The sequence below is a fragment of the Mobula birostris genome, chromosome 11 (genome assembly GCF_030028105.1).
Source record: "Mobula birostris isolate sMobBir1 chromosome 11, sMobBir1.hap1, whole genome shotgun sequence".
In the NCBI taxonomy this organism is placed as follows: Eukaryota; Metazoa; Chordata; class Chondrichthyes; order Myliobatiformes; family Myliobatidae; genus Mobula; species Mobula birostris.
Window position 1 is genome coordinate 31,730,430 of NC_092380.1, and position 72,089 is coordinate 31,802,518.

Sequence of the window (72,089 nt, forward strand, 5' to 3'; positions counted from 1 at the left end):
TGCTAAGTTAACAAATTTCATGACATATGCCAGAGATATTAAACCTGATTTTGATTCTGAGCTGTGCGTAGCCACACAATCATAAGTGTAAAGCAAGTAGAGCAGGGTCCAAGCACGCCATCTTGTGGTGCACCTGTGCTGACCCATCTTCCTGCCTTCTCCCTGTAACCTTTGACACCCTGACTAATCAAGAGACTATCTGGGTCAAACACAGGCAAATGAGACCGCCATAGGTAGGTACCTCAGGACAAACTAGGCCAAATTCCCTGTGTCCAAGAATCTGGACGTCTATAAAAGATCCCATGACACCAGTGTGTTGGAGAGAAGGGACTTTTCCCCAGTGTCTTGACCAGCATTTGGGCTGCACGGTAGTGCAGTGTTGTTAGCACAACACTTCACAGTACAGGTGACCTGGATTCAATTCCTCCTGCTGCCTATAAGGAGTTTGTACTTTGTCCCTGTGAACGTGTGGGTTTCCTACGGTTGCTCCAGTTTCCTCCCACAGTCCAAAGCCGTACCAGTTGGTCATTTTAAATTGGCCCATGATTAGGCTCAGATTAAATCAGGGGATTGCTTGAAGAGCCAGTTCTATGCTGTATATTAACAAATAAATAAACATTCTCCCGCAACTAACAATATCAAAACTAACCGGGTTATTAGGTGCACTGCTCTTGTGGGATCTTACTGTGCCACATTGGCCACCATATTTATACAACTTATTGAATTTAATTTAAGTTAATTTAAACAAAACTAAATTTAAATTTAAGTTAATTTGTTATATATATATATATAGTATAACTTATTGCAGGGTTCCCCAATTAGTTTTCCACAAGGGCCAAATTATGTCAAGCATGCCAAGCCACGGGCCAAAACGTCCAGGGTTTTTTTTTTCATTGTGCCAGTAAGTTGTTTCATGGGCAGATGTTGCTGTTGCTGCTATTACCATTATTACTATCAGTAGTAGTAGTAGCGGCAGCAGTAATAATTTATGCTTGGGATTCTCAAAGCCTGCGTTGTGGGTCACACAAGAAAAAAAATGCATTCTTGAAACAAAATAAGTCCAAAACCAACTATTTAATTCACACACACACACACACAAAACATGGCAGTCTTCACCACTTCCCTTCTACACAAAGAGTTTTAGTAGTACTGCCTTTTCCACTGTTTCTGTTCTCTCATTTAATCTATTTTTTCTTTTTAATTAAGCTATGTAGCATTTAAAGTATGAAGTGTAGCTATAAATGAAATTATCAGTATTATTGTTGTTGTAATATTATTATACCACAATAAGATTGACAAACGGACAAAAATAAATTAATTCACTCACCATTGTCACTGACAATGGCACCATCTTTAATAGCTCCACGACCGTTTTCTCGGTTTTCTCATCATGACTTAAAACTTCGCCAACCATATCAATTGCACACGTTTTAATCAACTCGGCATCAGTGAATGGCTTCTTAGCTTGGGCAAGATTCCATGACACATGCAGTGATGCAGCTGTTACGCTCTCTTGTGCAGATGTTGACTTACAGATAGTAGAAATGGAGTGCTTGGATGATGTTATCATATTTGCAATTTTTTGTTTGCGTTGATCTGATTTTCGGGTAGTTGGCATTAAAACTGGCAGCGTGCATGGCGTTGAAGTGCCACTTCAGATTTTCTGATTTACAGACAGCTACGGACAGCATGCATATTAAGCATGTCGGTTTAGCATTGGCGTGGTCCGGTAAAATAAAACAAAACTGATCAGTCCAGTCAGATTCGAAATGACGGTTTTCCTGGTCGACTTTGCGCTTTTTCGCGCAGGCCATGTTGTTGTTGGTTTAGGGTCCGTGACTCACTGCTGGTAACAATTCGCTTAGATGACAGATTCACATTTAGATAACAGATTCGCTTCTTAGATGACAGGTAGGTCGCTGGTGCACGCCGCTGTCTAGTCGAGGACCGTAGACAGCGCGCAGTAGGTCGCGCACTCTACGGGGGCTTAGGTCAAGTGTACGGTGTGGGATGAGGTTGAAATAATTTAGAGCAGCGCGCGCTTTATTTACATGTTATGACAGGTCCGTTCACTAAGTGCCAATTGGTTAGCGCGGTCCAGTCATCTGTTTCTCACGGTCCACCTATTGGGGTTGTCTGACTTACTGTATTTTCATAAATTGCAAAAGAACTACTGCTACAAAACAACAGATTCACGGCATATGGCAGCAATATTAAATCTGATTCTGAATTGTAAACCTAACACATTAACTTCTGTACTCAGTGCACGGTCTGATGAAGACCAGCCTATCAAAAGACTTCTCCATCTCCCTGTCTACCTCTGACGCCACTTTAACTGTGTTGCTGCTTAAAAACACTTAGCCTTACTTCACCGGGGTGAAATTGGCTCAGGAGTCTAAAGGGAAGATGATACGCGAACAGATTGCAACTGACAAACAAGGCAGAAAATCATCAGTTCCTGATGTCACTGAGCTCAGAAATTGCCCCCTGAAGTCACCTTTACATTACCATTCAATGAGGGAAAAAGATCAGTTTGTTACTAACTTCACCTTCTTAAATTTGGAACTATATTAAAGCCATTCTTTCGGAATATTGAGCACTCGTTTCTAAACTGATAACATAATTGACTACTACTAAATTCAGTTTTTCAAGAGGGTTTTGAAAGATAAATCATAATATAATCTGTCCTTTCAGTGCCTCATACTCCACATAAAATGTCATTACAAGGAACATATGAACTATTAAAACTATGCTGTGACAATGTTTCCTCAGTCTCATTCTCCCAAAAGATTCACTTTTCTTCTTTTATCTATTATAACAAGAATATTAAAACTGAGGATGTTTGCTCTGGTCTGCAAGCATGATATTAGGGAAGTGGGTTCATTAAATTCTAAGATCCTTCACGCATCCCATTGTAGACTACTCAGCCATATGTCTGACCGGAGTCAAAGTCTAGCTTGCATAGTCGCTGAGTTTCTGGCAGATTTACAGCTGTGCCATATTCCTTGAATTTCTTGAAGATTGACTGAACTGTACTCCAAGGGACATTCAGTGACTTGTATCCATCTCCTGACTTGTGCTTTCCAATAACCTTTTCACAGAGTTGCTTGGAGTGTTCTTTTGTCTTCATGGTGTAGTTATTGCCAGGATACTGGCTCACCAGCAGTTGGACCTTCCAGATACAGGTATATTTTTACGATATTCAATTGAAATACCTTGACTGCACACAGGTTTCCAAAAACAGATCTCCATTTAACTAATAATGTGACTTCTAAAACCAATTGGCTGCACCAGTGATGGTTTGGTGTGTCATATTAAAGGGGGGAGTGTGAATACTTTGGCAATCAATAATTTTGTGTTTTATATTTGTAATTAACTTAGGTTACTTTGTAGAGATCTGTTTTCACTTTGACACAAAAGTGTCTTTTTCTGTTGATCAGTATCAAAAAAAGCCAAATTAAATCCACTGTAATTCAATGTTGCAAAACAATAAAACATGAACACTTCCAAGGGGGATGAATACTTTTTATAGACACTCTATATGCAAAAGTATGTGAATGGCATACTTCATCATGCCAACCTGTCGTAATGTGCACCTTGCTAAAAGTAAAAAACAAAGAGAACACGAATTACCCCTGGCTCTCTTGAGCTTTCCTTCTGATGTCTTTTTGGAGTTACAATACAAAACAATGCTATTCTCTGTAAATTCTAGAGACTGTAGTGGGTGAAAATCCCAGGTCATTAGTTGTTTCTGAGATACAGTACTTAAACCATCCCGTCAGGCAACAACAATCATCCTACAGTCACATAGGTCACATTTCTTCCCCATTCTGATGTTCAGTCTGATCAACAACTAGCTGCAGATGTTCTACGACTCAGTGGTGGCCAGTAATCTATTCTACACTGTAGTCTGCTGGGGCAGCGGAGTGAGAGCAGCTGACGCCAAGAAGATCAATAAGCTCGTCAGGAAAGCTGGTTCTGTTCTGTGGAGTGGGTGGAACTGGATTCCCTGATGGTTGTGTCTGAGAGGAGGATGCTGCAGAAGCCACAGAGCATTATGGACAATCCCTCTCACTCCCTTCATGACATACTGGACAAACTGAGGAGCATCTTTAGTAACAAACTGATTCCACCAAGGTGCATCACTAAACGCCACAGGAGATCCTTTCCCTCTGTGACTATAAAACTCTACCACTCCTCCTCCTCAAGTATATAAGCTTATAGTTTCATTGCACATCTGTGTTTTGCTCTATTACATTTTAATGCATATTTTGTGTTATTTTTCATACCTCAATGCTTATATTTTGCATTTTATGGTATATATTTCTAACAGAGTAACTTTGCAACAGTAACTCCCTTTGGGATAAATAAAGTTTTATCTTATCTTATCTGAACCTCTAGACCAGTGGTCCCCAACCACCGGGCCACGGACCGGTACCGGGCAGCAAAGCATGTGCTATCAGGCCGCGAGGAAATGATATGATTTGGTGATATGAAATGATATGGGACAGCTGCACCTTTCCTCATTCCCTGTCATGAACTGTTGAACTTGAAATAACCTACCAAATCATACCAAATAACACATAAAACCTAAACTAACACTAACATATAGTAAAAGCAGGAATGATATGATAAATACATAGCCTATATAAAGTAGAAATAATGTTTGTACAGTGTAGATTCACTTAGCAGAATCAGGAAGATTAAGCCAAAACCGATTTGTAGAAAAAAAATCAGCATGTTCACACATGCGCACGTCATGTATGTGCATGTCACACATGCACACACAGGTGCCCGTGCAAGGCTTTATGGTCATGGTAGTCTTTCTTGGGGTAAACACAAGTGTCCCGTATTTGACTGCTACTTTTGTCCCTTATCTGAGAGTGAGAAAGTTGGCAACTCTACTTGAAGGTTTGGCTGGTCCACAAGAATATTATCAATATTAAACCGGTCCGCGGTGCAAAAAGGTTTGGGGACCCCTGCTCTAGACCACATCTGCACGCTTTTATGCATTGAGCTGCTGCCACATGATTGTCTGATTAGATATTTGCATTAATGAGCAGGTGTACAGGTGTACCTAATAAAGTGGCCACTGAGTGTAGGTAGAAAGGATTCACTCCCACAGTCAAAAATTGAATCTGACCCCCCCTGCCTTTGAGAAAAGTAAGGCAGTTTCTCCACAGAGATTTCTGGGTTACATATCTCCGTCAGTACTTGCAAGAACTCCAGGCCGCTGCTTTAACTCATAATGCAATTTTATTTTCCAGCTTGACAGAAAGTGAGGACACTTATGTAACAAGACCCACTCTTCAGAGAGAGAAAGTCATTTCACTTTTCTTTGTAAGGCCCTTAAAGTGTATCTTCTGCCAGGTTAAATTTGCCTCACCAGATGTGTTCTCTGAACTCAGGAGAGAAACATCTGGAATATTGTGTGCCTTCGGGGAAGCACTGATTAAATACAAGCCTGCATTTCTCCAACCTGTCTGTAGACATTAAATTTCCTGTCTATATATTTAAAACTTTTTTTTTCTTTTCCCAGTGCACTGCTTTTGTCAATAAAACAATAAATTCTCAGAAAAGAAGCCTTTTAGTTTGGAATGAGGGGTACCATGTGTTTACAGAAAGGGCAGGCTTTTAAATAGTTACTGTCTTGATAGCTTACACTCAGTACCTCTTGTACCTAATACAGTGGCCACCGACTGTATGTTCATGGTTTTCTGCTGCTGTAGCCCATCCACTTCAAGATTCAATGTGTTGCTCATTCAGAGATGCTCTTCTACACACCACTGTTGTAACATGTGGTTATTTGAGGTACTGTCACCTTCCTGACAGCTTGAACCAGTCTGGCCATTCTCCTCTGACCCCTCTCATTAACAAGGTGTTTTCACCCTCAGAACTGCTGCTCACTAGATTTTTTGTTTTGTTTTGTTTTGGAATTTTTTTTTGCACCATTCTCTGTAAACTCTAGAGACTGTTCTGGGTAAAAATCCCAGGAGATCAGCAGTTTCTAAGATATTCAAATCACCCCATCTGGCACCAACAATTTTTCCACAGTCAAAGTCACTTCAATCACATTTCTTCCCCCATTCTGATGTTTGGTCTGAATAGCAAAAGAGCCTCCTGACCACAACTGCATGCTTTCATTCATTGACTGCTACCACATGACTGGCTGATTAAATATTTGCATTAACGAACAGGTGTACCTAATAATGTGGCCACTGAGTGGTACAGTTACAGAGAAAGAGTAGAGCAGGTAAGTAATGGTTTGCAGTGGTGGATTGGGAAAGCAAGAGTACAAGAATTTTTTTTAGTGTATGCAAGATCTGTTCAAGGGTCTGATGACAGTAGGAAGGAAGCTATGAAAGATGTGAGGGGTGACATTGGGGATTCCCCACAAACCTGATCACCTCTGCTGGACCGCTGTTGAAGTCCAGGATGCCTCTCTGATGACCGTCACTGTTCTGTATTCATGTAGATTTTGACCTTACGGGTTGCTGTCGAGCTTCCCAGTGCGTTACACACTGAACGTAACATGAGAAAGCATTCTGAGTAGATGACTTACAAGTAAAATAAAGAACCACACGTTTGTCCCTCACCTCTCCATCTCTCATGTGTGCTATTCATGGCCACCTGACTTCCCAGTACCACAAACATAACAACTGGTGGCAAAGAGACAAGTCCTCATGTGATATTTATCGTTTTGTTCCCTTCGGCAAGAAAAGTCTACGTGCAACACTGGGAGTATATCACTGTGCAATGTCAGTGAGCAAAGAGGAAATGGCTGCAGGAATCATGGTGAGTGAAAAATCCAAGGGGAGAGAACAAGAACGGGACCGTTAAATAAAACAAATAAAAAAAGAGAGAGACAGATCAGACTAGTTAACTTTTCTAGAACATGATTGTGTTTGAAAATGGTGGCAATGTTTTGACGTATGGGGCTGTATGACAAATTGGTAGAGCGATGGAGTTCATATACTGAAAGATTTGAATATTTTGCAGTGGCAAATCAAAATTTAAACTTAACAGTCACCTTATTGCGGTGGAGAGGCCCGTACATTCCTGAGACCCTGAGAGCGATGCTGTCTGAAGTTTAGCCATTTGACGTTAGGCTCCTGGTAAGGTCACCCATGGTAGTGGGAGGCTCTAGGCAAAGAGCGATCCAACCAAGACCTCAATGGTGGGGCTGGCGGGAGATGATGATGCATCACAACGGCACTGAAGACAGAGGAAGGCTGCAGAAGTGAAGGGTCTCCAGTCATCTCTAGGCCTGCTGAGTTCCTCCAGCATTTGAGTGTGTTGCTCGGATTTCCAGCGTCTGCAGACTCTCTCTTGTTTGTGACCTTGCACTCCACGCCACTGGATCTGACCTTGATCTGTCAAGGACCGTGGTAGCTGCCCGTGGATCAACCTCCCCACGTTAAGCAAAGTCACGGACAGGCGTCCTCCAAAAAGGGAGCCCTCCCTGTCTACGTGGCCCCTGCAGCCATCTGAACAGCACCAATAACCCCTTAGGAGAACATCATACTCGACTCAAATGATGACACTGCTAGAGTCCAGGAACAGTGTACAGATAATTTACATCTTCACGCTAAGTGATCGATCACCTCAAATGGCAAGGTTTATCGCAATCCGTAAATTGTGGGCACACTCAGACGATGGTGATCCAATGGTGAGGTAGGATCTGGAGGCCACTCACAGGGTGATCGCCCAGGCAAGGGGACTCTGAGAGGAGTCTTTCTCACACTCACGGGTTAACATCTCGCTCCATTAACGATAATAAGACAATGAAAAACACTTTGTACAACTTCAGCATATGACGTTGATACTCATGATTGAACACTAATGGTGGTTAATGAGTTGTTAACTCAGCTCTGAACAATTAATGAAGTAGAATGTGTTTGAAATGATTCTCTCTCATTGCTATGCTTTCCCTCTTTCCCTACTCCCCATACCAAACTCCCTGGCTTGTCCATGACAGCTCGGACACAACATCCATGGCCGAGCTCGACCAGTCGAGGGCCTGTACTCTTACTGCTTCCTTAGGGTTATAACAGCCAGGGGTGGTAATGGGGACAAGCTCCCACTACCTATTAAATTCTCCCAATAGTGTGGATCTCCAATAGCCTCTGACAATCAAGTCCAGCTCCTGGCCTTCATGTGTGGCTTAGCTCCTAAGCCCAGTGGAACCATTTCTACTGACAGGAGAAGGGGCAAAATGCGGTTACTGGCACCTTAAAACCAGTCACTTTGGACAGATGGGGCTCATCAGCCATGGCTGCCAGCTCATCGAGAAGGAAAACTCCGATCTCAAATCTTCTCTGTCTTGCGATGACAGGAAAGACTTTGGGATTAAACCTTGAGGAAAGATCTAGAGCTAGAGGCATTAAGGCAGTCCTACATTGAGGTCAATGCTGACTGGCAACTCCTGCGACATGACTGGTGCCGAACTGTATCGGTATCTGCTGATGTGGCTCAGGCCATCAATCCCCAACATTGAGCACATCCACGTGGAGCGCTATCACTAGAAAGCAGCGCAATGTGTTATATTATTCTGACAGTGGTTGTTTGTCTATCTTGTTGGATCCGGTATTTCATTCATTCTATTGTTCCTTGTATTTACTGTGAATGTCCACAATAAAATGAATCTTAGGTTTGTATGTGGTGGCATAGATGTACTTTGATGATAAATTTACTTCTCTTTCTCTGTCTCTCTCACACACACTTTCTCTCACTCACTCACTCTCTCTCTCATCCCCTCTCATTAACCCCAGCTAAAGAAATTACACTTCATTTCTGTTCTAAGACCATCTGTGTGAGTTGCTCTGTCCCACCGAAGGTATCTGGAAAACATCACATGCAGATGATATTATCCAGTGGAAAATCGTATAAACACCATTACAGTTTGTGGATTGTTGGGAATGACAAGGAGAATGACAGAAAGACAGCGTGACAGAAAGAAGAACTAGGATTTGGTTTCTACTCATTCATCTGCAACTCACTGGTATGTTCTTTTAATCCGTAAGAATTGTACTGGAGCTTGGAACTCTCTTGTGGTGTAGGATTTTACTGCTAATGTTGTAGGGTATTTCATTTACATTGTAGGCTTTCTGTAGAAGCAGTGTGTCTGCTGGTAGTGTTTGGGTTACTGTTAAAAATAAGGCATTGAGATGTTCATGCTTAGGAATGTCGAGTCATCCAATTAGGATGGTGGAATTGGGAGAAGGTTCTAGAGAACACTGGGCAGAGAGGTTTTTGTGACAGACACTGGGGTGGGCCATGGTCTTTTCGGCAGGAGATGGAGAGAGTAGAGGCTCAAGAGAACCAGCCATAGGATTCAATCTAATGGGAATGTGGATTTCGATGCAGTACAAGAGGGGGAATTCTACCAGTGATTGGTGATTAGGAGTTGGCACCATGAGTATATCAGGCACGTCAGCTTTTGGAAGATTTGAGCTCCAATCTTGTGCAGATTTGACTGTTTTAATTGTAATGGACCCTTTTGTTTTTTTCCTTCTTTCTTCTTCAGTAACGGCTTGGTTAAGTTAACTGCCGTAAATATACTTCCTTTACAATTGTATGAAGTGAATGGTCTGTTATTTCTTGCATAGGAGCAGTAGTTGCACGGTATTCACACAGATCGGGGTTCGGCTGGGCGAGACGTCCCACCCTCATGGGTTTGGCAGGGCCCAAGTCATATCGACCCTAGATGTATGGAGCCCGAGAAAGGTGGTTTTCTCACCAGAGTCTGATGGATGTTAGCGAGGGGCTAATGACCTGCATCTCTAGAGGCACCCAGAGAAAAGGGGTTGCAGTAGTCTATAAATCTTTTGTCACTCAGAAATCTTCTATAAATCAGAAATTCTCTGTGTGTTAAATGTGTATTAACAATTATTTATTGAAATATACACATGTATCATTAAAAATAAAATAATCTGTGTTTAAACCACTTTGTTAGCTGGAAGTATCCCCTCCTTGGTGGGGAGGTGGGACCCACCACCCTGGCAGTGAGCATTGACAGCGAGGCATTGCCACATAGACTAGACGGGGAGTAAGCTAGGCCTTGAAGAGTTGGTTGATATTGTATTATATCCCTATTGTCAGGGTAGTTGTAGATATTTATATCAAATAGAGTTTAAAATCTTTTGAGTTTAGGGCTTTGACGACAGGAAACCCAATACCTTCGCACATTCTCTGCATATTCATCTGCCAATCACATGCACTCCACTGTTAGATATTTTGAACCTGGGACAAAGACACCAGCTGTTTACAAAACTATTGTGCCTCCAAAGCACTTGGGAAGGTATCACCAGGTAGATTTATCCAATAAACACAGTCTTCAGCAAGCGTTATTTCTTGAACTTAACCAGAGACAAAATGTTTCCCACATTTGTTGTGCATCTCTGATTGTCCATGGACTGATGAGGCAACAAGGAGTCATGTGGTTGGTGCAGAGCAGGGGGGGGCTCAACACTTCTTATGCCGTGGGCCCCTCCTACTAATGAGAGGACCATGGACACCAGGTTGGGAACTGCTGGCCTTGAGTCGCACAGTGGCCAGGCAAGGAAAGGAATAATTAGTTCTATTAGTTAACAAGGCGATTTTTAACAACAATCAGCATTAGCGATCCTAAACCTGGAATGCAATTTTAATTAATTAATCTTTGATTATATTTTACTATTAGATCATTGAAATGACCTGAAAACACATCAATCTGGGATATTTTTCTCTCAGTGTCTTAATAATGGACTATTGGCATTGCTTAACGAGTAGTTCCTTTTGGTAGATGTGTAAGTTATACATAACTTATGTTTCCTTCTATTTTCCATCAGCTTCTAATGTATAATGCTGCTGATGCAAAAAGTTCATTTTCATGGTGTTGACACTCTATGAACAACTGCCCCCGACAGTGACATGCCCATGCATGTCTATCTGCGACAGAAATGCACTTTAACTTGAATTTAAATTCAGGTGGCATGGCCTGTAGGTTCACTGCTTCACTGATGCAGTAATCCAGTTGGACTCTGAACTCTGATACGGTCTTTGTGGCACCTGCACACTCGTTCAGAAGCACAGACACACACTCACACTCACACAGAAGCACAGACACACACTCACACAGAAGCTGATGTGCCCTCACACTCACTCAGAAGTACAGAGACACACTCACACTCATTCAGAAGCATGGACACACACTCACACTCACTCAGAAGCACGGTCACATGCTCACACTTACTCTGAAGCAGACACTCACAGACACACTCACACTCACTCAGAAGCACAGACACACACTCGTTGAGAAGTAATTACACTCAATCAGAAGCACAGATACATGCTCACACTCACTCAGAAGGATGAACACACACTCACACTTGTTCAGAAGCACGGACAGACACTCACACTCAGAAGCACGGACAGACACTCACACTCAGAAGCACGGACAGACACTCACATTCAGAAGCATGGACACACACTCACACAGAAGCACGGACAGACACACACTCACTCAGAAGCACAAACACACACTCACACTCACTCAGAAGCACAGACAGACACTCACACTCAGAAGCATGGACACGCACTCACACAGAAGCACGGACAGACACACACTCACTCAGAAGCACAAACACACACTCACACTCACTCAGAAGCACAGACAGACACTCACACTCAGAAGCATGGACACGCACTCACACTCAGTCAGAAACATGGACACAAACTCACACTCACTCAGAAGGACAGGTAAACACACACTCATTCTGAAGCATAGATACACACTCACAAAGAAACATGGACATGCGCTCACGCTCACTTCAGAAGCACAGAAACACACTTATACTCATTCAGAAGCACGGACACGTGCTCACACTCACTCAGAAGCATAGAGAAACTCATGCTCATTTCCCCACAAGAACAGAGACACTCTCACATTCACAGACACATTAGGAAACAGGCAAGCTATCGTTTCTGCAGATGCCGGAAATCCAGAGTAACACACACCAAATGCTGGAGGAACTCAGCAAGTCAGGCAGCAGCTATGGAAATGTTTCAGGCCGAGATCCTCCTTCAGGACTGGAAAGGAAGTGGGCAGAAACTCACAGACACTCATTCATACCTGATGCTTCAGTTGTGCAGGTCGTTAGGTTTATTAAGAAATATTACTAATGTACTTATGTGAGAAAAGTAGATGGAACAGTGAGAGAGAACAAGTTGCCAGATTACAGAGGTTGCTCCTGGACAGGTGTAGATGTGATTCCAGACCACAGATGCCTTGCAAATCACTTAGAGAGGCTGAAAGTGAGATGAGGGGAGAGATTAGTTTATTTGTCACATTAGAGAGGCTGAAAGTGAGATGAGGGGAGAGATTAGTTTATTTGTCACATGTACATTGAAACATACCGTGAAATACTGTATGTCATTTGCATCAAGTCACACCAAACGAGCGGAGGAACTCAACAGGTCAGGCAGCATCTATGGAGAGGAATAAACACCCATGAAGGGAGGTGCTGATGAGGAGTCTTGCCCAAAATGTGACTCTTTATCCCACTGCAGATGCTGACTGACCAGCTGGGTTCCTCCACATTCTCTGGGTTAATCTAGATTTTCAGAAGTGACAGGATCTCTTGTGCTCAGATTGAGTCATCACACTGACAGTGCCAACACAGCTTGCCCACAACGCATGAAAACTAACCACAAGCTGACGGAATGAGGGACAAAACCAAAGACCCAAAGCAAAACCACACAGAGAATGTGCAAACTCTTTAAAGTAGCAGCAGGAATCAGTCCCCGATTGGTGATCGTTGGTGTCGTTATAGCTAACCACAAGGTCACTCTGCTGCACGTGCACAGCTAAGCTATCAACAGTGGCTTTGCCAGTGACCCACACCAACAATCACACCCAGCACAGACAGCAAATACTCACACCCCAACAGAGAGAGCAAACACTCACGGTCCAGGAGGGGGAGAGAGGAAACACACAGTCCAGAGACAGACAGACAGACAGAGGGGGCAAACACTCACAGTCCAGGAGGGGGAGAGAGGAAACACACAGTCCAGAGAGAGACAGACAGAGGGGGCAAACACTCATGGGGGAGAGGAGGGAGGGGAGGGAGGGGAAGGAGAGGAGAGAGAACAAACACTCATACCCCAGAGAGAGAGCAAACACTCATAGTCCAGACATCAGGCAAACAATCACACCCCAGACAGAGAGAACAAGACCAACAGTGTTACCATGTTAGTTTCTTGATTCCAAAAATTTTAAATATATTTCCAGAAAGCCACAGCTGGCAGAAATTCACAGTCAGCAAGCTTTTTACTGTGCAGAGCATCTCTCAATGAGCCAGCACACTAGGCTGTCCTGCATCATCACTAAAATACAGGAACTCAGCAGGTCAGGCAGCATCTATGGAGAGGAATAAACTGTTGTCGTATCGGGCTAAGACCCTTCATCAGGACTGGAAAGCAGGCGGGGGAAAACCAGAGTAAGAAGACGGGTGAGAAGAAGGAGTCCAAGCCGGCAGGTGGTAGGTAAAACAAAGTGGTTGGTTTCCGGATTGGGAGATAAAGTGATAATCTGGGAGATGATAGGTGGAAAATGTGAAGAGCTGAAGAAGGAATCTGATAGGAGAGGAGTGTAGACCATGGGTGAAAGGGAATTTGGAGGGGAATCAGATGGAGGCAGTTGGCAAGTGAGGAGAAGAGAGGGGGTAAGAGGGGAGCCAGAGTGGGGAAATGAAATAGAAAGAAGTGGAGAGAAGAGAAATGACCAGAAGTTGATGTTCATGCCATCAAGTTGGAGGCCACCCAGACGGAATATGAGGTGCTGCTCCTCCAACCTTAAAGTCGCTTCACTGTGTTAGTGGAGGAGGCCTTAGACTGACATTTAGAAATGGGAATGGGGATTGGAATTAAAAAGGTCAGCCACCAGGAAATCTTGTCTGTTGTGGATGGAGCAAAAGTGCTCGGCAAAGCAGTCCCCCAGTCTAAATCAGGTCTCACTGATGTACACAATCATTATCTCGAATCGTCTTTTGTGTGTGCAGAGAAACAAGCCAGGGCTCTACCCAGTTATGCAAAAATATACAAAAATCTATCATACTTTAAAAATAAATCTTCTTTCAAAATATTTCCCAGTCAAGGATCCCATTGGCATTTTCTTATTGTCTTTGTGTGTAGCTGGGGTCCACTCCTTCGTATGCCAAGTTGGCAAAGACATGGTGTGAATAATTTTCATTCCAGCATAGTTCTGGTAGAGTTTTCATTTTTCCTTTGTTCCTCTTTCTTTTATTTCACACCATTGGTTGCAAACATCAGTGGCCCAAAGTGCAAAGAAAGTGCAGAGTTGGCAACTGTGACTCTAGCCTCCAGTAACCTTTAACCCTGAGACATGTCAGAGGTCTAGGGACACCAAGGTGTTTCTGGGTACAGTAGACAGTGAATAGACTTGAACCTGTAAAAGACAAAGTGGTATTTTATTGTTTTTTATTTACAGATACAGCACGATGACAGGCTCTTCTGGTCAACAAGCCTGTGCTGCCCAATTACACCCATGTGACGAAATAACTGACTGACTCATACGCCGTTGGAATTTGGGAGGAAACTGGAGCACCCGGAAGAAACCCATGCAGTCAGGGGGAGAACGCACGAACTCCTTACAATGGCGGGAATTGAACCCAGGTTTCTGGATCTGTAATAGCACTATGCTAACTGGAACGCTACAGGGCCGCTCCAACAATATATCTCACGGCGTATGACAGTGATATTAGGCCTGATTCTGATTCATCGGCCAGTTAAACTGAGTGTAATCTACACTGGGCCATTAAACCACTAACCTGTGCTTCGATGGAATGTGCGAAGAAACCACGGCTACCGGAGAAAACCTACAAAACCACAGGGAAAAGCGTAAATTCCACCCTCACAGGAATGCAGCTCTCCAGTGTTCGCTCGGTGGAAGAACAAGCTAGACCAGGACAATTTACCTTCAATCTGGTCACGACACTCAGGGACCTGGGTTAGATTATTACTTTTTTTTTCCCCCTCTCTTTGTGACTGTTTTTTTAATCTGAAATTATAGCCACAGGTGTTACTTGTGCTTTGTGCTGTGTGCTGTTGGTAATGTGCTTTGCACCTTGGCCCCAGAGGAATACTGTTTCTTTTGGCTCTCTTCATGTATGGTTAAATCATAATTAAACCTGAACTTGAGGATTGGCCCTGGCTCACTGGTGCTGTGAGAAGCAACTCTACCTCTGTAATATTACATTTTCTTTGCTTCACCGTTTCCCAGTGATGCCATCTTGTTTTCAACTCTGCCTCTCTCCATTATTCCATTAATGTCACTCCAGCGTTCCTTTTTACACCACTGCAGTTCTGTATCACAACCTTTGCACAATTCTGCCGTTCTCCGCTCTCCATTTATTGTTTTGTTTATTATTAACATGTACTTGCTAACGCTGTGAGCTTCATGCAAGTAAAGAATTCATTTATTGAGTACTGAGATACAGTGCAGAATAAGCCCTTCCAGTCCTTCGAGCCGTAGCCCCCGGCAACCCTAAAATTTAATCCTGACCTAACCACAGGACAATTTACAACGACCAACTAACCTGCCAAGCTGTACGTGTCTGGACTGTGGGAGGAATCTGGAGAAAACCCACGTGCACACAGGGAGGATGTACAGACTCCTTACAGATGACATCAAACTGAACTCTCTATACCAACACCCCAAGCTGCAATAGCATCGTGCTAACTGCTACACTACCATGTCTCCACAATTTCATTGGACCCCGCTGTATATCAAGATCAAGTTCAATTGTTAATCACCCATACACACCTATACAGCTAAACAAAACAGTGTTTCTCTGGGGTCAAGGTGCAAAACACGGTACATACTGTCACATGGAGCACACTGCACATACAGTCACAGAAAGTATATTAGCACAAATCCCTGAGTGGCAGGGATAGTGAGCGGGATGTTGCCTTGGAGCCACGTTTCTGCAAGAACAAGTACGCAGCAGTTCCTCATTTCGCCTTTTGCTCAGCTGCAGACAAAGGCAATGCAGCTAGTCTTCCAGGGAGTGGACACTGGAGTGCAGCCCTAACAGGAGAACCAGAATTCAGGGCAGTCTCAAACTCAGCATTCACTCCAGTGCACGTGTCATGCCTCTGTTCACTCCCACACCAGCTCCAGCACCTCCTCCCCTGGGTGGCTGTAACAGGCGACACTGAGGCATGAGGGCCTGGTCTGTGCAACAACTGAAGCCACACAGCTCCCCCACCGACAGTCTTGTCAATGAACTAGACTTCTGTATCACCAGTGTCCAACAGGGTCTTGCCATTGCAAAAAAAAACATTTAAGACAAGCACTTGCACCCTTTGTTGGACCCAGAGCAGCCACAGCAACCAAGTGCGCTGCTATCTTACTGAAAGAAGACTGCCAGTTCAGCAGAAAAGGTTACCGGCTACAGTCTACCATCACTGCAGGACTTAGAACATAGAAAGCCCTCAGCACAATACAGATCCTTCAGCCCACAATGCTGTGCCGAACATGTACTTACTTTAGAAATTACCTAGGGTTACCATAGCCCTCTATTTTTCTAAGATCCATGTACCTATCCAGGAGACTCTTAAAAGTCCCTATCATGTCCATCTCCACCACCGTCGCCGACACCATGCCCCCACCACTCTCTGCATAAAAAACTTACCCCTGACACCTCCTCTATACCTGCTTCTGAGCACCTTAAAACTGTGCCCTCTCACGCTAGCTAATTCAGCCCTGGGTAAAAGCCTTTGACTATCCACATGATCAATGCCTCTCATCATCTTATACATTTCTGTCAGGTCACTTCTCATCCTCTGTCGCTCCAAAGAGAAAAGGCCAAGTTCATTCAACCTATTCTCATAAGGCATGCTCCCCGATCCAGGCAACACCCTCGTAAATATCCTCTGCATCCTTTCTATAGTTTCCACATCCTTTCTGGAGTGAGGTGACCAGAACTGAGCACAGTACTCCGAGTGGGGTCTGACCAGGGTCCTATATCGCTGCAACATCACCTCTCGGCTCTTGAACTCAATCCCACGGTTGATGAAAGCCAATGCACTTTGTGTCCAGGACAAAGAAGCAAGCAGGAAAAATCATTGTGGGCACTACCCACTCTGCAAACTGCCTTTCCCAAAGCTCCCTTCCAAAAAGTGCTATAGGGCTATTAAAACAAAATCTTCGCACCATCTTAAAAGTTTCTTCCCCAGGCAGTTAATTTGATCTACCATTTTAGTTAGACCCCACCTCACTCTATTACCTCATTCACTGCACTGTAAACACTTTAATCCACTTATAATACTGTGTACATTGTAAGTACATGCTGGTATTGATGTATTTATACACATTTTATTCTACATTTGAACTTTAACTTCTAACTTTGTTTTTGTGATTTTTTATAATTGTTAAATGTTGCTGTTTTTTGTTGCATGTCATGCCCTGACCAACACACCACAGCGAATTCCTGATACGTTGTTGGATTAGTCTGTTTAATTGTTATTTTCTCTGCAATTTAACAACTAACTGTCTGCTTGTATCTTATATAACTACTTATTTACAGTTAACTCATTAGTACATTCCCTAGTGGTCACAGTATTTATATGCATTGTTTCAGTGTGTCCCCTAGTGGTTACAGTTCCTTGTATCATTCTGGAATGCTCTGGAGGGTTTTCTGCTATCATGTCATTTGAATAGGGACTATCTGATTGGTTAACTCTTATCTATATATTTCTTTTCTATGGTATAAGAGAGCTGAACACATGGCCCTGATATCTTTCAGTCTTGTCTCTGTTCTCTGCTCTTAGTCACTAGCCTCTGCCTCTCCGTGTTTCTGATTCTTTTTGTTCTATTAATGCTTCATAAAACAATTAAGAAGCAACATATTTTATGCCTCTTCCCTGACTTCCAAAAAAATCTTGGATTAAAACGTTAGAATCCAACATGCAAATATCTTTGGTGCATGACCCTGGGTGGGCGAGAAGGTCCAGCAAGGAAGGGAATCCGTCACCCAGCCTGCATGTGACCCCAGACCCACCACAATGAGGTTGACTCCTCACTGCTGTCCCAATTCAGGGGCAAAGAAGGATGGATAGTAAGTGCTAGCACGCCAGTGATGAGATAAGGAGGCAAAAAAAATGAAGGAGCAGGGATATCCTGGAAGGAGGGGTGAAGGAGACTGCGCAAGAGGGGCAGAATATGGTGGGATTCGAGGCATTACTGAGTGGAGTCAGTGAGCAAAGGGGTGGACAGAGAAATGGGGCAGTGCCAATGTGACATGGACCATAGTGTCTCACGTTGCAAATTTTACAGAGGGGAGAGGGAACATACCATGAGAGGGACATAACTGAAAATCAGAAAAAAATTGCAGATTTGTCAAAGCCAGAAAATGCTGGAATCACTCAGCAGGTCAAACAGCTCCTGCAGAGAGAGGAACAGAGTCATTGTTGTGGGTCTAATGGCCTTCATCTGATTTTCCATTGAAGATGCTACCGCTGCTCCCTTCTCCACAGATTCTGCCCAACCAGCTGAGTATCCCCCGGAGCTCTCCGACCAGCCCAGTGCCCCCGGAACTCTCCGACCAGCCCAGTGCCCCCGGGGCTCTCCGACCAGCCCAGTGCCCCCGGGGCTCTCCGACCAGCCCAGTGCCCCCGGGGCTCTCCGACCAGCCCAGTGCCCCCGGAACTCTCCGACCAGCCCAGTGCCCCCGGGGCTCTCCGACCAGCCCAGTGCCCCCGGGGCTCTCTACTTTTTCTGGAGGGATGGAAACAATGGGGCTTCAACCAAAAAGCACTGTAGGAACTCAGCAGGTCAGGCAGCATTCATGGAAAGGAACAATCAATGTTTCAGGCTGAGGCTCTTCATCAGGACTGGAAAAGATGAGGGAAGAAGCCAGAATAAGAAGTTGGAGGGGGAGGGGAGAAGTTAAAAACTGGAAGGTCATAGGTGAAGCCAATGGGTGGGGAAGAGGTGAAGTAAGAAGCTGGGAGGTGATAGGTGGAAAAGGTAAAGGGCTGAAGAAGAAGGAATCTGATAGGAGAGGAGAGTGGACCATGGGAGAAAGGGAGTGAGGAGGGGACCAGGGAGAGGTGAAAGACAGGCCAAGAGAAGAGAAGATGTTAGACTGGAGTCAGAGAGGAATGAAAGAAGAGGGAAGGGGAGAAGAGAAAAATTACCAATTTAGAAAAATCAATGTTCATGCCATCAAGTTGGGGGGCTACCCAGGCGGAATATGAGGTGTTGCTCCTCCACCCTGAGGGTGGCCTCATCGTGGCATTTCAGCTTCAGCTGCGGGTGAGGTGAGGTGAGGCAGCCCACTAAGACCTCTGAGCAGCGGCAGAGTGGTAACATCCATTGGGGTTAGGATGAGGGTCACACTGTAAATGAGATCAGTTGCAATGTCCAGAACAGATGGCTGCAATCCGAGGGCCAATCTTAATCAAGCCAATTCCTCCAAGGACACAGCAGATTCAAATGAACTCACCTAGAAGGGTCCTCATCAACAGAAAATGATCCCTTCATCTCAATGATATTCCTTTTGTTCTCAAATGTTCCGTAACTTAAAGTGACCTAGAAGTAAACATATTAATTTAAAAATCTGTTTCCTGTTAGCTTGTTCTGCTGAGATGTGAATGATTTCACGATTTACGTCACTAAAACCTCTCATTGACTATCTAAGCAAACTCAATACAATCATCTAGTCTAATCAATGACAATCTCAACCCATCTTCAATGTTGTCAGCCACAACTTAAACCCGTTGCCGACCACGATCCAGCCCACTGTCACAAGCCCCATAGCCAATATCCTCTGGATCCAGCTTCACCTCTTCCATAACCACAATCCATCCCACTGTCACAAGCCCCATAGCCAATATCCTCTGGATCCAGCTTCACCTCTTCCATAACCACGATTCATCCACTGTTCACAAGCCCCATAGCCAATATCCTCTGGATCCAGCTTCACCTCTTCCATAACCACAATCCATCCCACTGTCACAAGCCCCATAGCCAATATCCTCTGGATCCAGCTTCACCTCTTCCATAACCACGATTCATCCACTGTTCACAAGCCCCATAGCCAATATCCTCTGGATCCAGCTTCACCTCTTCCATAACCACAATCCATCCCACTGTCACAAGCCCCATAGCCAATATCCTCTGGATCCAGCTTCACCTCTTCCATAACCACAATCCATCCCACTGTCACAAGCCCCATAGCCAATATCCTCTGGATCCAGCTTCACCTCTTCCATAACCACGATTCATCCACTGTTCACAAGCCCCATAGCCAATATCCTCTGGATCCAGCTTCACCTCTTCCATAACCACAATCCATCCCACTGTCACAAGCCCCATAGCCAATATCCTCTGGATCCAGCTTCACCTCTTCCATAACCACAATCCATCCCACTGTCACAAGCCCCATAGCCAATATCCTCTGGATCCAGCTTCACCTCTTCCATAACCACGATTCATCCACTGTTCACAAGCCCCATAGCCAATATCCTCTGGATCCAGCTTCACCTCTTCCATAACCACAATCCATCCCACTGTCACAAGCCCCATAGCCAATATCCTCTGGATCCAGCTTCACCTCTTCCATAACCACAATCCATCCCACTGTCACAAGCCCCATAGCCAATATCCTCTGGATCCAGCTTCACCTCTTCCATAACCACGATTCATCCACTGTTCACAAGCCCCATAGCCAATATCCTCTGGATCCAGCTTCACCTCTTCCATAACCACAATCCATCCCACTGTCACAAGCCCCATTCCCAATGTCCTCTAGAACCACCTTCAACTTTCCCCATCCACAATCCATTCCACTGTTCACAAGCCCCTTGTCTCTATTCCCTTCTATGACAATACTAAATATGTCCCTAGTCCGATAAATTGAGTCACCATCTGCCTTGTCATGACCTGGCACTTTATTGTTTATCTGCTCTGCATTGTCTCTGTCGCTGTTATACTTTATTCTGCATTGTTATTGTTTTACCTTGTTCTACCTCAATGCTCTGTGTAATGATCTGATCTGTATCAACAGTATGCAAGACAAGCTTTTCTCTGTATCTTGGTACCTGTGACAATAATAAGCCAATTCCAATTCCAATACCCTCTACAAGAGTCACACTGCGTTGGGCAGAGTGTTGCCTGGTCATACCGACTCAGGGGACCAGGGTTACACACCTGGCTTTTAATCTGGGCTCTGGAAACCAGCTGCAGGTTCTCCAGGTGCGAATGGAAAAGTGGACTTCGGATCAGGCGCACGCCCAGGATGGCCTCGACGATGTAACCAATGGTGCAGTCGTCAGGGAGACGGATTCTCTCCGCCGTGTTCATAAAATGCCCGTTGCTGGCCGGAAAAAGAAAGTAGTTAGCTCCTTCAATAGCACTTGTTTAAATTGACTCTTTAGTTCAGAAGTCAAGGCTATGGACCAAGTGTTGGTAAATCAGATTATTTACTTTTATTTACATAGACACAGTACAGTAACAGGCCCTTCCAGCCCAGCGAGTCTGTGCCAACCAATTGCACTCATGTGACCAGTTAACATACCAACCCTCATGTCTTCAGACTGTGAGAAGAAACTGGAGCATCCAGAGGAAACCCATGTGGTCACAGGGAGAATGTACTAACTGTTCACAGACAATCGCTGGGGCTGTAATAGCGTTACCCTAACCGTGCTGCTCCATGGATACGAGGGATCAGAAGGTCTGTTTGATTCTCCCTCTCCCTGGTGGTTATTCCACAGGGGTTAGCCGTGTTTCCTCTCCCCCCTCCACCCCCTCCACCCCGGGTGTGGCTAATCTCCGGGCTATTTGAATGGCACTTCTGTCACCAGTATTGCTGGGGAAAGTGGCTGAAGCAGGAAGAATAACAGCTTTATTTATAGATTGATTGATTGCTCATAATAGAATGGAATAGAGACTTCCAGACCTTCAAGCCACACCACCCAGCAAGCCCCGATTTAACCCTAACCTAATCATGGTTCAATTATAATAACTAATTTAAAAACAGTTGGGGCAGGAAAGTTACAGAGGGTGTTGGATTTGGATGTAGAATTTTTGTTTGTCTTGCATTTTTCTTGTATTTTAACTTTCCTATGCTTGCTTATAATTTTTATATAATTACCTATATATGAGTAATTGTTCGGCGAATTTACCTATAATTGTAATATAGCTGAACCTGCATTTTTTCTAGAAACTTCTTGGTATTTCTGTGGAAGGTGTCACATCATTTGAATCTGCCTGTTTCATAGGTTACACCATGTTTTATCTCCAGTCTGACTGCAAGTTAACCACAATTTTTTCATCTTTGTCTTCTTGGTTCTTTTACAGTGCCAGCGATTAGTCTTTGGGCAGGGCCACTGCCCGCGAGGAGTTGGTACATTTTCTCAGTAACTGCATCAGTTTCCTCTGGGTGCTCCGGTTTCCTCTCACTTTCCGACCACGCACAGGTTAAGGTTACTGAGCTGTCGGCATGCGACACTGGCACCCGAAGGGTGGCGATGCTTCTGGGCTGCACCCAGCACATGCTCGGACTGTGTCGGCCATTGGCACAAGTAACACATTTCACTACAACGCACACAGAATGCTGGAGGCTCTCGGCAGGTCAGGCAGCATCTGTGGAAAAGAGTACAGTCAACGTTTCAGGCCGAGACCCTTCGGCAGGACTGAGAAGGAAAGGGGAAGATGGCAGAATAAAAAGGGGGGGGGGAGGGGGAGGGGGCTAGCTGGAAGGTGATAGAAGAAGCCAAGTGGGTGGGAGAAGTCAAGGGCTGGAGAAGAAAGAATCTGATAGGGAAGGAGAGTGGACAATAGGAGAAAGGGAAGGAGGAGGGGACCCAGGGGAAGAAATAGGAAGGTGAGAAGAGGTTTGTTTCAATGGTTGTTTCGATGATTTGATAAACATGAGACAAATAAAGCCAATCTTTATCTTAAACAGAAGAGGTTTTGTACTTGCTGGAAATCCAGCACGTGTCCTGATGAAAGGTGTCAGCCCGAAACATCGACGGTTTATTCATTTCCGTAGACACTGCCTGACCTGCTGAGTTCCTCCAGCATTTTGTGTGTCACTGATCATGTTTACCCAATGATGGGCAAGGATCGTGCAAAACTTCACACCAGGGGTCAACAGGAAACTGATGTGAAGGTCCCAGTCGACAAAGTTTAGTGCAGGGCATCACTGGATAAATGTTTCATCAAGTCCTCCAGTGATGTCAGACACCTACCTGGCCCAGGGTATCATCTTCAATGCCAAGCCACGGCTGATACAGAAGCCAGCACCTCCCGTGGCAAACCAAAAGTGCACCGATTTCTGTAAAAACAAGAACAAACATTCTTATCCTCCTCGCTCCAGAGAAAACAAACCCCTCTTCTCTGATCTGCCCAGGGAAAATAGACCCCATTTCTCTGATCTCTCCTCATAACTCTTGACCTCACAATTAACCTTGCCATGGTCCAGACACCTTGTCTGCCTGCTCTGCATTTTCTCAGCTACTGTAACAATTTATTCTGCATTCCCTTACTGTTTTCCCCTTGATGTGATGAAATAACCTGTGTGGACAGTGTGTTTCGGGCGCCAAGGTAGCATCGTGCTTAGCGTGACACTATTACAGCTCGGGGCATCAGAATTCAGAGTTCAGTTCCAATGTTCTCTGTAACGAGTTTGTACGTCCTCCCTGTGGAATGCGTGGGTTTTCCCTGGGTGCTCTGGTTTCCTCCCACAGTCCAAAGGTGTACTGGTTAGTACGTTAAATTGTCATTATAAATTGTCGTGCGATTAGGATAGGGTTAAATTGGGGGTTGCTAGGCAACGCGGCTCAAAGGGCTAGAAAGGTTTATTCTGCATTGTATCTCAATAAATTTAATAAAGCAATGTTTTTTCTATATATGTACCAATTTATCAATTCCTACTGGTACGTCTAAAACCTCCTGTTATTTATCCAGAACCTGTTGATATTTTTTACTTTTTCTTTCTCTTAACGCTACTGTGTCTTGGGTGCACTGACCACTGGCACAGTCCTCATATTCCTCATTGGTCACGTGGTCCTCATGGTCACATGGGCCAAAGAGCAACATGATAGATAGCAGCTCGCATAATGCTTCATGGCACCAGTGATCAGGGTTCAATTCCTACTGCTGACTGCAAGCAGTTTGTACATTTTCCCCATGACTGTGTGGCTTTCCTCCCACATTCCAAAGATGTATGGGTTGGGGTTATTGAGTAGTGGGCAAGCTGTGCTGGTGGGGCTGCCCCCAGTGCATCGTCGGTCTGCATTGGTCATTGACACAAGGTGGTGCATTTCACTGTATGTTTTGATGTAAGGTGACTATTTTCACTCTAATTTTCACTATGGATGTCCAGTCCCTATACCTCCACCTCCCATCAGGAGGGCCTTAAAGCTCTTCCTTTCCTTTCTGGACAGCAGACCCAACCAGTTCCCCTCCAGTAGCACTCTCTGACAGAACTAGTCCTCACACTCAATAACTTCCCCTTCCTCCAAACGAAAGGTGTAGCCACGGGCACTCGCATGGGCCCCAGCTATGTCTGCCTTTTTGTCGGCTACGTGGAACAGTCTGTGCTTCAAGTCTACACTAGTATCACTCCCCAACTCTTCCTATGCTACATTGACAACTCCTATCAGATTCCCCCTTCTCCACCATTCTTTCTCTTTCAACAATCAACTTCCCAGCTCTTTACTTCACTCCCTCCCCACTCACGGTTTCACCTATCACCTGCCACCTTGTACTTCTTCCTCCCCTCCCCCCACCTTCTTACTCTGACCTCTCTTCCTTTCCAGTCCTGATGAAGTGTCTCGGCCCAAAACATCGACAGTTCACTCTTTTCCATAGATGCTGCCTGGCCTGCTGAGTTCCTCCAGAATTCTGAGTGTGTTGCTTGTGACTAATAAAGATAAACTTTTTTAATCTTTGGTACTGTATTGACAAGGGCCCCTTTCAATCACAGAGGGGGTTTGATTGGTTGGATGGTTCTAGGCTTTATATCTTTCATGCCCTTCCCCTTGTTCCTTAGACTGAACACCTCCTTCACCTGGTTCCACCTGACCCATATACCTGGCATTCTCCTCTCTCAGTTCACCTATCCTATCCCCTCTTCCATCTGGTTTCACTATCAGCCCCTCATCCCTCCCTCATTTGGTTCCACCTATCACCTACGACCTGCCTTCCCCTTCCTTCTCACTTATATATAGTGACCATCTCACCTCTTGTACTGTCAATGCTGAAGCAGGAATCGTTGACCACCCTTTGCCTCTTCAGATGTTACTCCACCCTTCAGCCTGTTATTTTTCCACTCCAGATTCCAGCATCTCCAGTGGCCACTGCCATTGGGAAGGAGGTACAGGAGCCTCAGGACTTACGCCACCCAATCCAGGAACAGTCATTACTCCTCAGCCATCAGCTCTTGATAATCACTCAACTTCACTCGCCCTATCACTGAACTGTTCCCACAACCTTTTAAGGACTCTTCATCTCACGTCCTCAATATTTATTGTTTATTTAATTATTTTTTTCTTTTGTATTTGCAGAGGTTGATATCTGTTTCATATTGCTTGTTTGACATCCTATTGGGTGCAGTCTTTCATTGATTCTATTGTGTTTCTTGTATTTACTGTGAATGCCTGAAAGAAAATTAAGCTTAGGGTTGTACACTGTGACATATATGTACCCTTGTTAATAAAATGAAGCTTAGGGTTGTATACTGTGACATATATGTACCCTTGTTAATAAAATTTATGGTGACATACATGTACCTTGTTAATAAATTTACCCTGAACTTTTGTGCTGTCTTTCCCCATATCCTTGCTACCTGCACCTACACACTTCTGCCACTAGATGGAGCTTCATCCAACACCAACACATCACAAACTAACACACAAGAGAGAAGAGAAAGGAGCGGGAACCAGCCACTCGGCCTCTCGGTTCTGTCCTACTAAATCAATGAGATCATGGCTGACCAACCTCAGGTCTCATCACCCTATCGCTCAGTTCCCAGATCCCACATACTTTAAGAAGACCACTATCGTCCCGGTACCTGAGAAAACCAAGATAACGTACCTAGACAACTGGCAACCTGTGGCCCTGACACATACCATCATGAAGAGCTTGAATTTCAAAGAGAGATTTCACAAACTACCTTGATTGATGATTTTGCATCTTATCATTTACCTGCACTGCACTTTCTCTGTAACCGTACACCTTACTCTGCACTGTTATTGTCAAGATTGAAGATTGTTTAATGTCATTTCCAGTACACGGGTGTAAAGGAGAACAAAATAATTGTTACTCCAGATCAGAGTACAAAAAAAACACAACAAGATGAGGAAAAATAATTTTAAAAAACACAATGAACATGTAAATGGATAAGAAAACTCATATACACTGATTGATTGCATGTCCATAAAGTAATGCTAGGCACAGGTGTGTCTGTACATAAGGAGACTCTGATGGGAAATGATAAAGTAGTGGTGGTTGGGGGTGTGGAGAGGTGGGTTAGTGGGTGGAGGTGTTGATCAGCCTTACTGCTTGGGGAAAGTAACAGATTTTGAGTCCAGTAGTCCTGGCATGGACTCTGTTTTGTTCTACCTCAATGTACTGTGAAACAAATGCAGAACGTAGAATATAGAACAGTATAGCACAGGAACAGGCCATTTGCCCCACAATGTTGTGCTGAACCAGCTAAAAAGCAAATCAAATGTCCATATCCTTCCATCTTCTTCACATCCATGTGTCTATCCAAATGTCCCTTATAAGCCTCGAATGTATTTGCCTCTACCATCATACCAGGCAGTGCATTCAGGCATCCACCATTTTCTGAGTAAAAAAACTTACCCCTCACATCCCCCTTGAATCGACCCCCTCTCATCTTCAATGCATGGCCTCTGACATTTGAACCCTGGGAAACAGATACTCTCTGTCCACTCCATTTGTCATTGTCATAATCTTGTAAACTTCTATCAGATCTCCTCTTAGCCTCCGATGCTCCAACAAGATAATCCAAGTTTATCCAGCCTCCTGTGATAGCTCGTGCCCTCCAAACCAGGCAGTGCCCTGGTAAATCTCTTCTGCACCCTCTCCAAAGCCTCAACGTCCGTCCTATCTTGGGGCAATCAGAACAGTATGCAATACTCCAGATGCGGCCCAGCCAGGGTTTTACAAAGTGGCAACATAACCTCCTGACTTGAACTCAGTGCCTTGACTAGTAAAAGCAGGGATGTGCATGGACAGGGTCCTCACTGTATCTGGGTGGATGTGACAGTGATGGTATAACAGCACCAGCGACCTGGGTTCAACTCCATCGCTGTCTGTGAGATGGTTGTGTGCTCTCCCGTGACCGTGTGTGGGTTTTTTCTGGATGGTCTGGTTTCCTCCCACATTCCAAAGACTAATGAGGTCATGGTGGCATGAGTGTAATTGGGTGACGCGGGCTCGTTGGACCAGAGGGACCTGTTACTGTGCTGTATCTCTAAATAAATAAATACATTATGCAACAACAATTATCTACCTTACTTTAGAGGATTCAGCCTCCACGACACGACAGGGTATAAAACTCCAGAGATTCACTATTCACTGCGAGAAGAAATTTCTACGCCGCTCAGTTTTAAATGCTTGGTCTCTTAGCCTGGAAAAATGTAGCCTCCTTCACAATTCTCCCATTGATGAAAATACCTCAGCATACCTACGCCATCGTACGGTACAGAAATAGGTGGAAGGGGATGTTGTGATGAGGACGCTGTGTGTTACGGTCACGTGCAGAGCCACCGACAACTCCAAGCCATGATGCAGAATTAAGTTTTTCACTGGGCCTCGATCCTCCAAGAGAAGCACACACCTTATCGTAGCATTTGGAGGCTTGTGTGCTTCAATGACCCGGAGCTGAAGTCAGGGCTTAATGCTATGGCTCTTGTAGGGTCACTATTTTCTAAATGGGTAGAAAATTCAAAAATCAGAGGTACAAGGGGGACCTGGGAGTCCTTGTGCAGGATTCCCTAAAGGTTAGCCTGCAGGTTGAGTCGATGGTGAGGAAGGCAAATGCAATGTTAGCATTCATTTTGAGAGGATGAGAATATAAAAGCAAGGATGTAATGCTGAGGCTTTATAAAGCACTGGTCAGACCACACTTGGAGTATTGTGAGCTGTTTTGGGGCCCTTAGCTGAGAAATGATGTGCTGGCACTGGAAAAGGCCCAAAGGAGGTTCATGAGAATAATTCTGGGAATAAAAGTCTGGATAGGTACATGGCTGGGAGGAGAGGTATGGAGGGCTATGGTCTGGGTGTGGCTTGATGGGACTAGGCAGTTTTGCACAGACTAGACAGGCAACACTACATTTCTGTGTTGTTGTGCTTGATGACTCAATAACTCTCCCCTCATTCTCCTACGCTCCAGGGAATGAAGTCTTAAACTTTCCTTATAACCTCAAGTGCAGGCAATGTCCTTGTAAATTTTCTCCCTGCACTCCGCGCAATTAGTAAACTTTTGCAATTAGTAAACTTTTTTAAGATTGGCTTTATTTGTCATATGTACATCAAAGTGTATGTGCGTTTTAGCCTCACATCAAGTCAGTGAGGATTGTGCTGGGTGCCATGCTTCTGTTGCCAACAAAGCATGCCCGAAACAAATTAATCCTCACTGGTACGTCTTTGGAATGCAGGAGGAATCCGGAGCACCTGGAAGAAACCCACACAGCCACAGGGAGGATGTACGAATCCTTACAGACAGTTGCGGGAATCAAACCTTATCGGTGATCACCAGTGCTATAAAATTACCGCACTAAATGCTACACTACCGTACCGCGCCGAGTGAAAATTCCAGTGGGATTCCTGTCGCTTGGAAATCTGGAGCCACTCACCGTTTTATTGTTGGGCAGTTTCTCGGATGCCTCAATTGGCCGGTCCAGGCTGGGCTTTCCCACGTAGACGTCCTGCGTCGGGGGGAAGCTGGACAGGAGCTCAAGCAGAGCGCGGATGTTGACGTAGTTATCGTCGTCAACGTGGCAGAACCACCTGGAGAGAGGGGCAGAGAGAAGAGGGGCAGGCGTAAGGGGGCCATCAGAGTAAAGCCCTCCCCATCACTGAGTACACCTACACAGAGCACTGCTATTAGGAAAGAGGTACAGGAGCCTCAGGGCCCATACTACCAGGTTCAGGAACAGTCAACCATCAGGCTCCTGAACCACAGCGAATATCTTCACTTGCCCCAACACTGAACTGCTCCCACAACCAATGGACTCACTTTCAAAGATTCTTCATCTCATGATCTTGATATTTAATATTATAACCATTATTATTTGCTTTGTTATATTTTGCACATTGCTTGTTTGTCTATCCTGTAGGGTGCCGCCTTTCATTGATTCTATTATATTTCTTAGGTTTACTGTAATTCCCACAAGATAATGAATCTCAGGGTACTTTTATTATTAATTTACTGTACTCTGAACTTTGGTGTTGACATTCCCCATGTCCTTGCTACCTTCCACCACTAGATGGAGCTTCATGCGGCTATGGCAGCACCTACACGCCACAAACTAACGCACAAGCGCATGAGAGAAAAAGGTGTGGGAAACGGCCACTCAGCCCTTCAGTTCTGTCCCACTGTTTTGATGAGATCCTGTCAATTCAATGAAATCATTGCTTATCTGCCCTGTTGACTGCAGCCTTTCATCGATCCTATTGTGTTTCGTGTTTCCTGTATTCACTGTGAGTGCCTGCAAGAAAATGAATCTCGGGGTAGCATGTGTGTACTTTGATAATAAGTTTACTTTGAGCTTTGACTTTTGAAGAGTGGGCTGCCAACACTCAGAGCTGCGAGAGGGTGTGGGTGGAAGCGGATGGAAGTCAGGGTCAGGGGGAAAGGCGTGGGTCCAATGTGACTTCCCCTCACCCAGATGGAGGCCCCAATGAGCTACTCAGGGCAAAGCTCCCCCGATGAAGCCAGTGCGAGGGCAGAGTGCGGACACCGGTCCCGATGGGGAAGGGGAACTCAGCGGGCGGCTGGCCAGTTTGTGGAGGGGTGAGGTCGGCAAGTGTGCAAGTAGTGTGTGGAGTGTGCCAGAGAGTGGTGGAGTGTGTGTGAGAGGACACAGGGAATGGCCTGTATGGACTGCAAGCATACAATGCTTATCACTGTATCTCAGTAAAAGGAAAAATAATCCTTGGATAGAAAGGAAGTAAATGGATATGGGATTGATGCATTCCATTGGGATTTTCCCTCTCAACACTCTCCTGCCTTCTCCCCGTAACCTTTGATGCCCTTACAAATCAAGAAACTATCAACCTGCGCTTTAAGACTTGGCCTCCACAGCCGTCTGTGGCAATGAATTCCACAGATTCACCACACTCTGGATAAAGAATTTCCTCCTCTCTGTTGTAAAGGGATCTCGCTCTATTATGAGGTTCTGCCTGCTGGTCCTAGAGTTGCTCGTTATATGAATCATCCTCTCCATGTCCACTCTCTCTCTCAGCATTTCTATAGGTTTCAATGAGATCCCCCCTCGTTCTTCAAAACTCCAGCGAATACAGGACTAGAGTCATCAAATATTCCTCACACATGAACCTCATCTGAACCCTGCCCAGTACCAGCACATCTTTCCTTGGACGCTCTAACTCTGAGACTGAGCAGTGAATCTTTGCAATTTTCTGTCCTGCAGTGTTGTAGAGGCTTGATCCATTGGTGAGGTAGATATGGAGCCCAAAACAGAAATATTTCTGTGCCATATGAAGCTCGATGACTCTGTGAAGGGTGGGCGACAACTAGCCACTGTCTTCGCTGCGCCAAACCTGACGCTCCCTGCTCGCCTACAGTGCGTTGTTACCTCTGCCACACATCGCCCTGGTAACCTACCTTAGGCGTGATGCCACAAACACATCGAACTCTGCCGCCATCTTGCATGACAGGGCTTGGTGGCTGTGGGCAGAAGAGCAATTGGTATTGATGACCCGGTGACCTGTGAGAGGTTAGAGGTTAGAAGTAAGACATGGCCAGAGAGAGAGAGAATGATAACTGAAATTTCTTAGACACAGAGTCAACGAGCACAGAACAGGCCCCTCAGCCCAAATTGTCTGTGCCAACTGTAATGCCCAGCAATCAGATCCCTCCTACTCACATTTAGCCCCTGGCCCTCACAATTTCTCCTTTTCATGTACTTCTCTAGTTGCCTCTTAAATGTTGCTAATATGTCCCTCTCAACCACCATTTCTGGCAGCTCATTCCTAATACGCAGCACCCTCTGCGTGAACTGTTACCCCTGATGTTGCTTTTAAATCTCTCACCCCTGATCTTACATATGTGTACATATTCCGGCATCTTCCCCAGCCCCCACCTGTTCCAGTCCCGATGAATGGTCTCAGCCTGAAATTTCAGCTGTTTATTCATTTCCACAGATGCTGCCTGACCTGCTGAGTTCCTTCAGCATTTTGCGTGTGTTGCTCCAGATTTCCAGCACCTGCAGAGTCTTTTGTGAAACCTGTCCCCTCTTGCTCTCAACACACACAAAATGCTGGTGAAGGCAGCAGGCCAGGCAGCATCTATAGGAGGAGGTACAAGCGATGTTTTGGGCCAGGACCCTTCGTCAGGACTAACTGAAAGAAAAGATAGTAAGAGATTTGAAAGTGGAGGGGGGGAGAGGGAGATCCAAAATGATAGGAGAAGACAGGAGGGGGAGGGATGGAGCCAAGAGATGGACAGTTGATTGGCATAAGGGCTACAAGTCTGGAGAAGGGCGAGAATCGTGGGATGGGAGGCCTAGGGAGAAAGAAAGAGGGAGGGGAGCACAGAGGAAGATGGAGACCAGGCATGGAGTTACAGTGAGAGGGACACACTCTCTCTCTCTCTCTTTTCTCCCTCTGTCCCTCTCACAATAACTCCATACCTGCTCTTCACCTTCCTCTGTGCTCCCCTCCCCCTTTCTTTCTCCCTAGGCCTCCCGTCCCCTGATCCTCTCCCTTCTCCAGCCTTGTATCCCTTTTGCCAATCACCTGTCCAGCTCTTGGCTCAATCCCTCCCCCTCCTGTCCTCTCCTATCACTTTGGATCTCCCCCTCCCCCTCTCAAATCTCTTACTAGCTCTTCTTTCAGTTAATCCTGACGAAGAGTCTCGGCCCGAAACGTCGACTGTACCTCTCCCTATAGATGCTGCCTGGCCTGCTGCGTTCCACCAGCATTTTGTTTGTGTTGCTTGAATTTCCAGCAGCTGCAGATTTCCTTGTGTTTGCCCTCTTGCTTTCAGCACACCGTCCTTGGGAAAAAGACTGTGTGTTCTCCCTCACCCTGTCCGAGCTGCTCACGATCCCATAAGTACCCTCAGCCTCCTGCCTTCCAGGGAATAAAGTCCTAGCCTCAGCAACCTCACAATCCTCCTTGTAACTCAGGCCCCAAGTTCAGGCAAATCTTTTCTGCACTTTTTCTAGTTTAATAACATCTCTGCTACACTAGGGTGACCAAATCTGTACACAATACCCACAGCAGGGTCTCACCGATGTCATATATAAACAGCAACATAACTTCCCTACTCCTAAAACCAGTGAAGGCCAGCATGCCATTTTGAATTGGAATCGGTTTATTATTGTGTAATAGAACGTACGGAGATTGTTTTGTACACTGTTCATACAGATCAGATCAATACACAGTGTATTGAGGGAGAACAAGGTAAAACAATAACAGAATGCAGAATAAAGTGTAACAGCTACAGAGACGGTGCAGTGCTGGCAAACCATAACATGGAGGATCACAGCGACGTAGATGATGATGTCAAGAGGGTTTGGGTATAGTGATTACTGTGGCACGAGATATTCCGGAGCTTAGAGTTCAATTCCGGCACCATTCTGTCAGTCCTTCCCATGGAATGAGTAGATTTTCCCTGGTGCCCCTGTTTCTTCCCACAGGCCGAAGACGTGCCAGGTGGATTAATTGGGTGTTGTAAATTGTCCCCTGATTAGGTGAAGGTTAATCGGGGTTGCTGGTGCGGCATAATTCAAAAGGCCGGAAGGACTGATTCTACACGGGATCACTAAATAAATAATAAATATCACATGAGGGAACAATTTAATATCCTTATAACTGCAGGTTAGACCCTGTCCTTGGGCCTGGTGGGACGTGCTTTGTATCTTCTGCCCGATGGAGAGGGGAGAAGAGAGAATATCTGGGGTGGGTGGGGTCTTTGATTATTCTGGCTGCTTTACTGAGGCAGTGGAAACTGTAGACAGAGTCCACGGAGGGGAGGCTGGTTTCCATGATATGCTGAGCTGTGTCCACAACTCTGTGGTTTCTTAAAACACAAGAGATTCTGCAGATGCTGGAAATCCAGAGCAACACACAAAACAAAATGGAGGAACTCAGTAAGTCAGGCAGTACCTACAGAGCAGAATAAACAGTAAACGTTTTGGGCAGAGACTCTTCATCAGGGCTGGAAAGGAAGGGAAAAGGAGCACGAAGGAGGGGAAGGAGAAGAAGCTGGCAGGTGATCAATGAGGCCTGGTGAGGGGGAAGGAGGTCACATACAGTACTGTTGACAAACCAAATTGTGATGGATCCAGGTAGGATGCTTTCTGTAGTTCACTAAGATTACTTAACAATAGTAAACCAATCTAACCAGCACAAACACTAATCACCTATCAAGTAAAGAGTTAGTCGCACCTGTCCTGATCTTCAGTTCCTCATCATCACCATCAGTGAAGATATACGTCTGGCAAAGAAGGAAAGAAGAACTGTTAGAAGGCAATCTACACTCAGGTGAGCCGGCCAAACAAAATACACTAGAATGCTCATCTTGTTATCCCACCCCCATCTGGTCCCACCCGTTACCAAGACCCCAACATTTCTATTTTATTGATTTTTATAATAACAGCAGGCCCCTCCGGCCCAGCGAGCCTCTGCCACCCAATTACACCCTGTGACTGGTTAACCTACTGAAGAGTAGATTTATTTGTCACAAGTACAGCAAAACAGCAGGACCGAGTGAGATGTGTCGCCTCTGTCACTGTTCGCAATGTGCTGGGGGCAAAAGTCGCCATGCTTCCAGCACCAATGTAGGACTCCCACAACTTATGAACCCTAACCCGTTCGTCTTTGGACGGTGGGAGCAGACCGGAGCGCCAGGGGAAACCCACACGGTCACGCAGAGAACGCACAAGCTCATTCCAGGCAATTTTCCACAATTATCTGATCGCTGACACTGTAATAGCCATCGTGCTGCCCCTAATCCGTACGTCTTTGGACGGTGGGAGCAGACCGGAGTGCAGGGAAGAAACCCACGCACTCATGGGGAGAATGTACAAACTCCTTCCACACGGTACAGGAATTGAACCTGGGCCTTTGGCATTAAACTAACCGCCACACTATTGCACTGCCCCCGAATGGTACATCTTTGGAATGAGGGAGGAATCCCATAGTCACAGGGAGAGCCTAGAGACAGCAGCGGAAATTGAATCCGGGTCACTGGCGCTATGATAGTGTAAAGCTAACCGCTATGCCACCATGGCAAGTGTGGGAGGAGAGCACTGGGAGTGAAAGGGCTGATGGGGAAGAGCCATTGCCCTCAGTGCTTTGTAACCTCCCACTGGGTCAGAGAGAGGCCGCGGGTGAAACCCACCGGTACAAGGGGAAGGAGCTCACCTCACTACCCCTTTAGTATTGGGCCAGCATCTCGGGAGGAGCTTTGGTAACACGTGAGCTTGAGCAGTAACCATCATGGTCAGCTTTAAGCTGTATCTCCATCTGGTATGGGAGCAGCAACCATCAGACCAGAAGACCTGACAAAGGATTGCGAGAAAAGCCGAGAGGATCATAGGGATCTCCCTACCACCCATTGAGGATATTTACCAGGAGCGCTGCGTACACAGGGTCCTTAGTATTATTGAGGATCCCACCCATCCATCCAGCATCCTCTTTGACTTTCTCCCATCAGACAGGAGACCCCGATGCATAAAGACGAGAACGGGCTGGATGGGAAACAGTTTCTTCCCTCAGGCCATTAGGCTTCTGAACTTCCTGCCGCATCGTATTCGAAGTGTCCCCAGTTAACTTGCATTGAATCCTGCAATATTTAATTTATGCACTTTACTTGGTTTATCTATGCGCAATTCATTTGTAGATTTAATTCTCACTTTCCTAAGTTTTTGTATTATATTTGTGATATGTCAATGACTGTGCTTTATGCCCTGGACTGGAGAAACGTTCTCGTGTCTGGTGCTATACATGTATATAGTTAAACAACAATAAACTGGACCTTACTCGACATTCATCTTGGGCACAACCCTCCTCACCATCAAGAACATCTTCCTGAAGAGACACCTGAAGGCAGCAGCCACCATTAAGAACCATCACCACCCAGGACATGCACTCTTCTCATTACTGCCATCAGGGAGGGGGCACAGGAGGCTGAAGACACACATTCAACACTTAAGGAATAGCTTCTTCCACTCCACCATCAGATTTCTGAATGGTCCATGAACCATAACCACTACCTCATTACTCCTTTTTGTGAACTATTGATTTATTTTGTAATATATCGTAACTTTATGAGTTTACTAAAACAGAAAGGATGTGAAACTGCACAACACCCACAAAATGCTGGGGGATCCCAGCAGGTCAGACAACATCTTTGGTGGGGAATAACCAGTCGATGTTTCAGGCCGAGACCCATCAGCTGAATTTTACAGACTCTGTCCTGGGATGAACTGATCAACAGGAATTCCAGGCAGAGGGAACACTGTAGGTGGGTCCTCCCCAACGTCTTCCGATGTCACCAAGTCTAGGGTTAACAGGAATGCTCCCATGGGAGCTAGAATGGATGCAAAGGGCCACATTCTCTGTAAAAGAAGTGAAATCGGAGATCTGTGACCACTGTTCTGTTGGCCCAGGATGCCAGAGGAAGTGAAATTAAGACAGTCTTGAATATTCAAGCAATGGAGAGATACGTATGATGTGCAGGCAGAAGAGATCTAGTTTAATTCATAATCGCGTTGAAGGCAGCCGTTGTAGGCCGACAGTCCTGTTCCTGGCCCTGGGCTCTATTGTACTATGTCCTACATCCTACCACATCGCTGCTTCGTTTTGAGGTTTGGGGTTGTCATAGTTGCAACGGAAATGTCTAACTAGGCACAGGGTTAGGCGTACATCCTGTCTGTGAATATTGATTTCTCAAACTTCTGGTAATTACTTCCTCTTCCTCCATCTCTGTCTCCGTTCCCCGTTATGGTTACTCTCTCAGCCCTTTGCTTCTCCTCAACTGGCCATCATCTCCCTCTGGTCCCCCCCCCTTCCCTTTCTCCCACGGCCCACTCTCCTCTCCTTTAAGATTTCTCCTTCTTCAGCCCTTTACCTTTTCCAACTATCATCTTCCAACTTCTTACTTCATTCCTCCCTCCCCCAGCCACCCACCTTCCCCCTCACCCATCAGCTACACAAGAAAGTCTGCAGACAGGGGGGTGGGTTGGGCAACGTTGGGGGCGGGCAAGAAAGGGGAGGGTGAGGAAGGGAGCGAGGAAGGAGGTGTCAAGAAAGGGGGCGAGAACGGGGTGGTCAACATGGTGGGGCAAGGAAGGGGGGACAATGGGGAGGCAGGTGAGAGGGGGAAATCCGGATAGATTCAGTATAGGTCCCAGGCCACTGAAGTTAAATCCGAGGCATCCATGATTAAAATTCCTTTCCCTGTGAGAAACTGGAACTGCATTCAAATATTGACTCTTCACCTGCGTCCCAGTCTCAGTCCAGAGGCAGAGAGAGATCACTTTGACTGATGCCGTGCTGGCCAGAGAGGGTCAAGTCAGTGGGCCACTCGGATTTGAATATCTGCCTGCCCGCTCCCCTCCTCAGCCATCCACCCACCGCTCGCCCACCTCCTCTCTCTCGCCCATTGTTGGACTGTCAGATTGTTTAACTGCGCTCTTCTCCACGCTTAATGAGCTGAACCTCTGCCCTGAAAGAGGCGGCATTGTGAAGTGTGAAACGTCCTTTGTGACTCAGGCTGCGCAGTACAACGGCTGCTGCTGTGGTTATTGTGGACTCGTTCATGTCCTGGCTTAACTAATTGTCCGACACGTTTCTGCGCCTTCTGCTGCTCGCTGTATTTATTTAGAAATACAGCACAGAACAGCCCCTTCCGGGCTGAACCACACCGCCCAGCAACCCCCGATTTAACCCTAGCTTAACGACAGGACAATTTACAAGGCCAATTAACCTACTAACCAATATGTCTTTTGACTGTGGGAGGAAACTGGAGCACCCAGAGGAAACCCACGCAGTCATAGGGAGAACATACAAACTCCACACAGACGAGCTTTGTCGAGCACCTCCGCTCCGTCCACCAAAAGCGGTACCTCCAATGACCAAACATTTTAATTCCGATGTCCGTTCCCACTCTGACCTGTCAGTCCACGGCCTCCTCTTGTGCCATGATGAGGCCACCCCCAGGGTGGAGGAACAGCACCTTATATTCCACCTGGGTAGCCTCCTACCTAATGGCATGACTATCGATTTCTCCCTCCGGTAAACAAATTTCCCCCTCCCTGCCTTCCCCCTGGGTCCCCTCCTACTACCCTTTCTCCTATGGTCCACTCTCCTCACCAGCCTTCTTCTCCAGCTCTTTACCTTACCCACCTGACTTCATACATCACCTTCCAGCTATCCTCCTTCCCCCCCCCACCTTTTTATTCTGGCGTTTCCCCCCCCCCAACCTTCCTTTCCAGTCCTGAAGAAGGGTCTCAGCCCAGAAAGTCGGCTGCTTATTCACACCTATAGATGCCGTCTGACCTGCTGAGTTCCTCCAGCATTTTGTGTGTGTTGCTCTGCATTTCCAGCATCTGCAGAATTCCTCATGTTTGTCATTACGGACAGAGACAGATTGAACTCTGAACTCTGGTGCCCCAAGGCTAATGTGGCGCCCATTCCTCCGATCTCCGTCCAGATCCCAGTCCGCTGCCGTTTGACAGACAAAATAAAGTCACCATCCAGATGTGCAGGAACCTCACAGAGCCCTTCGATTACCGGCTGGCTTATCTGGCATAACACCCTTGGCACTGCATGCCTTCGTACAACAAGTGACCTTAAGTTTGTTCTTGTACGGAAGTACAGAAAACCTTTGCCATGCATTCCATCCGTCGGTATCATGTCACTGAAACAGAGCATCGAGGTAGAACAAGGGAAAGTAATAACAGAATGCAGAATAAAGTGTTGCAGTTACAGAGAAAGTGCAGTGCAGGCTGACAGTAAGGTGCAAGGTCAGAACCAAGTAGAAGGTGAAGATAAGAAATATTAATTTTATTTGTCACATTTACATCAAAACATACAGTGAAATGCATCCTTTGTGTTAACGACTAATAGGGTGCGAGGACATGCTGGGGCAGCCTGCGAGTGTGGCCAGGCTTTTAGCGCCAGCAGAGCATGCTCACAATTTACTAAAACCCTAACCAGGCTTTAGATGTTTCAGAAAGGACAGGGAGGGGGGCAAGAGGGGTGGGGACGTGGCACTGCTGATCAGAGATAGTGTCACGGCTGCAGAGAAGGCGGAAGTCATGGAGGGGTTGTTTACTGAGTCAGTATGGGTGGAAGTTAGGAATAGGAAGGGGTCAATAACTCTACTGGGTGTTTTTTTCATAGACCACACAATAGTAACAGGGAGCAGATAGGGAGACAGATTCTGGAAAGGAGTAATAATAACAGGGTTGTTGTGGTGGGAGATTTTAATTACCCAAATATTGATTGGCATTTCCCTAGAGTGAGGGGTTTAGAAGGGGTGGAGTTTGTTCAGGAAGGTTTCTTGACACAACATGTAGATAAGCCTACAAGAGGAGAGGCTGTACTTGATCTGGTATTGGGAAATGAACCTGGTCAGCTGTCAGGTCTCTCAATGAGAGAGCATTTTGGAGATAGTGATCACAATTCTTTTTTTATTAATTTTTTTAAGTGTTTCTACAATAGAACTACAGGAAAAAAACATCAACAAAATGGAGATGTATACAGTGCAAAACAAACAGTGATCACAATTCTATCTCCTTTACCATAGCATTGGAGAGGGATAGGAACAAACAAGTTAGGGAAACATTTAATTGGAGTAAGGGGAAATATCAGGCTATAAGGCAGGAACTTGGAAGCATAAATTGGCAACACATGTTTTCAGGGAAATGTACGGAAGAAATGTGGCAAATGTTCAGGGGATATTTGCGTGTGATTCTGCATAGATACGTTCAAATAAGACAGGGAAAAGATGGTAGAGTACAGGAATCGTGGTGTACAAAGGCTGTTGTAAGTGTAGCCAAGAAGAAAAGAAGAGCTGACAAAAGGTTCAAAAAACTAGGTAATGATAGAGATCTAGAAGATTATAAGGCTAGCAGGAAGGAGCTTAAGAATGAAATTAGGAGAGCCAGAAGGGGCCATGAGAAGGCCTTGGCAGACAGGATTAAGGAAAACCCCAAGACATTCTACAAGTACATGAAGAGCAAGAGGATAAGACGTGAGAGAAAAGGACCAATCAAGTGTTGAAAAGTGTGTATGGAATCTGAGGAGATGGCAGAGATACCTAATGAATACTTTGCTTCAGTATTCACGATGGAAAAAGATCTTGGCCATTGTAGGGATGACTTTCAGTGGACTGAAAAGCTTGTGAATGTAGATATTAAGAAAGAGAATGTGCTGGAGCTTTTGGAAAACATCAAGTTGGAAAAGTCACCAGGAACGGATGGCATGTACCCCAGGCTACTGTGGGAAGTGAAGGAGGAGATTGCTGAGCCTCTGGTGATGATCTTTGCATCATCAATGAGGACAGGAGAGGTTCCAGAGGATTGGAGGGTTGCGGAAGTTGTTCCCTTATTCAAGAAAGGGAGTAGGGATAGCCCAGTAAATTATAGACCAGAGAGTCTTATTTCAGTGGTTGGTAAGTTGATGGAGAAGATCCTGCGAGGCAGGATTTATGAACATTTGGAGAGGCATAATATGATTAGGAATAGTCAGCATGGCTTTGTCAAAGGCAGGTTGTGTCTTACGAGCCTAATTGAGTTTTTTGAGGATGTGACTAAACACGTTGATGAAGGTAGAGCCATAGATGGATTTTAGCAAGGCATTTGATAAGGTACCCATACAAAGTTTATTGAGAAAGCAAGGAGGCATGGGATCCAAGGGGACATTGCTTTGTGGATCCAGAACTAGCTTGCCCACAGAAGGCAAAAAGTGGTTGTAGACGGGTCATATTCTGCATGGAGGCCAGTGACCAGTGGTGTGCCTCAGGGATCTGTTCTGGGACCCTTACTCTTCATGATTTTTATAAATGACCTAGATGAGGAAGTGAAGGGATAGGTTAGTAAATTTGCTGATGACACAAAGGTTGGGGTGTTGTGGATAGTCTGGAGGGCTGCCAGAGGTTACAGTGGGACATTGATAGGATGCAAAACTGGGCTGAGAAGTGGCAGATGGAGTTCAACCCAGATAAGTGTGAGGTGGTTCATTCTGGTAGGTCAAATATGATGGCAAAATATGGTATTAATGGTAAGACTCGGAGTGTGGAGGATCAGAGAGATCTTGGGGTCCAAGTCCATAGGACACTCAAAGCTGCTATGTAGGTTGATTCTGTGGTTAAGAAGTCATACGGTGCATTGGACTTCATCAATCATGGGACTGAGTTTAAGAGCTGAGAGGTAATATGCAGCTATACAGGACCCTGGTCAGACACTACTTGGAGTACGGTGCTCAGTTCTGGTCGCCTCACTACAGGAAGGATATGGAAACCATAGAAAGGGTGCAGAGGAGATTTACAAGGATGTTGCCTGGATTGGGGAGCACGTCTTATGAGAATAGGTTGAGTGAACTCGGCCTTTTCTCCTTACAGCAACGGAGGATGAGAGGTGACTTGATAGAAGTGTACAAGATAATGACAGGCATTGATTGTGTGGCTTTTTCCCAAGGCTGAAATGGCTAGCACGAGAGGGAATAGTTTTAAGGTGCTTGGAAGTAAATACAGAGGAGATGTCAGGGGTAAGTTGTTTTTTTTTTTTTACACGGAGAGTGGTGAGTGCATGGAATGGGCCGCCGTTGGCGTTGGTGGAGGCAGAAACGATGAGACTCCTGAATGGGTATATGGAGCTTAGAAAAATCGAGGGCTATGGGTAAGCCTAAGTAGTTCTAAGGTAAGGACATGTTCGGCACAGCTTTGTGGGCCAAAGGACCTGTATTGTGCTGTAGGTTTTCTATGTGTTTGGAATGTGGGAGGAAACCCACATGGTCACGGGGAGAATGACCAGATTCCTTACAGACAGTGGCAGGAAATGAACTCCAGTTGCTGGCAATGTAAAGTATTACACTAACTGCCACACTACCGTATGTGAGGTCCATCTTAACATACCAGGGGACCTCCTGCGCCAGCAGGAGAGAGGTGGTCCTTGAGCCTGGTGGTACGTGCTTACAGGCTTTTGGATCTTCTGCCCACCGAGAGGGAGTAAGTCGAGGATGTGCTGGCAGAGAGTGGAGACTGCTTTCTGTGATGTGCTCACAAGAAGATGGCCATTCGGAGGGTCAGTCAGGGCCCATCGGCCAGAGCCTGGGTCTGCGAATCCATGAGACTGCTAGAGGACAAAGCAGATGGGCTGCTCTGGGGTTAAAGGACTGGATATATGCACGGGTGGGAGGGTGGGGAGTACAGGATTTGATTTGCTGCTCTTGTTCATTGCTTGGCACATTCTATTTTGTTGTGTTCTATTGAGCACTGTGGGGCAGGCTACATTCACTGGCCACTTTATTAGGTCCACCTGCTTGTTAATGCAAATGTCTAATCAGCCAATCACGTGGCAGCAACTCAATGCGTCAAAGCATGCAGACATGGTCAAGAGGTTCAGTTGTTGTTCAGACCAAACATCAGTTAGTGAAACAAGTCTGACCTAAGTGACTTTGATCATGGAATCATTCTTGGTGCCAGACAGGGTAGTTTGAGTATTTCAGAAACTGCTGATTTCCTGGAATTTTAACGCACAACAGTCTTTAGAGTTTACAGAGAGTGGTGTGAAAAACTAAAAACATCCAGTGAGCAGCAGTTCTGTGGGTGGAAACACCTTGTTAATGACAGAGGTCAGAGGAGAATGGCCAGACTGGTTCAAGCTGACAGGAAGGTGACAGTAACTCAAATCACCACAACAGTGGTATGCAGAAGAGCATCTCTGAATGTACAACATTTCAGACCTTGGAGCAGGAGGTCACGAACATACACAGTAGCCACTTTATTAGGTACCTCCTGTCTGTTGGTACTGAAATGTATGGTAACACTTGCAGGCTGCCCCCAGCACATCATTAGGTTGTGTCGGTTGTCAACTCAAATGGACACATTTCACTGTATGTCTCAAATTACATGTCAATCAATCAAAATCTGAACCCGAAGCCTCTATAGAGTTGCTTGCAGTCTCAGAGAGAGCAATTGCCATACCAAGCCATCATGTATCCTAATAGGATGCTTTCTGTGGTACATTGATATTTGACCAAGAGATAGGCCATTCAGCCCAACTGTTTCCTGCTGGCTTTATGTCCTCCTAGCCTACCACATTCAACCCTAAATGGCCATGCTAATTTTCCTCGTATCTCCAAAGTCTTATCAAAGCTTCAACAAGCACATCCACCAGATTCTTCTTAGTAGTGCAGAGACATCAAGGTCTGTGCTTTGGATACACAGACCTTTCGTAAGACACAAAGGCACAGGAGCAGAATTAGGCCATTCGGTCCATCAAATCTGCTCCTCCTTTCTATCAAGGCTGATTTATTTTCCCCTTCAACCCCCTTCTCCACCATAACCTTTGACTCCCTGATTAATCAGGAACCTATCAACCTCCACTTTAAACATAACCAATGACTTGGCCGTTTGTGCCAATGAATTCCACAGATTCACCAACCTCTGGCTAAAGAAATTCCTCCTCCTCATCACTGTTCTGAATGGATGCCCCTCTTTTCTGAGGCTGTGCCCTCTGGTCCTAGACTTACCCACCACTGGAAACATCCTCTCCAAGTCCATTCTATCTAGGCTTTTCAGTACTCGATAGATTTCAATGAGATCCCATCTAATTCTTCTAGACTCCAGCGAGTACAGGCCCAGAGCCATGAAACGCTCCTCATTCCCGGGATCACTCTTGTGAACCTTCTCTGGACCCCATCCAATGCAAGCACATCCTTTCTGAGAAAAGGGCCCCAAGACTGCTCACCATACAAGTGCAAACTGACCGATTCCTTATAAAGCATCACACCCTTATTTTAATATTCTAAATCCCATCAGTCCAGCCTCATCCCACGCATTTCCATCTCTCCTTGTATTTATGATTTCATTCACCTTCTAGGTACACACACACACACACAACATGCCCCCAACCCACTGTGGTAACTTTTGTTCTCCCCCATTTCCGTTCCAAATTCAACTGTTCAAATTCTGTGCGTTAATCAACAATTTCATTTTGGCATAGAATTCACAGAAACACTTGCTTCTTCTGTTCCTGCACTCCTACTCCAGCTCAAGCTCTCCCAAAGTCTATATTCCACGTTGCCTTCTACTTCCAACACACCACTTTGGTCAACCACAAGCGTCCTGCACAGCTTAGACATCAAACACCTTGTGGTTTCTTTTCTGGGTAACGAATTCTGTCGAGAGGCAGCAATGTGGATTGAAACACGAGCAAAGTGTGGAGACCTTGGCAGGGTCCATATATTCAGACTGAGACCCACCTGTCCTGGACCCACTCCTCTTGGTGTCTCAACTAGAAAGAAGGGGCCTTCTCCTGGGGCGGACGGAAAGTGGAGGGGGCTGAGAGGAAGGTGGAAGTGGAGATGATTGAGGATGAAAGGGAACTAGATCGACATGGAAGAATGGGTCTGGATCAGTTGGTCCTCAGAGATGGGTAGACTAACATTTATATAATCTGGGTAGCCACCAACCTGACGGCATGAACATCAATTTCTCTAACTTCTGGTAATTACCCCTTCCTTCCCCTTTCTCTCTTTTCTATTTCCCATCTGATTACCCTCTCACCTCTTCTCATCACCTGTCTATCACCTCCCCCTGTGCCCCTCCTCCTGCTTTTTCTCCCAAGGTCCACTGTCCTCTTCTGTCAGATTCCTTCTTCAGCTCTTTGCCTCTTCCACTCATCACCTCCCAGCTTCTTACGTCATCCCCTCCCCTCTCCACTCACCTTCCCCCTCACCTGGCTTCACTTCTCACCTGCCATCATGTAACTCTTCCTCCTCCTCTAACACCTTCTAATTCTGGCTTCTTCCCCCTTCCTTTCCCAACTTGATGAGGGGTCTTGGGCCAAAATGTAAACACTTTATCCCCCTCCATAGGTGCTGCCTGACCTGCTAAGTCCCTCCAGCATTTTGTGCATTGCAAAAGAATCCCACCATTTATTTAGTTACTCCGAAGGCATTTCAGGGAAGTAGCTTTGAAAATGTTTGATTAAATTCGAGTGGAGGAGGTCATGGTAGATGTATCAGACTGGAGATGAGAAGTCAAATTGAAATGGGCAGCCACCAGGAGATCCTGCCTTTTGTGAGTTCCTCTGGGTGGGGGGGGGGGGGGGTGTGTGTGTGAGTGTGAGTGTGAGTATGAGTGTGTGAGAGAGAGAGAGAGAGAGAGAGAGAGAGAGAGAGAGAGAGAGAGAGAGAGAGAGAGAGAGAGAGAGAGAGAGAGAACGAACGAACATTTCATTTCTTATGATTGACCTTCGAATACTCAGGAGATGATTGGATGAATGTTGTGCGGTTAAACCCTCAGCAAAAGTCCAGTTGCCTTGTCACAACACACAGCCCAATGCAAAATCAAGCATCCCAGAGAGGAATGATAAAGAAAGTGGGGACTTTACCTCAGGAAGGTCACTGGTTAATCCCCAGAGCCTTTGCTGACTAGGGACTGGATAAATCATTAGCATTTCTAGCTCGGTTTCCAAATAAACATCTTAAAAACAATTTGATGAGGAAAGTGTCAGAAGTGTTTATTTTTGACTGTTTTCGGGTGCATGAGCTGTAATGAAAGAGAAGTTCTCCGGATGCCAGATCAACTGCCTTGAACAACTTCCTTTTTTTGACTTGAATAAAGTCTGTAGGAAGTGCAAGAGTGGGGAAATAACAGGCCCATTTCCTCTTTTCTGCACGCTTCATGTCTAACCATGAGTGTGGGGTAGGGTGGGGCTTTTGGCACTATGACTCACTCAGCACAGGCAGTAAAACGGAACTGAAGTCCCCTCCGTGAAGTTGCCTCAGCATTGAACATAGAACAGTACAGGAACAGGCCATTCGGCCCACAACATTGTGCTGAACCAGCTAAAAAGCAAACTTAAAACACCAGAACTCTAATCCCTTCTGCCTACCTACAAAATGTCCAAATCCCTCCGTTGTCCTTACATCCATGTGCCTATACAAACGACTCTTAAAAGCTTCTATTGTATTTGCCTCTACCACCATAACAGGCAGTGCATTCCACATTTTCTGAGTGAAAACTTTACCCCTCACCTCCCCCTTGAACCTACCCCCTCTCACCTTTAACACATGCCCTCTGGTATTAGACATTTCAACCCTGGGAAACATACTCTTTGTCCGCTCTTTCTAAGCCTCTCAAAATCTTGTAAACAGCCTCTGGTGCTCCAAAGAAAGCAACCCAAGCTTACCCAGCCTCTTGTGATAGCACATGCCCTCTAAACTAGACAGTACCCTGGTAAACCTCCTCTGCACTATCTTCAAAGCCTCAACACCCTTCCTACAGTGGAGTGACCAGAACTGTATGCAATACTCCAGATGTGGCCTAACTAGTGTTTTATAAAGTTGCAACATTACCTCCTGACTTTTCAACTCAATGCCTTGACTAATAAAAGCAAGTATTCCATAAACCTGCTTAACCACCTTATTGACCTGTATTGCCACTGGTTCCCAAGATGACATTCAGGGTGGAGAGGGGAATATTCTTTTACCTCCACCCCACAATCACTAAGGCAGAATACTTTTCAAATGCCTGTCTGAACGCTGGGGCATGGGAGTGTAACACTCTGCAGCACCAGCGGCCCGAGTACCATTCCCACCACTGACTGGAAGGAGTTTGCACGTTATCCTTGCGAATGCTTAGGTTTCCTCCGGGTGCTCTGGTTTCCTCCCACAGTCCGAAGGTGTACCGGTTGCTAGGTTTATTGGTCACATGGGTATAAAAGGACAGCAGGGACCCACTGAACTAAAAGGGCTGGTTACTCTCCTTTATTTCGAAATAAACACTTACCTTTGTTAACTTTGTGGGTTGAATCACCTGCAGCTCAATATCACTAAGACAAAGGAGTTGGTGGTGGACCTCAGGAGGGTGAAAACACCCTGCATTCCTATCTCCATCAAGGGAACAGACATGGAAGTCGTCCAGGACTACAAATACCTGGGAACTCACCTGGACGATAAATTAGACTGGGGCTCTGTACAAGAAGAGACAGAGCCATATGTACTTCCTGAGGAGGCCCCGGTCATTCAAATAGCTGCAGATGTTCTATGACTCAGTGGTGGCCAGCAATCTATTCTACGCTGTAGTCTGCTGGGGCAGCGGAGTGAGAGTAGCTGACAGCAAGAAGATCAATAAGCTCATCGGGAAGGCTGGTTCTGTTCTGGGGGTGGAACCGAATGCCCTGGTGGTTGTGTCTGAGAGGAGGATGCTGCAGAACCCACAGAGCATTATGGACAATCCCTCTCACTCCCTCCATGACGTACTGGACAAACTGAGGAGCATCTTTAGTAACAAACTGATTCCACCAAGGTGTACCACTGAACGCCACAGGAGATCCTTTCCCTCTGTGACTATAAAACTCTACCACTTCTCCTCCTCAAGTATATAAGTTTATGGTTTCATTGCACATCTGTGTTTTGCTCTATTACTTTTTAATGCATATTTTGTATTTTTTTGTACCTCAATGCTTACATTTTTTATTTTAAAGTATACATTTCTGACTGAGCAACAATAATTTCCTTCGGGATAAATAAAGTTTTATCTTATCTTAACGATGACATGCTAAGTTCTGCCACTAGCTTTTCTTTTGCTCCAGATCGCAGCATTTGCAGTCTCTTGTGTCAGCAACATCTTTCAGGGACTGGAGTGGTTTGGGAAGGCAGGTCACCACCTCTACCTCCTCCAGGCAATGAGGCCTGGACAATTAATATTGTCTTGCCAGCTGCACCTGACAGCGAATATTAGAAAAGTAGCTGACATAATCCAAGGACAAATCAACTTGACTAATTCAAACATCTTCCACCACCAAACAACACCTTCCATCATCAAGAACCCCCACCACCCAGGCTGTGTGAGACCCTCTTCTCACTACTACCACCGGGAAGGAGGTACAGAATCTTAGGTCCCACGCGACCAGGTTGAGGAACAGTTTTACCCTACAACATGAGGCTCCTGCACCAGCGTGGATAATCTCACTCACCCAAACTCTGAACTGATTCGATGACCTACAAACTCACTTTCAAGAACTCTTTACAACTCAAGTTCTCAGCATTATTTCTTTTATTTGGACAGTTGACTTCTTTTGTACATTGGTTGTTTGACAGGCTTTGATTAGGTATAGTGTTTCATAAATTCTATTGCATTTCTTTGTTTTTCTGTAAATGTCTGCAAGTAAATGAATCTCAAGATGGTATATGGTAGCATCTGAACCTCACTCATTCCTTGGTGAAGGTTCTTGGCCCAAAATGGCGACTGTTTATTCCTCTCCATAGGTGCTTTCTGACCTGCTGAGCTCCTCCAGAATTTTGTGTACGTTTCTCTGGACTTGCAGCTTCTGGAGAATCGCGTGTTTATGAGTCTGGGTGTAGGAGCTGGACAGTGGGGGTGTTGGGAGATAGGAGTGTGGCTGTGGGGATCAGCCCATGCAGGTCGCTGTTGCCAGATTGGAGTGTGGGGTGTCTGTGATGGTTGGTGGCAAGTGAGGGATTGGTTGGGCGATGGGAGACACAGTTGCCATGGAAGTCAAATGCAGAAACTGAAACTGTCCAGACAGCTTTCTGGTTCTCTATGGCAGAGAATAGTTTGGGGTGAGCACACAGCAGCTGCACTCCTCTGTAACAGGATGTACCGAGCAGACACTGACACGAAGCCTGTCAGTGACGAGCCCGTGTCTGAGATACTGATCTGTTCACTCAAAACGCGACTGATGAAACAAACTGAATATTTTCCATCACGTATGTATGTGTCTCCTCTGATACACATCCCACGTGTGTGCCTTATCTGTTACACATCCTGCATTTGTGCCTTATCCATTACACATCCCACGTGTCTCCTCCATTACACGTCCCGCGCGTGCCTCCTCCGTTACACGTCCCGCGCGTCTCCTCCATTACACGTCCCGCACGTGTCTCCTCTGTTACACATCCCTGTGTGTGTCTCCTCCATTACATATTCCATGCGTGTGTCTCCTCCATTACACATCCACTGCTCACGGGACTTCCCCTCCACGCAGTTAAAAACTAAACACATTGAATTGTCATGCATTCAGTAACTGAGCTTATTATGGAGAGTAGATTTTACAGCACAATACAGGCTATTCTGCCCTTCCGGTAATGCCCGTCTCTGGTAACATAGGAGGGTCGGAGCAGGAGTAGGCCACTCAGCCCCTCGATTCCATTCCACACAATCGTGGCGTACTCAGAGAAGGAAGCACATCGTGGCAACACCCACCGTCAAAATTCTTGAGCCACGCTCATAAACTGCTGGAGGAACTCAAAGTTCAAACCAGGCAGCCATTAAAAAAAAGAAATGATAGAATCCACGAAAATCTCCACATGACAAAGACCAACAAGCACCCAATGTGCGAGAAAAGAAGAAATTGTGCAAACAATAAAAAACGTAAACAAATAACACTCAGAACATGAACCGCAGAGTCCTTGAAAGCAAGTCTGCAGCCACGGAGCCAGTTCATTGCCGAGGAGAGTGCCGATGGCTGCAGGCCACAGCTACAGAGTCGGTTCAGCACAGAGGCGAATGCCGATGGCTGAAGGCCAATCAGCAAGTCAGATATAAACAGTCACCCTTTCAGACAGGGACCTTTCACCAGAATTTGCTGATCGCCTCCAGCATTTTGTGTGTGTTGCCCAAGATTTTCAGCGGCCACAGAATCTCTTAGAACAGAGATGACGTCGAATTGCTTTAGCCAGAGGGTGATGAATCTGTGGAGTTCATTGCCACAAGCAGCTGTGGAGGCCAAGACATTGGGTATATTTAAAGCGGAGGTTGATAGGTTCTTGATTAATAACGGCATCAAAGGTTAAGCAGAGATGGGGTTGAGAGGTAAAATAATGGTATGGCAGAGTAGACTCAATGGGCCAAATGGCCTAATTCTGCCCATATGACTTCTGGTCTCATGTCCAAAATCTGGCACCTGTTTGTTTTTATCATTGACTGATATCGGCAAAAGATGTTCACAACACCTGTGTCATTGTTAGACTGATGACTGCCGAAAGCACCCTATTTAGCTCAGACAACCCTGACTCTGAAACACTTCCTCCAACTGAACTATTGCAAGGAGATCAACATTGATACTCTCTCAGTCCCTACAAAGGCAACTCTTCCACATAAATAAGCTTTATTTGTCACATGTAGTCCGAAGCAAGGGGAAGAGCTTAGGAGGGTTAATAGCGCTTAACGGCAACTCCTTTGCTTTCCATCTTCAGGATCAGCTCTATTTCCATCTAAAATATCTCTATTTTTCCCTTTCAGGGTTCTTTTGAAGACCCAGACCTGGAGTTACACGCTGACTATGGTTCTTTGCGGGAATGGGACCCACTCTCGGGGTTTCACGAATGGGTTGTTCGGCACACCAAGGGCTCAGCCGAAGAGCTTTGCTCGTCTGCGGAGGACCGAGATTTTGAGGCTCTGGAGATGGGGGGGGGGGGGCGGGGGGGGGTGGGATCAGAGGTTGGTGCCTCTGCAGGAGATCAATGTGTCATTGTGTGCCCAGAGACCTGAGATCTTTGGACACAGAGCTTGGAAAAAGCGACGCAATGAGCTTTTAACATCGTAAACCAGCGAGTTGTTTGTTATGTCTCCCCTCTCGCTGTGAAACGGAGACACCTCTTTCTCCCTTATTAGGGAGAGAGGGAGCCTGTGGTATGCCGAATACCGGGTGAACAAGCAGTCTTTGGGGTAACTGCAAGTCTGAGTCATTGCTGTTGCTTTGCTTAGCTTGAGTGCTGGTAGCGAGAGCCGAGGCATTTTTTTTGCCGGTGGGGGGAGGGGGGATCGTAGCTTGCTGCAGCTTACACGCAGGAGGGAAGGGAGCTGGGGGAACTTTGGGGTTCTAACATCTAACTGTCGCTCATTCTTTGGGGCCCTCCTCTGTTTTCATGGATGGTTGCGAAGAAAAAGCATTTCAGGATGTAGATTGTATACATTTCTCTGACATTAAATGTACTTTAAAACCTTTTGAAACCTTTGAAACAGACTGAAATGCATCATTTGCATCAATAAACAACATGGTCAGCAGATGTGCTGGAAGCAGTCTGCAAGTATTGCCAAACTTCCAGCACCACCACTCACCAACCCTAACCCGTACATCTGTGGACTGCGGGAGGAAACCGGAGCACCCGGAGGAAACCAGTTAGGTCACGGGGATGACGTACAAACTCCTTACAGTTAGTGGTGTGCTATTCACGGTCACCAGACTTCCCAATACCACAACAATAACCGAAACCAGGAACTCCTTACAGACAGTGGCAGGAAATAGTGCTTCTCAGTAAACTAGTCAACTCCTGGCTGACAAGAACCACAAGTCCTCAATTCATGGCTTGCTTAATGGTTCTTGCAGATCTGGTGCCTGTGAAGAGGCTCTTGGCCAAAGAGAACCAGGACTGGAAGTGGGAGTCATGGGTTAAAGGTGAAAAGTGAAATATTTAAGGGGAATCAGAGGAGAATCTTCTTCACTTAGAGGGTGGTGAGAGTGTGGAACGAGCTGCCAGTGGAAGTGGTGGATGTGAGTTTGATTTTGGCACTTAAGAGAAGTTTGGATTGGTACATGGATGGGAGGTGTATGGAGGGCGATGGTTCAGTTACAGCTCAGTGGGACGAGGCAGATAAGTAGTTCGGCATAGACCATATGGACTGAGAGATCCGTTTCTGTGCTTGTAGTGTCTATGACTGTTTGACTCTGTTATCCGATCAGGGAGCTTCTGCTCTGGTGGGGTGCAACAGCGAGACTGGCATTGCCCAACCATCCACAATATCTGTGGACAGGTCTCACCAGTGTAAAAACCATATATTGTCTTTATTTATCACATGTACCTCAAAACATACAGTGAAACGTGTCATTTGTGTCAACGAACAGCACAGTCCGAGGATGGAATTCAATGCAGACAAGTGCGAGGAGTTGCAGGTCGGTGGGACCAGTCAGGGTCGGTCTTACACGGTGAACAGCAGGTCACTGAGGAGTGCAAAGCACAAGAAACTGGAACACCTGGAGGCAACAAATGCACTCATGGGGAGAGCGTGCAAACTCCTTACAGACAGCAGCAGGAATTGAACATTGATGATGATGTAAAGCATTACGCTAACTGCTACACCACCATATGAAGAGTCACAAAATTGGGCAGCTTCAAATATCTTTCATCGCTATTTGCCATTTTTCAAATGGAGTATGACACAATGCCCCATTTTTTTTCAGAAAACACATGCATTCTTCAAAATTTAATTCAACATTATAGGTTGCAATGCCCATACAGTCCCTATAAAAAGTATTCACTGCCCCCCCTTGGAAGTTTTCATGTTTTATTGTTTTACAATATTGGATCAGAATGGATTTAATTTGGCTTTTTCACACTGATTAACAGTAAAAGACATTCATGTCAAAATGAAAATAGATCTCTACAAAGTGATCAAAATTAATTACAAATATAAGACACAAAATTATTGATGGCATAAGTATTCACCCCCTTTAACGTGAAACACCAAATCATCACTGGTGCAGCCAATTGGTTTTAGAAGTCACGTAATTAGTTAAATGGAGATTACCATGTGCAGTCAAGGTGTTTCAACTGATTGCAGTAAAAATAGACATGTATCTGGAAGGCCCAACTGCTGGTGAGTCAGTATCCTGGCAAAAACTGCACCATGAAAGCAAGGGCACGCTCAAGGCAACTCAACTAAAAGGTTATTGAAGAGCACAAGTCAGGGGATGGGTACAAGAAAATTTCCAAGTCACTGACTATCCCTTGGAGTACAGTTAAGTCAATCGTCAAGAAATGGAAAAAATATGGCCCAGCTGTAAATATGCCTAGAGCAGGTTGTCCTCAAAAACTGAGTAACTGTGCAAGAAGGGGACTAGTGAGGGAGGCCACCAAGAGACCTGTGACAACTCTGGAGGAGCTACAGCTTCAGTGGCTGAGATGGGAGAGACTGTGCATACAACAACTGTTGCCCGGTGCTTCACCAGTCGCAGCTTTATGGGAGAGTGGCAAAGAGAAAGCCACTGTCCGGAAAAAAAAAAACTCACATTAAACCTCGGCTAGACTTTGCCAGTAGGCATGTGGGAGACTCTGAAGTCAGCTAGAAGGTTCTATGGTCCGATGAAACCAAAATTGAGCTTTTTGGCCATCTGACTAACTGCTATACCATGTAGCTTGGTGGTGACCGCATCACGTTGTGGGAATACTTCACTGCCGCAGTCCCTGGAAGGCTTGTGAAGGTAGAGGGTTAAATGAATGCAGCAAAATACAGGGAAGTCCCAGAGGAAAATCTGATGCAGTTTGCAAGAGAACTGCGACTTGGGAGAAGATTTGTTTTCCAGCAAGACAATGACCTCAAGTACAAAGCCAAATCTACACAGGAATGACTTAAAAACAACAAAGTTGATGTCCTGGAGTGGCCAAGTCAGAGTCCAGACTTCAATCCAATTGAGAATTTGTGGCTGGACTTGAAACGGGCTGTTCACTCATGATCCCCATGCAATGTGACAGAGCCTGAACAGTAAAGGAGAATTGTATTGTCCAGATAGAGACCTATCCACACAGACTCAAGGCTGTAATTGCTATCAAAGGTGCATCTACTAAATATGACTTGAAGGGGGTGAATACTCCTTACAGATACTGTAAATGTCTTTAATAAACAAAACATCTCATGGCATTTCACAGGAGACGGAATCTGACTCAAAGCTGAAAAGCGATACTGGTGGGTATATCTCAACTGAGTCTCAGTGACCAGACCTCTCTTTCAAACCAGGTGTTAGGTGAAAGTTGTCTTTGACAGACTTGACCACAAACTTTGAATCCCCTTCTCTCTTTTCCTATTCCCCATTCTGTCTCCCCTTCTACCCTTCCTCTTCTCCACAACTGCCCAACATCTTCCACTGGTACTCCTACTCATTCCCTTTCTTCCGTGGTCCTCTCTCCTCTCCCATCAGATTCCTTCTTCTTCGGCCCTTTACCTTATTCATCTATTGTATCCCAGTTTGTCACTTCAGCTCCCCTCTCTTTTCCCCTCACCTGCTGGCTCCCCCTCCACCCACCTTTTGTTTATTCTGGCTTCCTCCTCCTTCCTTTCCAGTCCTGATGAAAGATCTCAGCCTGAAACATTGACTGTTTATTCCCCTCTATAGACGCTGCCTGACCTGCTGAGTTCCTCCAGCATTTTATTTATTCAGAGATACAGCATAGTTACAGGTTTTTCCGACCCAACGAGCCCACGCCACCCAATTACACCCATGTGACAAATTAACCCACTACCCTATCCTTGGAATGTGGGAGATAACTGGAGCACCCACATGGCCACGGGGAGAATTTTGTGTGTGCTGTTTCCTTGTCCTGTTACTACAGAGAGACGCTGGGGATCATCACCTTGTCGTGGTGGAGAGGCTCATGAGTTCCTGAGATTTCGAGTGTGATGCCGCCTGGTAGGGTCACCCGTGGCAAGAAGTTCAAGGGATGGTTCCGAACAAAGAACAGTCCAGGCAACACCTCAATGATGGCTGGCGGAAAATGGTGACACATCACAACAGCAGCGAAGGTGGAAGAAGGCTGCAGCCGTGAAGAGTACCCAGTCATCAGGGGTTCTTAACCTTTAAGCCACGGACCCTGACCATGAACCAATGGGTCCGTAGATCCCAGGCTGGGAACCCCTGCATTAGACCGATGCCCCTGGACCCTGACCCTGATCCTGATCTGTCAAAGACCACATGCTGGCTGCCCATACATCCGCCTCCCCAAGTTAAGCAAAGTCACACACAGGAGGTCCCCATTAAGGGAATAACCCTACAGGAGAGCATCATACTCAACTCGAGTGTTCATACCACTCTACTACAACCAGGCTCAGAGCTCTGGGAACATGTCCACAACCGGGAAATTGGTTTATTAATGTCACGTACCGAGGTCTAGTGAAAAATCTTTGTTTTGTTTGCCATCCTTACAGATCACCTCATCCTATCAACACATTGAGGTGGAACAGGGAAATCAGTAACAGCAGGGGTCCCCAACCTTTTTTGCGCTGCAGACCGGTTTAATATTGACAATATTCTTGCAGACCGGCCGATCGGGGGTGGGGGGGGGGGGGTAGGGCTGCCAACGGACAAGAGTAGCAGTCAAATGCATTGAGCTTACCCCGAGAAAGACTACAATGGCCATGAAGCCTTGTGCGGGCACCAGTGCACATGCGTGATTTGCGCATGCCTGTACGTGTCGATTTTTTCTACAAATCATTTTTGGCAATTCTGTTCGGGGGGGGTGGTGTTAATCATGACCGGAATATAGGTGATAAGTGACTAATACACTCAATTTCATTTCTAAAAGGGTTTATATAACGAATTTAATATTAAACACACAGCGCATATTTTCCTCACATGAATATAGCAATAAGTCAATTATCAGGGGAGGACAGGGGAGCTTGAAGTAAGTGTTGAACGAACTTCCAGTAGAAGTGGTAGAGGCAGGTTCGATATTATCATTTAAAGAAAAATTGGATAGGTATATGGACAGGAAAGGAATGGAGGGTTGTGGGCTGAGTGCAGGTCGGTGGGACTAGGCGAGAGTAGCGTTCGGCGCGGAATAGAAGGGCAGAAGATCGCCTGTTTCCGTGCTGTAATTGTTATATGGTTATATAAGTAACTCAATAGCATCATAATATTTTAAGTAACGTTTGGATATTAAACGCACAGCACATATTTTCCCCGTATGAACATATAAAACCATTGCAACACACCAATATCGCTGAATCAGTGGGAACCCTGGGCTTGTTTCCCTGCAACAAGACGGTCCTATCGAGGGGTGACAGGAGACAGCGATACTTGAAGGGGGTTCCTTATGTCCAGTCTATTCCGCAATTTAGTTTTCGTTGCATTCATTGCAGAGATATGTTGGAAATGGAAGCAATGTTTTCAGTGCTTTCCTGGCTATCTCAGGATATCTAGCCCTGACTTTGATCCAGAATGCCGGCAGAGATGTTATGTCAAACATACTTTTCAGCCCGCCGTCATTTGCAAGCTCGAGGAGTTGATCTTCTTCCCTCGTTGACATGGATGACACGCGGGTAATGACCTTGCATGCGTAATGGCTCAATGGTGGGCATGACAGGGAATGAGGAAAGGTGCAGCTGACTCCTATCGCCAAATCGGTACCGGTCCGCGGCCCGGTGGTTGGGGAACGCTGAGTAACAGAATGCAGAATAAAGTGTTCCAGTTACAGAACAAGTAAAGTGCAGGCAAGCAGTAAGGTGCAAGGCCATAACGCGGTAGATTGTAAGGTCAAGATTTCCTGTTATGGTACTAGGGGTCCATTCAATAGTCTATTAACACTGGGATAGAAGCCTAGTGGTACATGCTTTCAGGTTTTTGTATCTCGAGTCCGGTGGGAGGGGGGGGGGAGAAGAGTGTATGTTCATGAAGGGTGGGGTGTTTGATTGGGCTGGCTGCTTTACTGAGGCAGTGGGAAGTGTAGACAGAATCCATGGAGAGGAGGCTGGTTTCTGTGATGTGCTGAGCTGTGTTCACAACTCCCTGCCGTTTCCTGCGGTCACGGGCGGAGCGGTTGCCGTACCGAGCCGTGATGTACTGTACCTGGATCGGATACTTTCTGTGGTGCATCAGTCAAAACTGGGGAGAGTCAAAGGGTGACATGCCGAATTTCTTTAGCCTCCTGAGGAAGTTGAGGCCCTGCTACATGAGGTAAGTGTTTTATTTTATTTTTATTTAGCGATAAAGAGGTCCTTTCAGCCCTCGGAGCTGTGCCGTCCAGCAACCCTGGCAACCCCCAGTTTAACCCTAACCTAATCATATGACAACTTACAATGACCAATTAACCTACTAACCAGTACTTCTTTGGACTGTGGGAGAAAACCAGAGCACCCGAAGGAAACTCACACATTCCACGGAGAAGACCTATGGATTCCTTACAGAAGATGCCGGGATTGAACTTTGACTGCAACACCCCGAGCTGTAATAGTGTCGTGCTAACTGTTACGCATTTCAGGAAAGTCAGCGTGATGTGGCACACTCTGGTCGTATTAATGCAATGCATTGACACAATCATTTAAGAGGCACATCGGCAGCCATACTTCATGAGGAGGTTGAGGAGATTTGCTCTGTCACCAAAGACTCTCGTAAATTTTTTTACAGGGTGTACCGTGGAGAGCATTCTAGCTGGTTTGGTATGGAGGGGCCACTGCACAGGGTTGCAGACAGTTGTAAGTTGAGCTAGCTCCATCACAGGGACTAGACCCCCCCATCATCGAGGAGATGCATCCAACTTTGAGAATGTAAAAACATAAGAAATAGGAGCAGGAGTAGGCCATCTGGCCCGTCGAGCCTGCTCTGCCATTCAATAAGATCATGGCTGATCTAGATAGGAACTCATCTCCACCTACTTGCCTTTTCCCCATAACCCTTAATCCCCCCACCATGCAAAGATCTATCCACCCTTTAAGGCCCTCAGCATCCAGGACATACCTTCTTCTCAATACTACCATCAGGGAGGAGGTACAGGAGCCTGAAGACACACACTCAACATTTCAAGCACAGCTTCTTCCCCTCTGCCATCAGATTTCTGAATGGACAGTGAGCCCATTACTATTTTTGCTCTCTTTTTGCACTGTTTTGTAGATTTATTTTTATATGCACATCTTACTGTAATTTACAGGATTTTTAAAATATTGCAGTGTACTGCTGTCACAAAACAATTACTTGCATGACATATTGCATGCACGTGATTCCGATTCAGATTCAGGGGTTCACCAGGGTGCTGCCTGGGTTAGAGAGTATGTGCTACAAGGAGAGAGTGGACAGACTTGGGGTGTTTTCTCTGCAGAATCAGAGGTTGAGGGGAGACCCGGTAGAAGTTCATACAATTATGAGAGAAATAGCAGAAGTCCTTTTCCTAACCATCTAATTCTAGAGGTCAGGGCTTTCAGGCGGGGGTACGGGGACTTTAAAGGGAATACGCAGAGAATAGTGAGTGTATGGTACAAGTGCGTGGTCCTAATTTTAGTCGGCTCCATCTTGGGTACTAGCCTACAAATTACCTAGACATCTTCAAGGAGTGGTGTCTCAGAAAGGCAGCATCCATTATTAAGGACCTCCAGCACCCAGGGCATGCCTTTTTCTCACTGTTACCATCAGGAGGCACAGAAGCCTGGAGGCACACACTCAGCCATTCAGGAACAGTTTCTTCCCCCCTGCCATCCAATTCCTAAGTGGACATTGAACCCGTGAACACTACCTCACCTTTACATTTATATATTATTTCTGGTTTTGCACGATTTTAAATAATCAATATACATGCACTATAATTGAGGTACTCAATTATTTTTTACTCTTTTCTTCTATATTATGTATTGCATTGAACTGCTGCTGCTTGGTTAACAAATTTTAGACACATGCCGGTGATAATAAACTTGATTCTGATTCTGAAGCAAATTCTATAACGGAGTTTACCAGGCGTTTATACGGACACGTGAATATACAGGGGACCGAGGGATACCCATCGTGTGCAGGGCAGAAGGGATTCCTTTAGTTTGACAGCGTGTTGTGCACGGGCATTCTGGGCCGAAGGACCTCTTCCTGCGCTGTACATGTTTTGTGTGACATGTCTTCACATATATTGCCTGACCCGCTGAGTATGTTCATCGTTGTTTCCGAGTACACGGCACCTAGGATTAAGTTGCAGATAAAAATACTAATTTTTTTTTTAAATACCTGTTTCCAAGCTCTTGAGATCCAAGTCTGCAGAAGCAATTCCAGTCTGGATTTGTGGAATTTGTGAGTGGTTTTGATGGCGATAAAAATGTCCTTCAGTTCCACCTTCCGCCGCCGAGGCTCTCGCTCTGAGGGGTTCGTACCTTGAGATGTCAGTCCGGGTCTGACTGCTCCGGGCAGCGGGTCCCCTCCGGAACGCCGGACGCTCGGAGCGGCCGACACCTTGACCCCGCTGCTGCCTTCTCGCCGCTGGTAATCCAACAGCGCCAGGAGAAGAAAAGTGACCGTGGCCCCAGATATCATCAGAAAGACCTTCTTCAGGCAAAGGCGCATTTTGCTTCCGATTCTAAACTGAGGCGAGTGGACTACCCATCACTGAGTGAAATCCCGTTAAAACAGTTCCAAGATCTTTGTTTTGCTGGAATAGTTTTAAAATTAAATGCCATTGTCAATCTTCACTTTGCATTATGCAATCTTTACAGATTTCCTCTTCTTGGTAGATATATTTTTACCAATAATTCGAAACTAGAATAACTCATCGTATTTAATAAAATCATAAAGGTCACTCTTATTTTTTTTTAAATTTCCTTTTAGTTTCGAGGTAATAATTTTGTGGATCAGCCCCCAAACAACCAGCTGTTGTGCAGCCCGAACCACCTGCCGTGCAGCCCGAACCACCTGCCGTCTGACCGGCTCTCAATTAGTCACTACTTGATAACAGTTTTGTGTCAATTTCGGGGAAGCAGGGGTGTGGGCGCGGCTACAGAAATGACTGGCATCTACGATCCACCAATAGCATGGCGATAAGAAAGGAATGGGCGGGATACAGCCATAACAGAGAGTGGGGCTTTTAACCCTTTAGAGACTGCAGGTATCAATTCTCGTGCACATCACGTTTGAAGTGTTTAGCGAGAGTGCCTTGCTTTGACCACTTTGCGCTGGAATGGGCCTTGTTTTTTTATTGTTTCTTTCTTGTATAATTTCGGATAATGTTTTTGCATCATGCTTAATTGATGATTTTCTTGTGAATGTTGTGTCTCTAATGCAGCTGCAAGTACTTTTTTCTTTGCCTTCGTGCATACATGTACTCGTGCAGATGACAATAAACTCCATTTTGACTTTGACATAGTGGTCAGGAATGGCAGTGACTCTTTCTATAAAATATAAATATTCTATAACATGTTCTCAGTATTATTTATTTATTGCTTAATATTATTATTATTTGCACAGTTTGTCTTCTACTCCACATTAGTTGCTTGTCATTATTTGCTTGTTTATAGTTTTTCATTGATTCTATTGTATTTTTTCATCTGTGAATGCCCACAAGAAAATATGAGCAATACAAGATATAGGAGTAGATTAGGTCATTTGGCCCATCGAGTCTGCTCCACCATTTCATCATGACAGATCCATTTCCTTCTCTGCCTCAATCTTCTGCCTTCTCCCCATATCCTTTTATGCCCTGTCTAATCAAGAATCTATCAACCTCTGCCTTAAATGTACCCAATGATCTGGCCTCCACAGCTGCCTATGTCAATGAGTTCCACAGATTTACCACTCTCTGGAGAAAGAAATTCCTCATCTCCATTCTAAATGGATGTCCTCTATTCTGAGGCTGTGTGCTCTGGTCCTAGACTCCCTCACCATAGGAAACATCCTCTCCACATCCACTCTATCAAGGCCCTTCAACATTTGATAGGTTTCAGTGAGGTCACCCCTTATTCTTCTGAATTCCAGTAAGTACAGGCCCAGAGTCATCATTCAGTCCTCATATGGTAACCCTTTCATTCTCATGAACCTCCTCTGAAACCTCTCCAATGTCAGGACATCCTTTCTTAGATAAGGGGACCAGAACTGCTCATAGTACTCCAAGTGAGGCCTCACCAGTCCCTGATAAAGCCTCAGCATTATATCCTTGCTTTTATAATCTAGTCCCCTTAAACTTGTCATGGTCCCTTCTGGCAATCCCCCACCTTGCTAGTGACCTCAGAAATTGGGCTTCAATCCTCTCGTTGAATTTCCAATCATTCCCAGGTTCCACTAACTACACACACCTGCTTTCCATCAGGAGATGCAGGATAAAGACCCTGTAATCACAACAAGGAGCTGCCATAACTGAGGGTCTTACCTGAAGATTTTTACTGATGGCTCAGTGGATCCAGAGAGTGGTAGGGCAGGATTTGGGATGTATGTGTCTCAACTTGGAGTTAAGATTGGTCACTGGGTTTCAGATGGTGTTTCTGTCTTTGCAACAGAATTATTAGCAATGCTCTGGGCCTTAGGATGTATAGAAGACTCTTGACCACGTAGGGTTATCATCTGTTCGGATTCTGCTGCTGCCTTAGAGGCTATAAAAGAGAATAAATCAAAAGCCCGTCCTGACATAGTTATTGAGATTCTCTTAGTGTTGTTTAGTGTAAGGGAGATGGGTTGTGCAGTTAGATTTTCATAGATACCTGGGCATGCTGGAGTGGAGGGAAATGAAATTGTGGATGGTATTGTAAAGTCTTCCTTACAGAGCAGGCAAGCAGAAATTAGAGTGCCCCTAGGCAGAGCAGAATTGAGAAGTAGGATTAAAAAAGCTATCGGGAAGAAGTGGCAGGAGGATTGGAAAAATGAATTAAGGGGCAGGCATTATTTTTCTAGTCACCTACTAGTTAAAAAGGTCTCAGACTGTTACCTTTTAAGTTGTAAAGGTATGGTAAAATTAACAAGACTTGGTTTGGGGCATTGTGGGCTAAACTATTACTTAAAGATAATAGAAAAACATCCCACTGGATTATGTGACTGTGGTAGTCCAGAGACAGTCCAGCATGTTTTGCTGAGCTGTAACTGATATAAAATTGAAAGAAGCATGTTGTTCAAGAGGCTGTCTGACTTAAATGTATTTTGGTTTTCTACTAAATCTTTGTTTGGCCATCAGGAGAATCAACATCGGATTGAAGAGTTTATTATTCAGTTTATACGTGAGACTAGGTTATATTCCAGAATTTGAGTTCCCTGAGGTTCTATAATTAATGATACATCCTGCGGAGGGCTGTAATACACCTAGATGCGTCTAAACGGCTGGAAATAGAAGAAGAAGGAGCTGCCAGTTTGCTGGTCGACTCTAGTGTGAGTAAACCTGACCTGAGAACTGTCAGTTCTAAGTTCCGCATCGTGTCCTGGATACTCTACGTGATCCTTGTCTCTGTGTATAGACTCTCCTGAATACTGGTTCCTCATTCGCAGCGGTGCTAACGCCTCACGACTCTGCCTGTGCGCCTGTGTCCTGAACTTGGTTTTGTCCCCAGCCATGTCCTTGCAACATAAATAAATGCTAACATTGCATTTGCTTTCCTTACCACCAACTCAATTTGCAAGTTAATCTTTAGGGAATCTTGCATGAGGACACCAAAGACCCTTCACACCTCAGATTTTTAAAAATTTTCTTTCCATTCAGAAGGTAGTTATGTTTTTATTTCTTCTACCAAAGTGCATGACCATACACTTCCTGAAACTGTATTCCACCTGCCATTTCTTTGCCCATTCTCCTAATATATCTATGTCCTTCTGCAGCCTCTCTGCTTCCTCAACACTATCTGTCCTTTCACCCATCTTCGTATCATCCACAAGCTTGATCACAAAGACATCAATTCCATCATCCAAATCATTGACATATAGCAAAATGACGTAGCACCAACACAGACCCCTGTGAAACACCAACCAGAAAAGGCTCCCTTTATTTCCACTTTTTGACCCCTGCCAATCAGTCAATACTGTGTCCACACTAGTATCTTTCTTGTAATATTATGGACTCTTAACGTGATAAGCACCCTCGTGTGGCACCTTGTCAAAGGCCTTCTGAAAATCCAAGCACTCAACATTCAGTGAATCTCCTTTGACTATCTTGCTTGTTATTTCTTCAAATAATTCTAACTGGTTTGTCAGGCAAGATTTTCCCTTGAGGAAACCATGCTGACTACAGCCTATTTTATCATGTGCCTGCAAGTACCCCAAAACCACATTGACTCCAACATCTTCCCAACCACTGAGGTCAGACTATCTAGCCTAAAACTTCTTTTCTTCTGCCTCTCTCTTCTCTTGAGTGGCATGTGGCCAAGTGGTTAAGGCGTTGGACTAGTGATCTGAAGGTTGTGAGTTCGAGCCTCAGTCGCGGCAGTGTGTTGTGTCCTTGAGCAAGGCACCTAACCACACACTGCTCCAGTCCACCCAGCTGAAAATGGGTACTGGCAAAATGCAAAGGGTTAATCTCGTGATAGACTGGCGTCCTATCCGGGGGGCGGGGGGGGGAGGGGAGTCTCGTACTCTCAGTCACTTCACGCCACGGAAACTGGCATAAGCATCAGCCTGATTAGCCTAAAAGGCTCGGGACAGACTTTAACTTTAACTAACTTTCTCTCCTCTTGAAGAGTGGAGTGACATTTGCAATTTTCCGGTCCACCGGAACCATGCCAGAATCTATCGATTCTTGAAAGATCATTACTAATGCCTCTACAATCTCTTCAGCCTCTTTCAGAACCCTGAGGTGAGGACCATCTGGTCCAGGTGATTTATCTACCTTTAGATCTTTCAGTTTTCTAAGAACCATTTTCCTAGCAATAGCAACTTTACTCACTTCTGCCCACTAACACTTTTGAACTTCTGGCACACTGCTTGTGTTTTCCACAGTGAAGAGTTATGTAAAATATTTATTCAGTTCATCTGCCATTTTCTTGCCCCCTCCCCGCCATTACTACCTCTCCAGCATCATTTCCAATATCTACTCTCACTTCTCTTTTACATTCCATATATCTAAAGAAACTTACGGTACCTCTTGAATATTATTGGCTTGCTTACCTTTGTATTCCATATTCCCTCGTACCCCATCCGTTATTTATTTATATACACACATTCTTTCTCTCTCTTTGATGTGTGTTGCTATTCCATATTTTCCTTCTTTGATGTTTTTAGTTGCCTCTGTGGTTTTTAAAAGCTTCTCAATCCTCTAACTTCCCACTAATTTTTGCTCTATTATATGCTCTCTCTTTAGCTTTTACATTGGCTTTGACTTCCCTTGTCAGCCATTGTTGCACTACCCTGCCTTTAGAATACCTTTTTTTTTTCCTTTGGGTTGTATCTATTCTGCACCTTCCAAATTGCTCCCAGAAATTCCAGCCATTGCTGCTGTGCTGTCTTCCCTGCTAGTGTTCCCTTTCAATCAACTTTGGCCAGCTCCTCTCTCATTCATCTGTAAATCCCTTTACTTGCTGTAATACTGATACATCTGACTTTAGCTTCTCCTTCTCAAATTACAGGGTGAATTCTATCACATTATGATCACTGACCCCTAAGGGTTCCTTTACCTTCAGCTCTAATATCAATTCTGGTTCATTGCACAACACTCAATCCAAAGTAGCTGATCCCCTAGTGTGTTCAACTATGAACTGTTCTAATAAGTTATCTCATAGGCATTCTACAAGTTCCTTCTCTTGGAATCCAGTACCAACCTGACCTGCAATCCAGCACCAATCTACCTGCAAATTTAAATCCCTCCCTCCATGACTATTGGACCATTGCCCTGTTGACATGCTTTTTCTGTCTCCCATTGAAATTTGTAGACCACATCTTTGCTACCGTTCAGAGGCCTGTATAGAACTCCCATCAAGGTCTTTTTAACCTTCAGTTTCTTAACTCTACCCACAAGGATTCTACACCTTCCAACCCTATGTTGCCTCTTTCTAATGGTTTGAATTCATTTTTTTACCAACAGAACCACCCCATCCCCTCTGTCTTTCTGCCTGTCCTTACAATACAATGTGTATCCTTAGATGTTAAACTGGCTAATAGGATCTTCCCTCGGCTGCAACTCAGCGATGCCCAAACATCATACCTGTGTCGTACTTGTTAATAAATCTGCTTGAACTTTGAGTTAGAGGCTGCCAGCTGTATTTGATCATGTTATGATAGTGTATTAGTTAGTTAGCTGTCAGGTTCAGGAACAGTTATTACCCCAGAACCATCAGGCTCTTGAAGCAGGGGTGTTAACTTCACTTGCTCCATCACTGCACTGTTCCCACAACTTATGAACTCACTTTCAAGAACTCCATCTTAAGTCCTTGATATTTATTACTTGCTTATTTATTGATTGATTGATTGAGATACAATGCAGAACAGGCCCTTCCAGCCTTTCGAGCCATGCAACCTAGTAATCCCTGATTTAACCCTAGCCTAATCATGGGACAATTTACAATGACCAATTAACCTACCGACCAGTATCTCTTTGGACTGTTGGAGGAATCCGGAGCATCCGGAAGAAACCCATGCAATCACAGGGAGAACATCAGTCAATGGCAGAAATCGAACCTGGGTCACTGGTACTGTAAAACACTTGCTTTGTATTTGCACAGTTTGTTGTCTTTCACGTGTTGGTCATTTGTCCGTGCGTTTGAGTGCAATCTTTCATTGAGTCCATTGTGTTTCTTGTCTTTACTGTGAACGCCTGCAAGTAAATGAATCTCAGGGTTGTATATGATAACATATATGCACTTTGATAATAAACTTACTTTGAGCTCTGACTTTCCACTTGCCCTTCTGTGGCTGCCAGACTGCCCGTGTTGCTCCATTATTCTGTGTGTTGCTCTAGATTCCAGTATTTGCAGTGTCTGCATCTCTGTCTAACTTCATCTCAGGGTGAAGAATCCTCTGGGTAACCTTACTGCCTGCTATGCCGCTGGCACGTAGGGCAGCAATGAATTGAATTTGTTTAAATCTTACACCCGTCCACAATGTGAGGGAGTAAAAATCTTTGCGTTATGACTCTGTCGCAATGTACAGACATCTGAATTTATAAGTCTGATGGCTTGTAGAAAGAAGCTGTCCCATAGCCTGTTGGTCCTGGCTTTAATGCTGAGGTACCGTTTGCCAGGTAGAAGCAGCTGAAACAGTTTATGGTTGGGGTGACTGGTGTCCCCCAATAATCTTCCTGGCCTTCCTTATGCACCTGTTGCTGTAAATGTCCTCAGTGGAGGCAAGTTCACATCCACAGATGTGCTAGGCTGTCTGTACCATTCTCTGCAGTGCCCAGCAATTAAGGTCGATGCAGTTCCCATACCAGGCAGTGATACAGCCAGTCAGGATGCTCCATCTCTGTCTGTTTTTGGCCACTCAGGTGTAGAAGGATTCTTCATTGATGTTTCTATAACAGTTCTGTTTGAGCAGTCAGGGTTGTTAGCCCTGAGTTGAACACAAACCTGAAAACCAGTGGACCACTCTACTTTTTGACCTGTTTGGCATGAGTGACCCTACAAAGAGCCAAACCATAAAGCCCTGGTCATTGAGCATGCAAGCCTCCAAATCAGGACAAGGTTGTGGTCCTATAGGAAGAATCCTGGAAGTAAGAGCAACCATTAGATGACCAAGGGTGCAGAGGAGATGCACTGGGTTGGTGCCTGAAGCAGAGCATTTCAGTTATAATGTGAAACTGGAGAGGCTTGGTATGCTTTCAGAATCATAATTGTATTTAATATCACTGGCATATGACATGAAATTTGTTGTTTTGCAGCAGCGGTATTGCAATACACCATAACAATCATCAGTAAGACAAAGGAAATGGACTTCAGGAAGACAGTCTGCACTGCTCCCTGTTACTTTTGATGGTGAGGATGTGGATGAGGTGAGGACCTGCAAGTACCTGGGGGTGCACCCAGATGACAGACTTGAGTGGAGCACCAACACGGGCTGTGTACAAGAAGGGCCAGAATCGCCTCTACTTCCTGAGGAGACTGAGGTCCATTGGAGAATGCAGGCCTCTCCTTCACATGTTCTACCAATCTGTTGTCACTAGTACAATCTTCTATGCGGTGATGTGCTGGGGCAATGGCATCAAGAGGGGTGATGCCAACAGGCTCAATAAACTGATTAGAAAGGCTGGCTCTGTTATTGGAGTCAAACTGGAAAAACTGGAGGCTGTGATAGAACAAAGGACCCTACGGAAAATCCTGGCAATTCTGGACAATGTTTCCCACCCTCTGCATGCCACCTTGGCTGAACAGAGGAGCACTTTTAGCTATAGACTAAGAAAACTGCACTGCTCCAAAGAGCGCTGTATGAGGTCATTCTTACCCTCAGCCATTAGGCTCTATAATGAGTCAAGCTATAGCTGGGAAAGTGATGACTCCCTCCTGTTAGACCATTTGAGGTAACTTATTTTTTATTCTTTCTCACTTCTCCTCTAATATTTATATATCTGTGCACTTGCAATGCTATCGTGACACTGTAATTTCCTTTGGGATCAATAAAGTATCTATCTAATCTAACTATAAATTACAATAAGAAGTATATATCAAAATCAATTCAATAAATCATGGAAACAGAGAGGGAAAAATACTGAGGTAGTGTTAATGGGTTCGGTGTCCTTTCAGGAATCTGAAGCTGTTCCTGAAACGTTGAGTGTGTGTATTCAGGCTCCTGTACCTCCTCCATTTGGTAGCAGTGAAAAGAGGGCACGTCCTTGGAGTGGAGGAGGCTGAGGGTAGAAAATGTTGTTGTTTTAGTTGTTGAGTGTTGTTGAGTCATCACTGACTCATGTCGACCCTATGGATAGTGTAGTTGTCCACAGCGCTTTCATGGCGAGATACGGAAGTAGAGTGTCAGGCTTTTCTTCCGCACAGTTACTGTCTGCTGCCCAGATTGGGACCCAGCTGGATTTGAACTCCGAACCACCCAGATTGCATGGTATGAGGGAGATAAGATACATAGGAAGAATCCTTTACCTATAAAAGAGGTGTCAAAACTAGGTTATTTAAAACCAAAGATTTTAAATCGCAGAGAAGACTTTGCCTCACCTTATCAGAATTACCTAGTAGGGCCCTTCCCTTTGTCCCGCTTATTCCTCCCTACTCTTTCTTCAACTTCAAACCAATATTGAAACCATTTTACAATTTTACTGACTCAAGCAATGTAATGTAAACATTCTGATTCACCTTCAGGGTATCGTATTCCAGGAGCTGATAGCTCAGGCACATTTAGAGGACATCGTTTTAGCATACAGTAAGAAGTTTCAAGTGGAATCTGTGCACAAATACTTTTCATTCAGAGGGTGTCTGTGTAAAAATCTTGCCCCACACATAGGTATTTGAAGCTGCCCCTCTTCACCTTTAAATTCAAGTTGAAGTTTATTGCCATTCCACCATACACATGCACAGCGCCAAACAAAACAACTTTACTCCAGACCAAGGCACACAACACAACACATATAACTCACACACAGCATATTTATTTACCAGAAATAAATTAACAAATAATAAATACATATTCCAGAAGATTGGCATTTGGCATTAATACATTTACATCGTAAGTTAAAAAGTAAACAGTATGACACTGCTGGTGCTTCATATGTGATGAGACCTGGGTGGTGGCAGGGAGAGGTCAGTAGTCTTGGGGACTGGGGTAGAAGCTATACACACCTTCTAACTTCAGACATTTTAACTCTGGGGAAACTATACTATCTATGTGTCACAGTCCCACAAATCTCCACCAGGATCCCCCTCTGCTTGCACCGCTCATCACAATTACCACCGTTTTATTCAGGAACCAGGGTTTGGGACATGCTGTCTGTGTGAGCGACAGAGGCAGAGATTCACACATTTCAGAATCAGAATCTAGTTTTACATGACATCAAATTACTTTAGCACTATTTATTTATCTTGTAATCTAAAATAGGAATAATGAAATATACAAATGAGTTCTTGAATTACCAAGGCAGATGTTTATGGACCAACTATTGGTAAATGGGATTGGTGGTCCGCATCCACATTCTGCACTGAAGGGCTTGTTTCTGTGCACTTAGTGTCCACTTTATTAAAACAGGAGTGCAACCCCCTGTGGCCTTCTGCTGCTATAGTCCATCCACCTCAAGGTTCGACATGTTCTGCATTCAGACCACTGTTGTAATGTGTGGTTATTTGAGTTACTGTCACCTTCCTGTCGGCTTTAACCAGTCTGGCCATTCTCCTCTGACCTCTTCCATTATCAAGGCATTTTTACCCACAGAACTGCTGCTCGCTAGATTTTTTTTTGTTTTGTTTTTTGCAGTATTCTCTGTAAACTCTAAAGACTGTTGTGCATGAAAATCCAAGCAGATCAGTAGTTTCTGAGATACTCAAACCACCCCTTCTGGCACCCACAATCATTCCATGGTTAAAGATTCAAGATTGTTTTTTGTAATTTATTTTTTATTGAATTTCATCATCAAACAAACATTTCCATAAGATGTATTTCAGATACTGTACATATATATCATATTTGTCACAAATTGCCACATAATATTTATCTGAGGTACTGTATACACTTCTAGAAAGGAGAGGCAAGAAAGAACAATCGAAAGAAGAAAACTATGTACATAGTAGGGAGTGATTTTTTTTTAACAACATATTGACTTGTGAGAATAAAATCAGGCCTATGAGGTGTTATGTAGTTATCCTGTTTTTTCCAGCATGAATAAAATTGTTCTTACGACTAACAGATGCTGTTATCTTCTCCATTTTGTAAATGACCATTGTAATTTCCATCCATACATTTAGAGTTGGGCTCTCCTGTGATAACCATTTCCTGGTAAGGGTCTTTCTACCAGCCACCAGCAGTACATTCATTAAATATTTATCTCTTTTTAACCATTCTTGAGGTATATACCCAAAATATATGGTCTTACTCTCAAGGAGTATTTCACATTTAAAGAAGTCTTGTAGGACATTATGTATCCCACTCCAGTAGTCTTTGATAACGGGGCATTCCCAGAAAATATGATAATGATTTGCATTTTGATTTCCACAATTTCTCCAGCAAACAGGGGGGTTGTTATCAAAATGGGATTTCTGAGAGGGTGTAATAAAATATCAAGTTTTTCCACCCAAACTCCGTCCATTTCTGTGAACTGGTACACTTCCATTGATACCTCCATATTATTGTCCAGTCTTCCTCATATTATTATCCCTCCTTCCTTCTCTCATTTTGTTTTAATGTATGAAATCAAATGTGTTTTAAGATTTGACAAACCCTTATACACGCTTGAAATGATCTTACTACTGTTGTCTGAATTACAGGTAAATGCTTCTCTAAACAGCTCTATCAGACATGCACTTGCCTTGGTTACATTTTTAACCATCTTATTAACATACTGTTGCATCTGTAAATACCAGTAGAAGTCTTGTTTGTCTAACAAGTGTTTCTCTTTGAGCATTTCAAAACTAAACAGTGTTCCTTCTTTCATTATATTGCAAATAGTTGTTATTCCTTTAGCTGTCCCGTCCTTAAATCTAGCATCCAGTTTATTCAGCGTAAAATCTGAGTCATATGCACACTATTTAAGAATTGCACTGTCTCTCCCCAGTTTATATTCTTTTATAATAGTTTTCCATATTTTAAGAGTCCATTTCACCCACGGGTTGTCAATATTATTTATGTAACTTTGTAGGTTGTATGGGGTTGGAAAGTATTCTCTCCTCAATGTTTTTCCATTGAGCATCATATGATGAGTTGCACCAGCATATTACAGCTCTCAACTGTGCTGCAAAATAATAATCTCTAAGAGAAGGTAGGCCCCATCCCCCCCCTTTTCCTTGGCTAATTGCAAAGTTTTGAGACGAACCCGAGGCCTTTTACCTTTTACCAAAATTTTTAATGTAATTCCTGTACACAAGCGTAAAGAAGAACAAAATAGTTGTTACTCTGGATCTGATGTGGCACAAAAACACAATAATAATAAAAAAGCATAAGAAGTATAAATATGTACGATAGCTTATACGTAGATTGATTGTATGTCCATAAAGTGACTCAAGGCTGTACATAATATGACTAATGGGAATAATAAAGTAGTGGTGGAATTAGTGGGTGGAGGTGTTGATCAGTCTTACTGCTTGGGGAAAGTAACTGCTTTTGAGTCTGGGAATCCTATGTAGCCCCCTCCCTGATGGGAGTGGGACAAACAGTCCTTGAGCAGGGTGGGTGGGATCCCTCATGATATTACTTGCCCTTTTCCGGCACCTTTCTGTATATATGTCCCTGGTGGTGAGCAGGCTGGTGCTGGCGATGTGTTGAACTACCTGTTGTCTGCGACAGTGCAGTTTCTATACCAAGCAGTGATGCAGTTTGTTAGCATGCTCTCTTCTGAGCCTCTAGAAGGACATGAGTATGGATGTGAAAACTCCAGCTCTCGTCAGCCACCTCAGAAAGTGGAGGCATTGGTGAGCTTTCCTGACTGTGTCAGACGTGCTCTGGAACCGTGAGGGGTTGTGCGAGATGTGCACTCCCAGGAGTTTGAAACTGTTTGCTGTTGTATATAAAGATAGGTGCGAGTGGTGCCAGTTCTCCTGAAGTTGATAACCGTCTCCTTTATCTTGTTGACATTGAGGAAGAGGTTATTTGCCTCGAGCTCTTCCACTTCCTCTCTGTGGGCCGTCTCATTGTTGTTGGTGGTGAGCCCCACCACTGTCGTGTGTCTGGCAGACTTTACTCGGGAGTTTGGCCGCGCAGTCACACGGGAGCGGAGTGAACAGCTGTGGGCCCTGCGCACAGCCCCGGGAAGCACCCGGGTTGGGGATGACGGGGAGAGAGGAGCAGCTGAGCATTTTGGCAATCTGATGTCTGTTGGTTATGAAATCTAACACCCCGTTGCACAGTGGTGTAAGAGTTTGTTCACCAGGGTCTGTGGGATAATGAATGCCACAGTGAAATCCAGAAACAGCAATGTCAGGGCCAGGTGCATGATGGGTGCTATGGCATCGGTCATAGAGCCATTCTGTCAGTAAACACATTGTTGAGTGTCCAATATGGCAAGAATGGAGTTTTTGACATGTTGCATTACCAGCCATTCAAAGCATGTCGTGATGATTGGCATCAGTGCAACTGGGTGGTACTCGTTTAGTTCTGAAGGTGTAGAGTTTCTTTGGCACAGGGATGATGGTGGCTGATTTGAAGCATGTGGGGACAGTAGCCCGGAGGAGTGAAGTTTGGAGATGTCCCTGAAGATGTCAGTCAGCCAGATTTGCACACTTCCCGCGTCCCTCAGCCAGGGATGTTGTCTGGCCCAGCAGCCTTACATGGGTTGACTCTCAATAGTTCAACAGTTCCATTTAGTAACAGACAAATGTATATAATATACAAACTGAAATTCTTGTTCTTCACAGACATCCACGAAAACAGAAGAGTGTCCCAAAGAATGAATGACAAAAAAAAGTTAGAATCCCAAAGGCCCCCCCCCACTTTTCCCTCACACGCACAAGCAGCAGGGGAGCAAGGGCCCTCCCCCTCCCCCACCTCATCATCATCATTCAGGTGCCTTGCTGTTCGGTGTGGGCATTCATGTCTCTGCATCCATCACAGTCCCTGACCCTCCCCCACTTACTTCAACAAAAAAAAAGCATCCGCACCCTCCACCCACCAAGAAGGCAACAGCAAAGCCCCCAAGAAAGACCACGTATGACAAAAACTAATCGTTCACCCAACAATTCGACAAACCACTGTCTTTCTTTTCCCCCTAATAAAGAGACAGAGAAGTGTCCCCCTTTCACAAAGAGAGGGGAGGCGTAACAAAACAACTCTGATTACTGTGTAAAAGTCTGCCGCGTTGCTTATTTTTTTAAAGTTCTCTGACTTGAGAATTGGCAACAAACGGTCCCCCACCAATGAGAGGAAGAGAGAGAGAACGTGATTCGCAGAGTACAGAGCCCCAGACAGCCTATTCGCTGGGCCTGATGTTCAATTTTTACTTCAGTCAGTGGCACTGGCATAGAATCGACTGGTCCTCGGGGCCGCAAAGCCTTGGAACCCTGAAGGTGCTCTCATCTTCTAGGCCACGTCCTTGGGATATCAAAGAACGGCCAGCCATGAGCCCCCGGGAGCGTGTCCCACCATCGCAATGAACTGAAGTT

General features: G+C 45.1%; 1 protein-coding gene across 1 annotated transcript; it reads right to left on the reverse strand.

The window, feature by feature from the left end:
- Positions 1–12,350: 12,350 nt before the first annotated feature.
- On the reverse strand, positions 12,351–58,874 carry LOC140204989 (beta-1,3-N-acetylglucosaminyltransferase lunatic fringe-like). Its single transcript, XM_072272033.1, has 8 exons — positions 58,183–58,874; positions 33,677–33,725; positions 30,888–30,990; positions 28,897–29,050; positions 23,257–23,342; positions 21,215–21,380; positions 19,509–19,594; positions 12,351–14,446 (listed from the first exon to the last, which is right to left on the reverse strand). The coding sequence occupies exons 1-8, from the start codon at positions 58,513–58,515 to the stop codon at positions 14,395–14,397; spliced, it is 1,029 nt and encodes a 342-aa protein (XP_072128134.1). The 5' UTR covers positions 58,516–58,874; the 3' UTR covers positions 12,351–14,394.
- Between the last annotated feature and the right edge of the window lie 13,215 nt (positions 58,875–72,089).

Bases quoted from the DNA above. Each gene is read 5' to 3' on its own strand.
- LOC140204989 (XM_072272033.1), bottom strand. From the start codon at position 58,515: ATGCGCCTTTGCCTGAAGAAGGTCTTTCTGATGATATCTGGGGCCACG. The intron at 29,051-30,887 runs GTAGGTTACCAG...CCCTCTCTCCAG, and splicing joins TTTGTGGCATCACGCCTAAG to GTGGTTCTGCCACGTTGACG. The intron at 23,343-28,896 runs GTGAGTGGCTCC...TTGTTTTTACAG, and splicing joins AACTGCCCAACAATAAAACG to AAATCGGTGCACTTTTGGTT.